At 34.3% G+C, this 72,089-nt stretch overlaps 4 protein-coding genes and 1 pseudogene across 7 annotated transcripts; all 5 read left to right on the top strand.

The window, feature by feature from the left end:
• Positions 1-3,523: 3,523 nt before the first annotated feature.
• LOC130828204 (uncharacterized) lies at positions 3,524-19,279 on the top strand. Of its 2 annotated transcripts, none has more exons than XM_057694057.1 (15): positions 3,524-3,778; positions 3,955-4,119; positions 4,251-4,302; positions 6,222-6,329; positions 6,657-6,741; positions 7,108-7,162; positions 7,447-7,836; positions 12,380-12,439; positions 13,191-13,289; positions 13,370-13,480; positions 16,744-16,815; positions 16,920-17,036; positions 17,117-17,266; positions 18,107-18,207; positions 18,744-19,279. In XM_057694057.1, the coding sequence occupies exons 1-15, from the start codon at positions 3,716-3,718 to the stop codon at positions 19,069-19,071; spliced, it is 1,956 nt and encodes a 651-aa protein (XP_057550040.1). In that variant the 5' UTR covers positions 3,524-3,715; the 3' UTR covers positions 19,072-19,279. The 2 variants fall into 2 exon arrangements, with proteins under 2 accessions (XP_057550040.1, XP_057550041.1); XM_057694058.1 differs by having other exon boundaries at positions 18,107-18,211; positions 18,748-19,279.
• Positions 19,280-24,681: 5,402 nt separating this feature from the next.
• On the top strand, positions 24,682-28,763 carry LOC130828647 (uncharacterized). Its single transcript, XM_057694609.1, has 9 exons — positions 24,682-24,845; positions 24,944-25,327; positions 25,399-25,482; positions 25,603-25,888; positions 26,419-26,898; positions 27,051-27,126; positions 27,222-27,302; positions 27,706-27,773; positions 28,668-28,763. Exons 1-9 carry the CDS (start codon positions 24,682-24,684, stop codon positions 28,761-28,763), a joined length of 1,719 nt encoding a protein of 572 aa, XP_057550592.1.
• A 24,931-nt stretch (positions 28,764-53,694) lies between these two features.
• LOC130828646 (uncharacterized) lies at positions 53,695-54,363 on the top strand (annotated as a pseudogene).
• A 299-nt stretch (positions 54,364-54,662) lies between these two features.
• On the top strand, positions 54,663-58,176 carry LOC130828203 (uncharacterized). 3 transcript variants are annotated; one of them, XM_057694055.1, is made up of 4 exons: positions 54,663-54,862; positions 55,698-55,798; positions 56,443-56,501; positions 56,728-58,176. In XM_057694055.1, exon 4 carries the CDS (start codon positions 56,809-56,811, stop codon positions 57,895-57,897), a length of 1,089 nt encoding a protein of 362 aa, XP_057550038.1. In that variant the 5' UTR covers positions 54,663-54,862; positions 55,698-55,798; positions 56,443-56,501; positions 56,728-56,808; the 3' UTR covers positions 57,898-58,176. The 3 variants fall into 3 exon arrangements, with proteins under 3 accessions (XP_057550038.1, XP_057550037.1, XP_057550039.1); XM_057694054.1 differs by lacking the exon at positions 55,698-55,798; XM_057694056.1 differs by lacking the exons at positions 55,698-55,798; positions 56,443-56,501.
• Positions 58,177-71,107: 12,931 nt separating this feature from the next.
• On the top strand, positions 71,108-71,556 carry LOC130828644 (uncharacterized). The gene is made up of 2 exons (XM_057694608.1): positions 71,108-71,395; positions 71,485-71,556. The coding sequence occupies exons 1-2, from the start codon at positions 71,108-71,110 to the stop codon at positions 71,554-71,556; spliced, it is 360 nt and encodes a 119-aa protein (XP_057550591.1).
• The last annotated feature ends 533 nt before the right edge of the window (positions 71,557-72,089 follow it).

Here is a 72,089-nt window from a genome sequence, read left to right as displayed (position 1 = left end):
GATATTACTTGTAACACCCCGACCCCATCAAACCATCGGTGATTACCCATAGAGACTGTAACAGACCATTCTTTCCTGAATTAAGGTTTAATATAATATAATAGTAAATAATACTAAAACGGAATTCTAGTAATTGGATAAGCCGTTATTCTTGAGGAAAAATTTATATAATTATATAATTACATAGATTCTATAATTACATAGCTTCTATAGCCAAATATCATATAGTAGATACATTAGTTTCTTAACTTCATGCAAAGTCACCTGCAACATCTGCCCCCCATAATAAGGGAACAACTAGTGAGAATCGGTCAGCTAATAAGCTGAGTATAAAAACTTGTCAGCAATTATAAGAGTATAAAAATATGTGCATTGAAATAAGTAATATGCAAAAATAAGTTCATCACAGTAAATAATATGTAAGGTGTTTTATGTAATATAGTGGATTCATTTTATGTTAAATTCATTATATTAAACCTTGCTCATTGTCCGATAATTTATGTTAGTCTTCAAATCATTTTGACACTTCTACTAAGCAGTCATAAACATCATTATCTATGATGTATTATTCAAACTATCCCAACTTATAAATGTTTATTTATTTAATTTTTTATATGTATTAACTTCTGGTCCTTCTACTTGAGTACCAGGGCCTATTAGTGTTTAATTTATTTTTTTAAATTAGTCTCCCTCCCATATACACCACTTGTCTCACTTAGTTTTTAAAGTTTATCCAACGTAGTAATTCTATCCTAAATATCTCCGATCTAATTGTGTATAGTTAAAATTTATAAAAAAAAAATTATAGGAAAAGTAGTATAGAAACTCATGCGCAATGCACGAAGTTATTATTATAAACGTATATATAAATATAAATTTTAAATAGAGATGTAATTACATGTTATCAGAGTAAAATTATAATATTTCTTATAAAACAGATATAGGATTTTAGAATATATAGCGCTTTTAATGAAAAAAAATAAGATTGTTATATAATTATTATTTAAAGGTTTCATACTTTTTAAGACAAATATGAGTTATCTTCTAACATTATTATAATGATTATTTGTCATTCACAAAATAGTTTGATTATCATTTATCTTTTGTTTCTGGATGAAATATTTAGAAATAAAAACTTTAATGAAGAAATTTTATTAATTAGACAATACTACAACATAAAAACAACAATTATATATTCTAAGAAACTTTGATTTAAAATTTATGTAGCTTTTAAATTCAAAAATATAATATTCTAAGAAATTTTTTTAAAAGATATCTTATTGTGATATACTACTCATATATTAAAAAATAAGTTGATACTTACTTTGGAAATCATTCCATATGGCAAATCACTATGATAATGCCACGTGGAATTTTACAGTCTTTTTATTAGATTGTATGATGATATGATGATTCCACATGGTAGCATCGAGTTTTCATGAAATGCCAGTGGTAGCACTTTTGTTAGATTTTTCCACATGGTAGTATCCAGTTTATGCACTATCTAACTGTTGTAGCATTTTCCGTTAAATCCTTGTCAATTTCTGTTTAATTCACCATTTTGACGTTTCTACCCATATTAAGTGTTGGTTGTTGACTTTATAATTTTTCCTAAACCGTTTTTATGCTCTCAAATGTTTAATTTATCATTTTGACGTTTAATTCATTGTTTAATATATCGTGTAAAAGGGATGAATTAGAGACACCATACTTGTGCTGTACTGGTGATTTGTAGCAATAGTAAAGATAAATGTCCTGAATTGCAGAGTTCGCAGCAATAGGGATAATAAATTTTGAAAAAGAAAGGGTGCTAAATTTGCAGAGTTCGCTGGAGGGAGGGAGATGGTGAAGCCCTTAACGCGAATTTGAGATGGAGTTGATGCTTTGACTTTTATTTTGACGGCCAACAAATGTTTTTAAGCGTATAAGGCTATGAAAAACTTAAATGCAAATGTTGAATGTTACCATGTAGAAAAATTTTATAAATGTGCTACCACAAGCGTTTCATGAAAACCAATGCCACCATGTGAAATTTTCCAAAATTCTATTAATAAAATTTATATTGAAACAAATCAAACAAGATTTTACTTGACTACGTTTTGACATATTTTTTAAGAATAAAATACAAAATAAATGTAATGGATAAACAGTGTTAAAAAGTCAAATGAGACAATTACTTTGAATTGGAGGGATTATTTAAGGATCATATACTTATTCATGTCAAACAATTAACCAATCTGGTCATTTCACATGACAAATTTTTAAGAGATTGCCACGTGAAATTTTCAAATCCTATTATGCTATATTTGGAAACAATGATTTCGTTTGCAAATCCGGTATTGGCTCAAATTATTGTTTGGCAAATTCAAAAATTTCAAATTTGGATTTGAATCAATTCTAGAATTGTTTGTAAAGTACTTAAAGTTGAGAATTTGAGAATGACTTTCCACATCTTGTCATTCTCAAATTCTTCATTTATGATTTCATAATTAAAATCCATAATTTAAAATGAAATACTTGTTTCCAAACACTACATTAGTTAATTGTATGAATTTTTATTTCTATCAATATAGTTGTAAAAGGAGGTTTAAATTTACATTTTTAAATTACATTTAAAAATGAGAGACTGTCTGTTGTCAATACAATTAACCAATATGGTCCTTTCATATGACAAATTTTTACAAGATCGTCACATGAAATTTTCTTATCATTTTAGTCTATTGTATAATAATTTTTTTTTTCAATCAATATATAAGTAAATAGACTTTAGTTTTGCTTTTTATTTCAATCAATATATAAGTAAATAGAGTTTAGTTTTGCTTTTTTGAATTATTTTTAAACATGATAGATAACCATTCTGGTCCTTTTATATGAAAATTTTTTAAGAGATCCTCACATAAATTTTTTCATCTTTTTAGTTAGTTGTATAACCCCTTAACTTTTATTTCAATCAATCAATATTATCTATAAAAAGAACTTAATTTTACTTTTTAAAATAATTTTTAAAGATGATAGACAATCTAGTATCGATGCGATCAACCATTTTGGTCAATTTTAGGTAATAAAAATTTCAATTCTTTTAGTTGATATTCCATATGTTCCTTAAAGAAATTCTCATTTGCCATTTTGGTGCTTCATTTATTGTTTTCATAAAGAATTTTTTTATTTATGTAATAAATTTTGGACAAAATTAACTTTATTTATCCTTATTAAAATATTTTTATAACGTTTATGGTCCCCATATATCTTCCAGTAATTTCATTTTAATATTTTTATATATTCCTTATCGCCTTCACATATTTCCTACTAACTTTATAAAAATATTTTTTTATTAGTTTTGGTCCTATATTTTTTCATTAATGTTTTCTACTTTTTTTCCATCAAATTTATTATTTAATAAAATAATATATCTATATTTAAAATATTATATTTTTTTAAATTTTTTTTCATGAATATTTATGTTGAAAAGGTATGGAGGAGTATATAATAATGTGAATTAAAATCTGTACTATTCCAAACAAAACCCACCCTGATCGTTTCTCCGTTAAGCAATAAACTAGCAACTCCTCATGTACTCATTTCTTTCCAACGAAGGAATAACAACAAAACCCAAAACAAAGAAAACGCGAAAACAACATTAATAAAAGAAAATTTTAGAAGAAGAGAGAAATTGATCAAAAAAAAACTCTCTTCATTCATCTCAAATTCGCCGACAATGATCGAAGCTGAATTACATGATTTATCTGATGATGCTGATTACGCCGCTTCTCAGCAACAAGTAACAATTTCGTTTCAATTTGAATTCGATGATGCTATGAATTTGATCATATATTCTTTCCGAAATTTTGATTTTGTTGAAATTTAAGTTAAGCTATGATTCATTGATTGATTCAATGAATTAGTAGCTGTTACAATTGGAGTTGATTTATGAATTGTTTGGATGTTGTAAATTAGGGTTCGCAAAGTATATTGAGGAGTGATAGTGGAAGAAGAAGCGAACCAGAAAGTGCAGAACTTGTTTATTTGAGGGATAATGTGTCTATTCATCCTACCCAGTATTCGTCTGAGAGCATTAGTGGCAGATTGAGGTTGATCAAACAAGGAGATTCTTTATTTTTTGTAATATTCTTGCTACTGTTTTTACGATGAAATTTTAGTGAAGTTTGTGATTGCTTGATTAAAAATTGAATGATTTATTTATTTATTTATTTATTTATTTATTTTATTATTATTATTTTTTTTTGGTGTAGGCTTGGATTCCGTATAAAGGGCAAAACACAAACGCACGGCTTTCTGAGAGAGGTAATTTTTGGTGTAATTTGAATTGGGAAATGTGATATTAATCTCTTTTTGGTTAATGGTATTACATTGTATCAAATTGTGGTAATTTTTAATGTTGATTTTGATGAAATTGTCGTTCTCAAATGTTTTTTTTCACAAAGTTCTCCGATACCACCTACTTAAGTGGTAATTGATTATTTTTATTACGAGGAAAAAAGTTTAAATAGAGTGGGAAAGGCAAAAATATAAACTTTGCAAGTAATTTATCTAAGTAAGTTAGTTCCTATGCTACTTGGACTTACATAAAATCTTAATATTCAATTTTACACCTAAAATGAAGTGTCCAAGTGCCATACCAATGTCCACATCAAGGATCGCACACGGATACGTGAAGCAAAATAAAGAGTTCGAGTAACGTAGATTACATCACAGTTCATCATCATTCACACCATATTATACCAATAACCACACGCTAAAAGTTTTTGTAATGTGGTACTGTGGGAGCTAAATGGTCCTTATGTGTTAAGTGTTAGTGATGTGACATTGGTGATCATTCGTGATGTTAGTTAATATCTACAAAGATACTTTGGTGACAGGTAAGAATGTGAATTGATTTATTGATAGGATATTGTAGATTGATAAAAGCTTGGATGTTCTAGATGTGCTGAAGTAGGCTATGAACTTATGCAATAGTTTTTTTTTGTCTAATTGCTGACCTTGAAAAAGCTTGAGGGTGGTTGATGCGTATTTAAGGGCGGGAAATGTTCTTTGTATTGCAAGGATTAAATTGGCTTAATACGTTTAATCAAAAGGAACATTCAAACACTCAACAAACAACAAACAACACCCAGACTCACTCAACTAGGCCAAGAAGACTCTTCTTGGTTTTCTGATGTGGGTAAACGGAGTACCTTGGCTACACTTTCTGACTGAACAAACGATAGGTACAATACAAGGACTTCCAGGCCTTGATTGCAGGGTTCCTTTGAGGTTCTAAATCACTCCGTAATTTGTCTCCTCTCCGGCCAAAGGTTGCTCCACAACCTCTGATGAAGTTTGCAAACAAACTTCAGAAACTCAGAAAATCCTTTTCTGAAAAAATACCTCAAATTATATTGAAAACTGAAATGTGTGTTTACAATGAGAATCCATGTATTTATAGACTTTGGATTCAGAACTAGCCGTTACAATGACTTATGACTAATACACGTGGATTAACTAACAAAACAGAAACACTAAACAGAAGACTCAATACTTAGCCAATTTCTGATCTTCACAATCTGCTGACTGGCCTTCCTTTAGCATGGTTCACAGACTTCCTGGTGGATTATTAGTAGTACCCTTGGCCCTTGATGGCTTGGTCCATGTGGTGAGATGCCATTCCAGTCTTTCTTGAGGTCCAGGTGTCCCCGGTCTGTGCTCAGGCGGTTCACCAAGGTCTGCTGGTTGACAGACAGTTCTGTTGCTCTGACTTTGTTGTCTGTTTGTTCTTTCATGCCTATAGTGCTGGGTTGCGTTGTGTGCTGGACTCCCTTGGTCTCATTATATGTTCTTGGGTCTATACTTGGTTGCTGAGAGGTGTCAATTGATGTCCTTTGTGCTCCTCGTACATTTGGCGTAGATGCTAAGTTCAATGCATTGTTTTGCTCTTGCATGTTATCTGTGAGGGCTTTGATCTTTGATACTGTATTTGTATCAGTGGTCCTTTAAAACAAATTTTAAGATGTCGATTGTGTAGTATTGATTTTGTAGAGTTTCAATCTCCCCCTCTCCCCTCTCTGATTTTGGACATTTTGTAGAAGGTTAGTTTAGAAGTCAGCTTTATGATCATATATGATGATTAGGAATTTAGCAATAACTTGGATGCTGCCTTGTTGAAAATTTGATAATCACTGTTAGTTATTATATGAAAGGTGTGTTAACATACAATTCTCATGCAGATAGGGAGCTTTATACAATAAGACCACTTCCATTTACTGATGTGAGGTCCATTAAAAGACATGCTCCGGCACTTGGATGGCAATATATTATCATTGTGCTATCTTCAGGTAATACTATGGAAGAGTGAAAAACTAATTAGTTCGGTGAAGGTTGAGGGAAGGGTCTGTGTACTAATATTAAATCACCGTTTGACGTGTCAGATGTCAACTTGATATTTACATGTCTTTTTTCAATGAATGTGTTGTTCAATTATTAACAATGTTATTTTTAGATGTTTATTGTCAAGTTATGTTATCCACAATATAAGGAAATGAGATGAAACTTTGTAGTTTGCTACCTTTAAGTTGTAATATGTTTGTTTAAGGAAAATTAATGTGGATAGAACTCACTCTAAATATTTAATTTTTTTTGACAATGTTAATGCATTTTAACAGGACTTGCATTCCCTTCTCTTTATTTCTACAATGGAGGAGTTAGAGAGTTTTTGACCACCATCAAACAATATGTGTCTCTTGTGAGGTCAGCTCTAATGCGATTAGTTTGTGCTTCAATGATTGATTTCTTATTCATATGTTATACTCTCTTGGTGCCATATGATTTTGCATACTTGTTTTGTTAGGGTGATTAAGAGTAGCTTATAGTTGGAGGAGAGAATATGTTGTGTTGTAGAGAGAAAAACTTTGCAAAACTGCACAAGATAGAGGGAGTAGTATTATATGCAATCTCCCCTCAGCCCAGCACACCTGCAAATCGTGGGGAAGTTGTTATCCTTTTTAGCGGTGCTGGCTGCGAATGGTTTCTTTTCTTCGTAGGAAAGAGACTGGAATATGATTGTGATAGATAAGTAGACTCTGGTTTTACAATATTTCAAACTTCTGTTTCCAGATCTGCAGATGATGCGAATGTGTTCATTGTGAATGATTTTCAAGATCCTCTCCAGGTATGTACATATGCTTCTATTTACAAAAAAATGTTTATTTCACTAGAGTGTAGCTTCTGTAATTGCAAATCTTTGTGGTATAAATTTTGCTTCCCTTTTAAATGTGAATAAAAACAACTGAAGGGCCCACTTATAAGGTCTGATTTTGCTAAGTGTGCAAGCCTTGTTTGATTGTGTGCACTATAGTAATCACTTATTAGTTATGGATTCTGATGTTTTACTTTAACTCATTAGTAATTGTGTTTAGGTCATTGTTTGGTTACTATTTTCGTCATCTTTTGTAGAAAACTCTCTCTTCATTGGAGCTTCCTGGGGTTGTTTCTATTGCCGCGTCTACAAGTGCTTCTGTTGCTGTATCTCCAACTCAGGGAAACCAAGTAAGGGCTGATGATAGCAATACTACTTTGCAATCTCGTGGTCGGCAAAGAAATAAAGCCAATGATCCAGCTAGAGATCTCTCAATTCAGGTCTTGGAAAAATTTTCGCTGGTAACTAAATTTGCTCGGGAAACAACCTCCCAGCTGTTTCGTGAAAATAGTGGTGAACAGACTTATACTAATGATTTAAAGAAGCCTAGCCATAGCCAGTCCCTTCCTGATCTACATTCCCAGTCATCATCAGATGATCTGGAAGAAGTTCCCAACCTAGTACCTGTACCAGCAGACCCCATGGAGGTAAATTTTCCTTTTTCCGCTAGCACTCTTCAGTTTTCTAGAGATATTAGCAATCTAAGTTATTAAAAATCTTATCATCAGTGCATCCTCTCCTTGAATTCCCAGTCTTATTTCTTGTCATATTCTCTTAGTGAACAACTCAACAATCATAATTCTGAGTTTAGTTTTTATATGATTAAACTATACTGTATAATTTTTCTATGTAGTAACAAACTAAATTTATGTCCAAGAGAGTAAATCTTACCATTCTCCGAAAATTCTTTTATCTGCGAACTTTTCTTTTTGTGCTTGGGATGAAGAAATAACAAGCTTTACACCCTTTTAGTTATTACATGGCCGTACCTGTTTTCAGTGTTTTAGGTACATTTCTCAAATACAGAAAACAGAGAATTCTCAAATTAGTAAGCATTCGGCTTTGTACAAAAAGTCAACTTTCACCTTCTTAGAAGCAGTGAAAAGTAAACTCCGAGTAATATGTTCATAACTAATTTAAGTACCCCTAGAAGCCACCTTTTTAAGAAATAGGTCAAGCATAACCTACACATACCACAATAAAAGTCCTGACAGAATTGTTACAAAAAGACCTAGTGGATGACCACAAATTTCTACCCATCATCACTGACAGTTTATGTATATGAGTCACTTTTCCACCTAATACAGAGTAGTTCTTGCGAAATGAGGCAGCAATATTCGTAGCTTTTAAATCAACCATGTTCTATTTATGTGCTTTTTTGTTGTACAACATGGTGTGATCCTTTTATTTCAGTTTTAGGGTATCAGTTTAGTTGTCATCATCAGCATACCAATATATATTGTGGATAATGACTGACCATACCACAAAGATTATTGGCCGGAAAATGATTACAAAAGACCTAACACTTGCCATAGGCAAAGCAATAAGATAAAAAGACTAAGAAAAACCAGGAAAGGCAAGAAACAAGGTTACTAACATAAACCAATTGACAACAAAAGACAACTAAAAAAGGCACAAATAATGTATAAGATTCATAGCCGGTGGCTCAAATGGAGAGTGGCACTTGCGACTAGAATATTATGCGAGCATATTGTGATCCACTAAGGTTATAGGTTATATCCAACAGAATTGTCTTTAGAAAAATATTACAATATAAGTTATATCGTTAAGTTTTTAGAAGAAATCACTGTTAGAAAATATGGGTAGCTAACATGTGTATGTTATATGAATGAGTGGACATATTCCAAAGGACAAAATTCAAAATGAAGGCATAAATAAGTTTCTTGAAGTTGTAGATATTGAAGACGAGAAAAAACCATTTACGTTAATTTAGTCGAGTGTAAAGAAAATAAAAAAAAAATGCCCAGGTTATGAAAAAGGAAAGGTTGGAACTTTAAGGAGTTGAGAAGTGAAATTGGTAGGTCTAAGATGACTTGGGTTATAGGAGTAAAGAATGAAAATGCTGAGCATATGATAACAGATAAAAATGAATGCTGGAGGATAATGTACGTGGATAATCTTTAGGATTGATTTTCTTAAGTCTATTTTTGTTGACAATATGTGACGTTGATTTGTTTGGTTTTTGTAGGCCATCTCATATTTTTGGGATTAACGCTTTTTTGCCATTATACTCATGAGTAATAAATTCACGGTTTTATATTATTTTCTGTTGTGCTTCCTTTTCCGAATTGGTATTCAAATATTTTAAGTGATGTAAATGTATTTGTCTAATATAAGCATTAATTTTAAATTATTTACAGATTTCAGCCACCAGGATAGGATGGGTTATAGGGGAATATGATTTGTAGTATTTTATGGTCTAAAAACCAGCCCTGCTTGTCTTTTGATTGGAACTTATTATCATCTTTGTGTAACATATTACAAATGAAGGCAACCATGTCTATGCTCTGAATATTTTTATTGTGTTTTATTAGCTATGTGTGTCTAAATTTGAGCTATGAATATAGTCGGTTTTGGCTGCAAATTTGATGTTTCCGCTTTTTTCTTTTCTGGCTTTTTTGTTCTTGGTTAGTTATTCAATGGTGACATCTTTAGTCACGTGATGTTCGAAGGATTACACTAAGTGGCTTACTAAACTAAGGGGGCCACACCAGAAAAATAATTATAATCGAATGAATGGTCGATAAACTAGCAAAACAATTTCATAAAACCAGTTAAAAATCTAAATTCATGTTTTTAGATGAGAAATTTGCAATTAGGACTTGAAAAATGGGAAGACTTAGAATATTTTAATAAGAGTTGCGCGAGTATCTTGGAAACAGAAAGTCTAATATATTTAATTTAATAAACATTATAAAATATAAAATTAGTGGCTTGGATTCAGATTTGGACCACAATTCTCTTGTTTCATAAATAGTACTTCATTCAATGAATTTACTTGGATTTGTGATATATAGTTAGCTTTTATATTATACATGAGAAACTAGTAAGGGTCCATACTATAAATTCAATAGAGCACTTACAGCATTGGGAGGGGGGATGAGCTCCCATGTACCTACACCACTAATTAGACCCACCAAGTGCTTCCATCTTCTTGCCACTTTTTCTTGAATGTGCATACTTCTCTATTTATTTTCTAATTTTGAAAATCATATTCATCTGATCATGATGTAGCTACTTTTTCAATTTCGCAATTTTTGCTTGATTTCAAGAGCAATGCTCCTTTTGAGAATTGGTGTTGACAGATAACATTACATTCGTATAATATAGTTAGCTAATTACTGTATACATATTTTGCATCCTCTAGTGAATTAATGTATCCTGGATGTTAAAATACTCCCTCTAGTCCCATTTATTTTTTGACACTATTTATCAATCACTATTAATCTATATTTATTTTTATTTTATAAGTTAAAAGACAGTTAAGTGATATTTTGTTCGATTCGCTTCAATATAAATTTTATTAATTTAAGCTTTTCATAATCATTAATAATTACGCAAAATTATAAATATTTAGGATTGAATTAGTGCATTAACCAGTTTACAATATAGAATGAGACCATTACATTGAATAGGAGGTAGTACAAAGTTTTGGTGTTTCCCTACTTATGAAAGGGGCTCACTCTTTTCTATTTGTGAGTATTATGTTTTTAATCAAGCATTATTTAGTATCTTCTTTTAATAAGAAAGTGAGTAATTTATCAATAAGTTATGGAATATTATTGAACTTCAATATTTTTCTTTATGGAGTTTTTCTTCAAACTCTATCTTTTGCCTAATTCTCTTCCAATTCTAACCCTTTCAAACCTTTTCTTGGAATGTGGATAGATTCAATCAAGTTTATCCTTAAACTTCTTAGTGTTGGATAGAGTAAGATTCTTGTGGTAATTACTCATGGGTAGTGTTTGATGGAGCATTTTGCATTATACTTGAAACCACACTGACTTTTGACTTGACATGAATGGCCTTTTAGTTGTGTTGGTTACTCATCCATTCGCCGGTGCCAGGGAAGGCATTGAGTTGGACTTGGATCAGAAGTTGCACATTCCAACATTGCTCTGAATGAATTCCGTTCTTTTCCCAACCACCACTCTGATTTGAACTTGAATTTATGTACTTCGACTTGGCCCCGACACGGACTCTCGTACCTCCGGCAAGGTTGAATTAGATCAAATTCGTTTTATATTATGCGAACTCGTAACAATAATGTTCTTCAAATAGGTTAGGATTTGGCTAAATGCTGCTTAGCAAATTAATACAGCTCAATCAATTCAACTGAAAAACTCAAATGTACTACTATTTGCCCAAAGTCTACTTAATGATAAACACCAAACTCACAACAATTTTGTCTTTACAATATGCACATTGCACATCAAAGATTCAACAATGTTGGCGTTTAAGGGAAAATAGCTATGATGTTATTCAATAACTCTAAAACTTATGCTAAACACAAATTCGATCGTCAGAATAAACACAATTATATTCTTATATCAATACTATAGTACAAAATGTCTACAATAAGCTAGGAGAATAAGTATCTAAGTCGCATGTCTGATTATATAGGAGTTGAAGTCAAGTTGGAGTAAGTATACAATTGGACTCGAAGTCAAACTATTTTTTCCTCGAATCGAATCATATGATTTATATCGGATCGATTTAGACTATGGCTAGATTCAGATCGAGTTGCCATCCGTAGTTGGTGCATAATAAGTCGTAGGAAAATTTCATGATTCTTACATTTTTCTTGTTGAAGAGCAGAGAAAATATACATGAATTTTATCCAAGCCATGGAGTACATCAGTTTATATATTTACTTAAGAAATTTAGTGATACCCCAATATTTATCTGCTGTACTTTTGAGATCTTATTATACTAAGCTTCTCTTACAAGTTGCAAGAGTTCTTCAAGTTTAAAGATATTGAAATGCAACTTGTTTTCTTTTTGAATATTTTAGCTCAGTGGGGCTCATGGATGATGGATCACTATGTTTAGTGCACCATTGATCTCCAATCTTATCTAGTTAAATTTTGATCATTACTATGTCTTATTTTTTGGTTCACTTGTCCTCTAATAAAGCTGATCCACTGATATTTTATCTTCATTTCACAGTTTGATAAATTGGCACTTGTTTGGGGAAAACCACGGCAGTCTCCCTTGACCAAGGAAGAGGTATAAAGACTTGAATTTCTGGCGTATTCTCCCACTTAACCATCATACTTATCTGTGTTTAATTGTTACTAACTTTGTTTTTTTAATTTTTTATACTTTCCAAAACACGTATGTCCATGCACATTTTTAACTACTAATATCTCTATTAATACATCAGTAAAAATTGTATAAGAATTTTTAATTAAAACAATTTATCTCACACTTTACAAATAATTCACTAAAGAAGGTCAAAGCAAAACGTGTGAATAGTAACGTTAAATAGAAATGAAGGATAGTATTTTTTTGAAAAATCGAATGTTATCATTTTAGATTTGCATAATATTTTCATCACTTTCGTGTTTAAATTTAAGAGTTGATAAGTTTTATCTTGTCATCTAGCTCTTTGTTGTTTAATGCCATATGTAGATAATTTATCATGTCATCTAGCTCATTGTTGAATGGTAGTGCAAGTATTACTGAATTATTTTATCTTTTCATCTAGCTCACTGTTGGTTAATGCTATGTAGATAATTTAATACCAATTGGGAATTTTTGGTTTTTCCCCTGGCGAGTTAAGGGGGAGGGTACAATTGTGAATTTTAGTCAATGGTCAATTTGTAATTAGTCTTTGCCCAAAAAGAGCGAATATGAGCTTTATCTTCATGTCTTTTACCCAGGATTGTCCTAACAATTCATGAAATTATATCTAGCACTACTTGATAGTTTGTGGGGAATTTATTTTACTCTTGACTGATTGACTTTTTTCATGCAGTGGATAGCTTTTTTAGATTCTGAGGGGAGAGTTAATGATCCAAAAGCTTTAACGAAGAGAATTTTTTATGGTGGTGTTGTCCATGAACTGCGAAAAGAGGTTTGTATCTTTATGTTTCTAATGACAAGATTTCTGCTATACATCTATATAGATTTTGAAACTTTAAATTTTGACCACAGGTGTGGCCTTTCTTGTTGGGATGCTATGATTACAGTTCAACATATGCTGAACGTGAATATCTACGATCAGTGAGAAAACAAGATTATGAAATAATAAAGCTTCAGTGGCAGGTTATTTTTTGAATTTATTTATTCATTCTGTTATTTTTTTCAGTCTGCATGTGAATGTTGAGAGCACAATACTATATTTATTACAGTTGGACCTCTAATGAATTGAGTGCAGAATATATACTTCCAGTAATACTCAACATTTATCAATTTTTACGTTATTGTGATTTTTTCTTTTGGCTTGAGATCATCTTCATATCAACTATAAAGAAACTGAAAGCCTAAAGCTACAGCGTATGGGCATACAAAATAGCTGAAGTTTATAGAGGTGTTGATGTAAATAGTTAAATAAAGCATACTTGTTTCTAATTTTGTTTGTCCCTTTTGCCTTTCGCACCATTTTTCAAGTACATGTTTGAGCCCCAATGTTTATAAATATGTATCATAAAATTTTGTAGAAGTGTACAGTAAAAACTTAAAATCAAGACTGACAAGATCTAAGATGACTGGATTTTAGCTTATATAAATTTGAAATTTTTTTAGCTTATATATATATGTTATGGACTAGCTTGGCATAAGATGAAATTATTAAGGCAGAACAGAAATTGTATATGAATGTATCAAATTAAATGTAAAATGTAAATGTATAACGAAAGATTGAATGTAATCAATGGACAATTACAAAAGATAGTATACAAGCATTCGAGAGGCTTGTTCTCTCCCAATGAGTATAAAACTCCACTTAAAACTATTACTTGAATGAATAACTAATTCCCTTCCCTTCCCCTTTATTTATACTAATTATCTCTACATTTTATTCCCCCAACTTAACTAATTGCCAAGTATTATTTATTAGTAATTCCTATATTACCCCTTCCTAGCCCTTCATGACATACCGGCCCCTAAAAAATCCACCTTGTCCTCAAGGTGGGAAAAGTGTAATTCGAGCCCAAACAATTAATTGTAGAGATGTAGACCAAATTGGAAGCTGGGTATAATAAGGTATTGGGTCAAAGATTAAAGTTGAACTCCAAATTGAGTTGATGACATCAACAACAATGTCTTGAATAGGGCTACTTACCATCTTACCCCTAGCCCTAATTCCCAAAGCTGAGCAGTCTTCATAAGAAGCGGACTTCATCTTCATCAAATGCAAACACTGGTCTCCCCTTGCTCCAAGTAGTTTGACCACTACCCACACAAAATCAAATCTGTTCCCATCACCACCGCCCTCTCTAACGCCATTGCCGCCGTTTCCGACAACCACAGTATGGTCGACCTCAGATCTGTGCCTGTCATGAGACTTTCTCCTTCTCCCCATACTTCCTTGCCTGCTTTGACCCCTTCGATTTCGCAGCTTCCTCCACCTCCACCGCCGCACCTGGGCCAGCGACTCCTCATCCTTAAGACCACCGATAATTATTGGTGCCACCGGAAAACAAGCCGGTAAGTTCTACCGTTGCGTGCGTCTCCTCATTCTTTCCCTCCTCTCTTTTCACTTTTTCCAAAACCCTAAGTATTCTACTTCCACTGAATTTACGGCCGACAACGGCTGTTCTTGGACTCAAGAACATTATCAATCTCAAGATATGGTAGCCCTCGGCCTCCATTGTGCGATCAATCGCTAAGAATCGAACGACTTTGATACCGTTTGTTATGGACTAGTTTGGCCATAGGATGAATTTATTAAGGCAGAACAAAAATTGTATATGAATGTATCAAATCAAATGTAAAATGTAAATGTATAACGAAAGATTGAATGTAATCAAAGGACAATTACAAAAGATAGTATACAAGCATTGAGAGACTTGTTCTCTCCCAATGAGCATAAAACTCCACTTAAAACTATTACTTGAATGAATAACTAATTCCCTTCCCTTCCCCTCTATTTATACTAATCATCTCTACATCTTATTCCCCCCAACTTAACTAATTGCCAAGTATTATTTATTACTAATTCCTATAGTAGCCCTTCCTAGCCCTTCATGACAATATAATTCATGAAAACCCAGTTTCAAATTTCTTTCTACTTGAATAGATTATTCTGAATGAGTATTGGACAAAAAAATGGAATGGATAGAGCAACTATAGAGATTTTTCTTTCCATTGGAAGTGTTTATTAGTATTATTGTCATATATTAGTTCGGGAAACCTTAGTATTTTATTAGTTAGAGGGGTTTGGATAGGAATAACTTCAACATATACATAGAGTAGGTGTAAACTTGTATAAATAAGAAAACAAGGTGAAAGAAAAAAGCATCAGAAATATTATATCCATGTTATACACAGTTAATGAGGTCTTACTCATTGTGGGAGTCTGGGAGAGTTACAAGCCTCACAAATGCTTGTAATACCTATTCTTTATTGTATTCCTTTGAATTACATTGATATAGGATATTTACATTTCAATCTAGTTGGCACCATTAATAGATTTTTTTCACTTGTTCGTTATTTCTCTGTTTTCTACTATTGCTTACTGCCATAGTGACATGGCATATTCAGTCTGACAAGTATGTTTGTTTATTGCCCTCAATTTGCAATCTTTAAGTTTTCTATTTACAGACTTGGTGCTGAAAAGAAATGCCACACGAGATTTCTCGACTTTTATAGAGTATGGGGCCTGCAAATCAATAATAGCTTATAGCCATATAAATGTTACAATAATTATATATTAGCTTTTTTTCTCTCTGAAAGTGATTCCTTTTCATACTTTGCCTGTTTCTTGCTATGAATTTTCTATCTTCAAGCTTACTATTTAAAGACCTATGTGTTGTATTGAAATGACGTAAGGAACAACTTTTTTCTTGGCTTAGAGGCATGTCATGTTAAATGTGACTAGTTATGTTTATTGTTTCTCTATTTATGTTTTCAAGTAGCAGAACTCAGACGGGCATGGAAATCTCAATGCAGTGGATTAGAGTGCTCTCAATTGTCATGTTAGATGTGACTAGTTATGTTTATTGCTTTACTCTCTCTATTTATGTTTTTAAGTAGCAGAAACAGATGCGCATGGAAATCTCAATGCAGTGACAGTGACACTGACGTGTGTTTGCTTGTTTTCATGGATCATTCCTGAATTGAGAGGATAAGGTCGTTTGTATTACATGATTTAGTCAACAGAGTATTTACTTAATAAAATATCCTAATTTGTTTAGATTTCTAATGCTGCCAGGATTGGCAAATGCTTTTAATTTGTGGATTTTTTTGAATTATATTGACATTGCTGATTTCAGTGAAGGAGCTTTTAGTTCTTCAAGGCATACATGTATCAACATGATTATAGTATTGAGGTTGCCAATGATATCTGGTTTATCCTTTTTCTACAGAGCATATCTCCAGAACAGGCGAAAAGATTTACCAAATTTAGAGAGAGGAAAGGTCTAATTGAGAAGGATGTGGTATGATCTGTTTTTAGCCTATAATGAGATTGAGCCTGTTCTTTGATTGAGATATTGTTAATAATTTTTCTGAGAAAGTTTTTTTTTTTTTTTCATTTTGCAAGGTACGGACAGACAGATCATTTTCTTTCTATGACGGAGATGATAATCCAAATGTTGATCTTCTACACGATATACTGCTAACATATTCATTCTACAATTTTGACCTTGGTTATTGTCAGGTAATCATAGTGTTAGTTTCATTAATTACATCAGGATATAGTTCTTGATTGGATTCCTCATAGCATATTTTTCCCAACAGGGTATGAGTGATTATCTATCACCATTATTGTTTGTCATGGAGGATGAGTTTGAAGCATTTTGGTGTTTTGCTGCACTAATGGAACGTGTGGGACCAAATTTCAATCGTGATCAAAGTGGCATGCATGCTCAACTTTTTGCATTATCAAAGGTCTCTTTGCTTTCTTTATTACACCCCCCACCCCCACCCCATCCACTCTTTGTGTTTCTATGTTTCATCTGTTAAGCACATATTTCTTATTGTGAAGCTGGAAAAATTATTAGTAAAACCGGTGTGCTATCTTTTTGTTTGCTTATAAACCATCTTAATTATCTGTAGATATGAGATTTTTCGTTGTCGATATAGTAACTTTTATCTGAAAATATGATATTGTTTATATACACATGCAATACAAGAATGCAACAGTCTCTTTGTTGTATCTTCACACATTACCTTCTGAGTTGAATTAGTGATTGGTGGTTTCCCTTATTTTTTCAGTGATAAGTGATTTATATCATGTGGATGAAGATTTTAACATGCAGTGCATATTTTTTTAGTGCATCATTTCTAAGAAAGATGTGACAATGAACTTAAAAGAATCAGAGGAAGTGTTTTGAGATGATCATTCATGGTGGAGATATTGAAGGGAATTCCATTGCTCTGTTGTAGTGATTTGAGAAGTTGGGGACAGGAGGTGGTAAATTTATTATGCTAGTCAATTTTTTTAATTGCTTATTGACCGATGATTGTTTGCCATAATATTGTGTTCCATAGTGGTGAGGTGCATATTGCTGGTTATATACCTTGTTTGGCTTTAGACTCTTGTTACTAACAAAAGCTTTTTTGGATTCAGGCTTTGTTATTGTTCCTGTAGTGTATGTCAAAAGTATGCCATATATGCTTACATTGTTTCTTTTTGGGGTTTTTAATTCCGTTTTTGTTATTCTGTTTCTTTTTTTACTTGGAATCGATACCTTGGCAATCACCTATTGATGTTCTTCGTTTTGGCAGTTGGTGGAACTATCTGACAGTCCATTGCACAAGTATTTTGAGAAGAACGACTGCTTAAACTACTTCTTTTGTTTCCGCTGGATTCTGATACAATTCAAAAGGCAAGTCTTTTGTTAGCATAAATGCTTGTGTCTTACTACTATCAATCTGCGATACTTGATTGTTTTTCCTTTTAGCATCTTTGTGTTGCCTGCGAAAGGCTCACAAGACAGAACTCCTGGAATTTTAGCTGGGCCCCTAAAGTATGTTTCGATATCAATTTAGGAAGGGAAGGAAAAGGTGGGAAGATTGATTTGTCTTCTTTTCAAATATTCTAATGTTGGAACTTGGAAGGATTTATGTTTTTGTATTTTGTTGAAAGAACCATAAGTTTATCTCAAGCATATCATCTTAGCGCATCTTTCTTACCTATTAGCCCAACTGATTGTTAAGCCTTGCAGCAGAGTATAATGTATGCTCAATAGTCTATTATTCTTCCTTCATTTTGTGGTCAATATACTGATGATGTGGAATTGATCTGTTGGGTAGTTCATTTGCAAGGTTTTGAGGAGGGGACAGTGTTGTATATGAAATATTTTAGAAAACATATTAAAGAACACTTATATTATCGTTTATCTGAGATGTTTTTGTTGTTTAGGGAGCTCCGCTACGAAGAAACAATGCGAATGTGGGAAGTCTTGTGGACACATTACCTATCCGAACACCTGCATCTGTATGTTTGTGTTGCAATTCTCAAGCGATATAGGAACAAGATAATTGGGGAGCAAATGGATTTTGACACACTTTTGAAGTTCATAAATGGGTTAAGTGGCCATATTGACCTTGATGCAATTCTAAGAGATGCCGAGGCACTCTGTATCTGTGCAGGAGAAAATGGTGCTGCTTGTATTCCTCCGGGAACTCCACCTTCACTGGCCATGGAAAATAGTCTTGTGTCTTCTCAGCTAGAAGATGAGGTTTTGTAGATCTATCTCCGACATCATACATAGCAACGTGCTATACAAAAAAAAAAATTTACACTTCCGAATCTTTTAGTGTGATTCTTCTTACATTTATGACAAAACCCTGCTTGTTTAAAAGTACTCTATTCCGATGTCTTTCATAATTGGCGTGTACAATTTCAAGATGTTTCAAGGCAGAATATTGCAATTGTATGTAACTTTTACGTGTCAATGCCGGTTTGTATCCTTAGCATAATCTCTAATAATTTGGGCAATGAATTCATATTTTAACTAGTTGTGGGGACCCCCCCCCCCCCCCCCACCACCAAAATTATACTATTGAATTCAATAATGTTATATTATACACTTTTATTGACAATAATACGAATGAAAATATAAAATTTTAATGTGTTGAAAAGGTGTAAAGGATGCAAAGACTGTAGGTGTATGTTGTGGAGTCGATGTGCAGTTGATGTCTCATTGGTGCACAAGCCTAGTGCGATGGGTTGGAATAGTTGTGATCTGTTGTTGATGATTGTTGATGGGTTGCTTACTTGTATGATGGGGTAGTAGCTGAATAATCTATGTTATGGACGCTACTGTTGTGATGATGTATCGATGCTTGATGTCGGGGCATATCGATGTTTAACGAGAGCTGGAATGACTACCCTAACCATTTTAGGAGTTAATGAAAACAACTTTTAAAATTGAGCATAAATATGTAATACTAATAACAACATCAACGTAAGATATGAAATTGTATGAAGGCTTTATAGTCAGCCATAAGGCATTAGCTAGGTTGTTCAAGAAACTAACCAATTAAAATGTATATATAAATGCTATAATACTAATGTAAATTAGTTACTTGTTCAATAATGTAAATATAAATGTTACGTACTCGTGTGGTGAGCTTTAGAGAAGGTATCTTATATGAGCCAAAAAATTCTAATATGTTTATAGAATGTTAGATTTTCATGTTGGTACAGCATGAGATAATATAAAGTTGGTGTTCTTAACATGTACGGAAACTACTGGTTACAATATGTATTAAAGAATTTTTGGCATCAATTTAGGATGCATCTTGTTAACATATATAGATGAGCAACTTGCATGTGTTGAGCACCCAAAATACAAAGTTATTATAGATGAATGTGCTATGCAAATTGTCCAAAAGAGAATTGTATTTTTCATAAACTTTATTAGATCCTGCAAAGCTTTGCATAGAATATCAAGTTAGCTATATCTCACTCATCTAATCAACAACATACAAGTTCATTTATTAAGCTTTCCTGTGCACATGGAGTGAATTCCTGCCTAAGTTCCCTTCAATTCACTACAGAGATCTTACCCACAAACTCTTTCTATCTTGTCATCTTATCTATACATTTCTTTCGTATATTTTTATTTTTGGTTTTTTTCTCTAAAATATAAAAGTAGCAAACTGTATTCTATTTATTCTGTAACTTAAAAACAACTAACTGATGGTTTAGTTTTTGGTTCAAGTTATCAAAAGAATGTTCAAGAGTAAAATTTATGTTTTGGAATTTCATGTATACTGGCCCTAAGGAGTATCTGTAACATTGAATACTGAGAAATACATAGTTTAATTATTGTGTCTTTCTATTTTAATTACTTGCATTTAAACGGAATTGTGAACAAACTAAGCAAATACCATTCTACAACAAGAACAAATGTAGTGGAAGGACATAAAAAAGAATCTTTTATTATTACTTTCTGTATGAGATTTTATAATAAAAGTATCTTTTGTTATATTAAATAACTAGTTTGTACAAAATATTTCTTTATTTGAAGATTTGACCAAAATTATGTAAAAAGATATAAAATTTTTTTTAATAAACTTGTCTTTTTAAATCATGTGTGAACTTTCGATTTTATAAAAATATTAAAAGATAAAAGGTTTACTTGTTTCATAACAAGAGATTGATTTTAGTGAAAATAAAAGTTTTACTCGTTTTATAACTAGAAGTGTTGATTTTGGTGAACTTATGAAGTATTGTTTTATAACCAGAAATATTAATTTTTGTAAAATTACAAGTTTTATTTGTTTTGTAATTAGAATATTGGTTTATGTGAACATAATAAGTTTTACTTGTTTTTTTTTTCTAAACTTAAATATTGATTTGGGTGAACTTGTTGAATTTTGAAAACTTGTATAAATGATGAATTGTAATTAGAATATTTGTTCTTGTGAAAAGAATAAAATATTTATTTGTTTTAAAGTTAGAAATGTTGATTATTGGAACTTATTTCAAGAGAAATAAATTTCAGTAGATACTTGTGAAAAATATTAATTTAGAGACTATTAATAAAAATATTAAGTTATTAGCATGAATTTATTTAACAAATAAACTATTAAAAATAAAGTTATAACTAAAGTTTAATGTGTAAAAATTTAGTAATGAACTTATAAGGACATAAATGTAAATATAACATTATAATTAAAAAGCTTATAAAGTAAAGGAAGTTACCATCTACGTTGGTCAAAATCAACGTCAAAGTCAAAATCAACTTGTAGTAATAAAAATATGATGTACTTTTGTTAAATTATCTGAGTATTGATCTAATGACCTTGATAGTAAGCTAATGTCGAACAATGAACCGACATGTAAAAATCTCGGCGCCCTTGTTAGCCGGCATGTAAAATGTAGTGTAGGACAAGGAAAAAGCTACCTATCTTGTAGAAGCTCGAGCATAATTGTATTGGAAGGGTGACGACTCCCACCAAGTTAGGGTTTAGGACTACGGTCTTCACCTAACCAGACCCTTACATATATTAGGTGTCATATTGTTGTGCTTGTAGATCAGTGATAAATTTGATTAGTGTTGATGCTATGATGCATGGTACGGTTATGAGTATTAACCAGATGAATTTGCTTAAGTATTAAGATTTTACCGAATTATATAAGTAGAAGTAACGTACTTCTGCCAATAATGAGAATCGTACCTTAATGACTTAAAAGTATGGAATAGTAAAAGAATATCGTAAAGGTATACAATGGTGTTAATTAATTATAAGTTCGTACTTTAAACATTATTTTGTAAATGTAGTGTATAATTTATGTATTTTGAGCTGGATAGGGGAGTTATGCTCGACGTTAAGCGCTGACTGATTCAATCGGCTGTCATCTGTATTATGGATGATATCATTTCGCAGGATTTAGTTTTAGGTTCTGATCCAGCCCGTAACGTTTAATATATATCGCAAAATTAGCTTTTTTTTGTACTTTTATTGATGACTTGATGATGATGTGTCCTTTTTTTAAAATTTATTTTGAGCAAATAGTGTTTCTTATACGTTTTACCTTTATTTTAAATAGTTTCAGTTTTTATTATTTAAAGTTTTTAGCAGCTCGGCATTTTAAGATGTTCGCAATATTTTTATATTAGACAATATTATAAAATGTTAATGATGTATCGAAAATGTCGCTCCTGCTACACCATGACATTATTAGAACCTACTAACATCCTTATATTCGTTATAACTAATGATATATTTAACATAACTATGTTTAACGAATACTACATTCCTTCTAATTTGCTCTAAATCCCCAAAATTTATTGTCTTCACCCCATTTATACTAATTTTCAAAAGATATAGTAGTATTATATATTTGCATAGAGGTTCCACTAGAAACATATAGAGGATCTAGAGATTCATATGAGTATCAAAACTGTGTTATACAATTTTAGAGAATCATGTAAGTATATAAAATTGTGAAAACTATGAAAAAATGCTTAGAAATTAAGCTATAAAACTTCCTCATTAGTGAGATTTCTGTAAATGTCAACAACTTTTATTCGAACACTAACAGAGATGAAAATGTCCCATTAATACCTTTACTTTACTTTCTCAATGTTAAATAGGTTGGTGTTACCTTTACTTTCTCAAGCAAAGAATTCAACAAGTCAAGTCATTTAAAATCATCTTAGAAAACGTTCAACTTCTATTGAAGAAAAACTATTCTCACTTATACTCATGAACGACAATAAGAAGGTTAAGAAGAACGAACAAGTAAGAATTAGAGAGCGGATCTGAATTTGCAAACGTACATCATAAACTAATAACATAAACTTTTTCCTCATTCTTTACTGAGCCACATGCTTCAAGGGACTTCGAAATTTAATGCAACAAGGGTAATTTATCAAAACATCAAAGGTAAATCAAGAACCAAAATTATTAAAGGGGAAATAGCTTCAATACTCCTCAAATCTTTCAAGAAAATAAAATTAAAAAAGTTAGTAAAACTCCATAAGATATAAGCCTAAACTTTCTTACTTCACCAATTTAAGTTATGGGTTTATTTTTTTAGGGACATTTAAGCTCCAGCTGTTTTAGCTAAGACAATCCATGAAAAGTTTTAGTACTACCAAATTGACATCACAGTTGCAAGAATTCCATTCTACAATTTAATGAAACTAGAAACTGCAACATACAAACTTAATTTCTTCGGGATTAAGACACAAAAAGATAACATTTATTGCACATGTATGTAAAATTTTATAGATAAATATGTTACAAGCTTGTAAAGTTTTAATAATGCACACACCGTCCTTGACTGCTAGGGGAAGGCACAAAATGATCATGTCAAACTTGGGATCTATGTTAAATTTTGTAGATAGATAATAACAGGCTCGGTCTCGTCACTTTAAATATGGACGAATTAGACATAATAGGATCTGATACATTGTATAAATAACTCAGCTCGACACATGACACCTACACAAAAAAGGATGCAACACACATGACAATATCGATGAGTAAGGGGGCAATTAAAGCATTCTTAAAAATATGTGGCAAAATATCTGGTTGAGTGGCCTACACATTGAAAAAACACAAGTACATCATTACTGAATTTAAAATAGAAAAAGGCTAACTTACATAACCCTCAAAAAGTATCTATTCCACATTCTCAAGCATTAGAGCAAGATTCAACGCTAGCAAACCTTCAAAAGACGAGCTTGTAGAGAACGATCGCCACAAAGTTCTTTCCAGGTAATTTCAAACTGACAATCTAATTTTGTCATCTCTTTTTTGCCACTCCTATTTTTCTGCACAAGCAAAAAGGTTAGTGTTGAATTACCATTTAACGTCCTAAATAAATTTATGAAATGCAGACTTTGTAAAAATACTACAAAATAAAAGCGTGAGTGGGCATGATCAACAAAAATTATTTGAAGCTGTCTAAAAGTGAATGGCAACGTGTATGACATATAACCTATCTAATGAAGATAGCCATGCATATTCTGTAATCTCAAGGGTCTTTTAGACTTTTCCTTCTATTTGCTATACTTAGTTTGTTTTGCCAGCTGTAAGTATGTTGTGTTCTTGTATATATATGCCTTGATGGCTCTATGAAATGACAAGTACAAAAATTGGAGGCATGTACCTCTTCTAATTTACACACACACCTGTGTAAACAACAGAAGAATATTCTGTTATCATGATATCAGAGCAGGAGCTCAACCAACCCATGAAATTTTGCTGAATCAGTGACTTTGTACTGCTGCAAGTTTGTTGCTCATATTCTTCTCTTCATTCTTCCTTTCTATTCTGAACCTTTCTTTTTCATCCCCTTCTCTTCTTTCTGTCTCTTTTCTGATGGGTCAACCACTATGAGTGTGGAGAAACTGCAAGGTGTGACTGATTATAGAGGATGGAGAAGGTCCATGGAAATAGCCCTATCTGCAAAGAGGAAGCTAGGGTTGGTTACTAGAGCAGTAAAGAAGGAAGAGAATGATGAAGAAAGGGCAGAAATGTGGAACACCTGCAATGACATGTGATAGCATGGATACTGGGATCAGCAAGTGAAAGCATTAAAAAGTCTATTATGTGTTTTACTTCTGCTTCTGATATATGGAAACATATTGAATGAAGATATTTGATAACTATTGAAGCAAGAAAATATCAGTTGAATAAAAATGTTTATGATGCAAAACAAAATAGTATAAGTGTGAATGAATATTATACCTATATGCAAGGCATATGGGAAGAACTAGACTCATTGAATGTTTGGCCAATTCTATCTGTTGTGTCTGAACAAATGCAAGGTTTCTTAGATGTGTTGAATAAGCAAAAGGATGAGCAAAAGTTGTTTCAGTTTCTCACTGGTCTGAATGAAACATATAACACTCAAAGGAGCCACATATTGATGATGACTCCTCTCCCTAGTGTAGAAATGGTGTGCTCTATGATTCAGCAAGAAGAGAGTCAAAGGGAAGTGTGCATGAGTGAGAAAAATGAACTTGAAATATCTGCCATGTACAACAGAGGTGTAGAAGTGTGCAAAGCATGAGGTGTGACAGGACATGCTAGTGATCGTTGTTGGACAGTTGTAGGGTACCTAAATGGCATCCAAAACACAAAAATTATGGTGGAAACATGAATAATAATAGAGGTAGAGAGCAAGGAGGGAGGTACAATAATAAGAGTGGTAGAATGAACTATAATAGAGGGGGAAAAACTCAGTAGTATGGTGTAGGCAGTAGGACTGCTGCTAATGCACAAGGAGACTTTGATGCTTAGTCCTTGAGTAGCACTGGGACTAGCATCAGTGCACAGAAATTGGAACAATTGTTGAAACTTCTCCCTAGTGGAAGCAAAAACTTGGGTGTGCCTTCTGAACCAGAAGATGATTTTGAACATGGATTTGCAAATATGGTAACATGCTGTCACGCCACAAGCATTGAGAATGAATGGATTATAGACTTAGGTGCTTCTGACCATATGACAGGAGACTTGAGTGTACTTAAGCATCCAAAGGAGATCAAATGTGGGAATAAGATCAATTTTCCAAATGGGTTGACTTTTGAAAATTTTATGGTGATGACACATTGAAAAATAATATAACACTAAAGAATGTGTTTCATGTTGGTGATTTCAAGCATAACTTGTTAAATGTCACCATGTTTGTGGAGGTTTGTAGAGGATAATATGTGCAAGGTAAGATCCTTTAATGGATTTTGCATCATCACAAGCACTGTGAATGATGAAGTAAAAGGAGTAGGGAGAAGCAAAAATAGGTTGTACTATCTCCAAAATGAGCTGATACAAGCAACACTGAGTGATTTGAAGTAGCTGTTATGTGTGGCAAAAGAAATACATCGAAAGTAACATTGAATCCATGCAGTATCACTAATATACAATAGCTTGGCAAGGCAGAATTATGGCACTATAGGCTGGGACATGCCCCACTACATACTCTGATAAACAGTGGGTGCATCTCAAAGAATGACACTGAAGAAAGTAGAGTATGTGTTGTGTGTCCCATGGATAAATTTACAAAACTCCCCCGTCACCTGAGTACTTTTTATGCTGCTGAAAACTTCCCCTTGATACATGTGGATATCTAGGGAGCATGCAGAGTTGAAACAAGAGGCAAACACAGGTACTTTCTAACTATTGTAAATGACTGCTCTAGAAACACTTGGGTGCACCTGCTCGAAGAAAAGTTAGATGCATTCAAGGCCATTGAAGAATTTATTTTGATGGTCGAAAACCAATTTAACAAAACAATGAAAATTGTCAGGTTAGACAATGGGATGGAATTTGAGGACCATAGGTCTAAAGCACTGTTTGGTGCACTTGGCATTGTGCATCAGACAAGGTGTGTGGGAAGACCACAGCAGAATGGAAGAGTGGAAAGGAATCTTTGCAATATTTTGGAGATGGAAAGAGCATTAAGGTTCCAAGCTGGCCTTCCCTTGCAATTTTGGGGAGATTTTGTGCTTACTGCTGCTTATATCACAAACAGAGTACCCACTCCAATCCTGCACAATAAAACCGCTTATGCAATACTCCACAACACCAAACCTGATTATTCACAAATGAAAGTATTTGGGTGTCTTGCCTTTGCCTACAATCCATCTCTCACAAAAGACAAATTTCATGCCGGGGGGGGGGGGGGGGGGGGGGGGGTACCATGTGTTATGTAGAGTAAGGTGCAATATAAAAGGGCTATAGGCTTCTTAACCTTGACATAAAGGCAATGTTTGTGTCTAGAGATGTCAAAGTCCAGGAATCCATTAACCCGTATCACCTAAAATCCTACTCCATTCCTAGTAACCTTCCCGTCTCTTCACAAAATACACTAAACACATATATTCAATCTCATAAACCTGATGATTCTTACACTTTTGACATACACACACTCCAGAACCTAACCCTATCCCACCTGTGCCTTCCCCACCTCCATCTCCCTTACCTGGTGCACCACCAATCCTTTCTCACCCTCTTCGTAGGTCATCTCTAAACCAAACCAAAGAAAAATTTCTTTATGTAGTGCCATGCAAGCCATTTTATTTTGCCTCCAGATGTCTTGATATTTACATCTCTCTCTAGGATCAAGAGTTTTATTCACATACAATTCTCAGTTCACAATTTTGGGGTTAGAATTTATCTTACTCATGCTATAAACATCTAACATACATTAGCTGCCAGTTCACAATTTTGGGTTTAGAATTTACCTCAGCAACAAAAAGCATTCATGTTTTGTTTTATCTCCGTGGTTGTCGATCATGATTTCTTCTGCTATCTTTAGAAAATGATCACAATCTTTACATAACATTTGTATATTTAGAAAGCAAAGTATAAATTTCAACATGGTATTTGATGATGGGGTGAACTTCTTTATTGTGCAGCTCGCATTAATAGATGGCTCTTCCATTTTTTTAAATGCCAACATAGATTAAATGTAGATGTGAATTTGGTCTCCTAAAAGCACATGAGAGTAAACATCAATAACAAAACAAGGAGGAAAATGTGGGAGCCATTTTTGTATGAAATGAGAAGGGAATAGAGAGGAAATTCTATCAAGACAACAAAATTAACCACTCAATTGATTACGTTTGTTTACAACAATATTGGTGTAAAAACCACAAACAAGACACTTGAAACTTTCCTCCTGAATTTCGAGTATGAATAAGCTACACCTTATAATTATCCGCTTTAAAAGACATCAACTTCTCACTATCTTTCAAACATCAAAAACATACATACAATAAGCAAGTTTACATCAACAATAAGAACCAAAACACAAAATCAAAGCTATTAAAATCCACAAGTATTCAATTAAGGAATTTAGATTAAACATCCTAGTTTGAACATGTTTTTCAAAAAGGGGTTTAATATTAGCTAAACAATTCTCTCTCCCTGCATTCAAAAGCATAAAACAAAACGATCAAAATTACCCAAATCAAAAGCACCATTATCAATCGACTGACGACACAATAGCACAAAATCGTCTTTGATTAAAAAATAAAAAGCTATAAACCACCAATTATCAAGCATTTTTTGAGTATGGATTTTATTTGATTGAGGATTCAAGGATTTATATATTATTTGGATTGATATATTTTGCTTTAGAATTTATCAGTAATGGAAAGTTTAGAAGTTCAAATAAAGCTAAAACATAAACAAGGTAGTGCAAAAAAATTAACACTTAAAAAAAAAAAAAAAAACCCAAAACAAAATCTACCTCACACATATAATCTGTAAAAGAGGCAATCAAGATCCCTTCATTAATAAGGTGATCTTCGAAGGAAAAAAGTGAGTTTCGTGGAAAGAAAGAAGTATTAGCACACTGAACTTACCCTATTATTAGGTTCTATGTCATTATCAAGATGATGTATCTGGTTTTGTGATATGTGACAGCAGCAAGGAGAAGAGAGCTATATTTCGATTGTTTGCTGTGTTGTGAACTCGTGCAAAGTGTTTACAGTGTGTTGTACATGTTTCTGGCGTGTTATTAAGAATAAAGGCTGATGCTCATGGTGTGCATTCGAGTAGGCTGATATTTTTACAAGATGTTCATCATAATCAAAGAATAAACTCAATAGAAATTAAAAATCCTTAATCTCTAGTGTTTGAATCTCCACTTGTTTAGAATTTTCAGACTCGGACTCAATGAAAGAATGACCGAGACCTTCACCTGTATCATAAGAAGCTGAGGTTGTCAATTCTGAAATGCCTGTTTGTTCATTTAACAAGTGTTGCATCCTTCATTTACAGAAGTATACATCCTTCTCACAATATGTAATATCTTCTGGAGTCTGCAAAGATAGATGCGATGGTGACAAATGAACACAATCTATATTCTGCTAACAAAAACCATTGGATCTCAAATAAGACACTGTAAATACCATAACAAAAAGCATGAAAAAAATGCGGCGAATTGCCCAATCTTAATGTAACAACAAGAGATCATAAACAACAACATTAATTAGCCGAAAAACTCTTGGTTAATTATTAGTTTGCTTATCAATAACAAGACACATGATCAATAAAATGTAGTAAAATACAACACACATGATAAGTACTGTTCATGTGCTTGTTACAGATTTGCAAAAAAATTTTTAAAAAAAGAGATCAAACAGAAAATTGAGATGCAACGCATCATTAAAACATTTTAAGATATAAAAAATACAAAAATTAATAAATTGAGTAACAAGTTTTTTGAAGAGGTCATTGCAAATTCAAATTATGATATTTCTAAATGAGAAAATATGTTGCATTTTGACCAAATTACAACAATAACATTCCATTTCAGATGTGCAAAAATGAAACTAAGGCCAGTAAAAAATAGATCATTCAACAGAACAATCAATCCTAGCATGAGTTTCAGATGTTGAAGAATATACTATTTTCAAAAAGACAAGTCTATTAATGTCAATAGAATAGAAAGCTAAGGCAAATTATCCACAAACTATGCGGCAACTGGGGATATCCTTGCCTATGTTGGAACATGTCGCACACCCTTGTCCCTTGGCAAGCAACAATTATAGCATAAATTATGTATATGCTTTAATATTTTCTTCTTTACTACTGATCGCACTAAATCGAAGAGAAGCAGTTATGTATGGGAGTGATTCTGATCCCCACTGATGGGACCAATGAGAGATACAAAACCCGACTTGTACTAAGGAGTATAATCAGACATATGAGGTATACTACTCATAAACCTTCTTCCCGGTTGCCAAGATTAATACAATCAAGTCCTATTCTTAGTAGCTACGAAAAAAGATTGGCCGTTATACCAGTTCGATATAAAAAATTCCTTTCTCTTCTCCATGGTGAAATAGAAGAAGTCTATATGAAAGCACCGGGGTTCTCAAATGAGTATGGATCAGGAGAGGGGTGTAGACTCAAGAAAGAATTGTATAGCTTGAAACAATCTCTACGAGCATGGTTTGGTGGTTTACTACAACAATGAAGAAATTGGGTTACAAGCAAAGTAACTCTGATCACACTTTGTTCTTGAAGAAAGAGAAATGACGGATTACTTGCTCGATAATCTATATTGACAATGTGGTAATCACTAAAAACAATGAGGAAGAGATTAGTGCCCTGAAGAAGTTGTTTATAGAGTTTGAAATGAAAGACCAAGGGAACCTAAATACTTCCTTGGGACTAAAATTCTAAGGTCAAAACGGGGAATTTTCATAAATCAGAAGAAGTATATACTTGATCTTCTAGTAGGATCTAGAATGCTTGATTGCAGGCCAGGAGAAATGAGAAATATAACAGCGAAAGATTTGTGTTTTAATTCAATCTCTTATTCATTAATGGGTGAACACCCCTCCAATATATACATCAACTTAGAAACTAAGTAAGGAAACAAGGACATCGTTATGATATTGTTTACATAAATAAGAGAATAAATTATCATCTATTGATCCTAGAATATACAGAAATATTCAGTGAATATTTCTACACTCCCACTCAAGTTAGGCTGTAGGGTCACCAACACCTAACTTGCATAGAATAGTGTTGAAGGCTTCTGCTGAGACAGCTTTAGTGAGGATGTCTGCCAGTTGATCCTTTGATCTGATGAATGGTAGACTGATGATATTTTTCTCCAGCTTCTCTTTGATGAAGTGTCTATCTATCTCGACGTGTTTAGTACGATCATGCTGGACTAGATTTTCGGATATGCTGATAGCAGCTTTACTGTCATAGTATAGATTGCTTGCTTCTTGCTGTCGATAGTTTAATTCTTCCAACAACTTTCTAATCCAGAGAATTTTTGTAATCCCTTTCGCAATTCCTCTGAATTCTGCTTCAGCACTAGATAGAGCTACCACCTTTTGCTTCTTGCTCTTCCAAGTGACCAGGTTCCCACCAACCAGAGTAAAGTATCCTGATGTTGATCTTCGATCATCCCGGTCGCCAGCCCAGTCTGCATCAGTATATGCCACAAGATCTAGGTGTTGATTCCTTTTGAAGAGAATCCCCCTATTGCAAGTTCTCTTTAAGTATCTCAAGAGCCTCATTACGGCCTCCATGTGGTGTATCTGAGGGCGATGCATGAATCTGCTCATAACACTTACTGCATAGGCAATGTCTGGTCTGGTGTGAGATAAATATATGAGTTTTCCTACCAAACCTTCGATATTGATCTTGGTCAGTTATTTCAGCTCCCTCAATGAATTGGAGCCCATGATTTGTTATTATAGGTGTTTCTGCAGGTTTGCAGTCAATCATTCCTGCCTCAGCTAATAAATCCAGAATATACTTCCTTTGATTGATAAAAATCCTTGTTTTCGATCTGAGAACCTCTATCCCAAGGAATTATTTCAAGTTTCCCAAGTCTTTCATCTCAAATTCCAAGAACAGAAGACCCTTTAAATCATTGATCTCCTTCGTATCATCTCCTGTAATAACCATGTCATCATCATAAATAACAAGACATGTGATAAGGCCATTTCTCTTCTTGAGGAATAGAGTATGGTCGGAATTACTCTGTTTGTACCCAAATTTCTTCATAGCGGCAGTAAATCTCCCGAACCATGCTCTAGGAGATTGTTTTAACCCATATAGAGCTTTTCGGAGTCTACATCCTTCCCCTTTATTGTACTCATGTAAGAAGCCCGGAGGAGCTTGCATGTAAACTTCTTCCTCAATTTTCCCATGTAAAAAGGCATTCTTCACAGTGAACTGCTATAGAGGCCAATCTTTGTTAGCTGCAATGGAGAAGAGGACCCGAATAGTATGAATTTTAGCAACTGGAGAGAAGGTTTCAGAGTAGTCTACTCCAAAGGTTTGAATGTATCCCTTTGCAATGAGCCGAGCTTTGTATCTTTCAATGGTTCCGTCTGCATGATACTTTATTAAAAACACCCACTTGCATCCTACTATTCTTTTCCCTTTTGGCAGTATGCAACGTTCCCAAGTCTCATTCCTTTTAAGGGCTAAGATTTCTTCTTCCATAGCTTTCTTCCATTTTGGATAACCTAGAGCATCATCAGTATTTTTCGGTAGATTGCCTGAGTAAAGAGAAGCATTGAAGGCAACTGTCATCTGAGACAAATGTTCTTGGCTTTCTTGGTATATCGGGTATCAGGACCTTTGAGATTTGAATTCAGGATCATATCTCCTTGGCGGGATACCTCGTGTACTTCTTGGGGGCAACTCATATCTCCTGGAAACATTATCACTAGATATCACATCATTATTAGTGTCACTAGAGCTAGGGGTTACCTCCAGTTCGGCGGGATACTCAGGGACAACAATGGAGTGAGTCGGTGGAAGTACGGTAGTTTCGGTGACAATGACTGTGGTGTCATCTACTTGTTCTTTTGGGTCTCGATCATTTGTCAAAGGATAGATTAGCCAGCTTAGATCCTCACTAGTACTCTCCCTCTGAGATCGAGGCTGGGTAAAAAAGTAGGAGTGTTCAAAGAAGTCACAATCCATAGTAGTGTATAGCTTATTGTGGAGAGGATCAAAACACCGATAACCCTTTTGACCGACACCATACCCAAGAAAGACACACTTAGCAGCCTGGGGTTCCAACTTTATTCTATCCCGTTTTGGAAGATGAACATAAACCACACAGCCAAAGATACGGGGTGGAAGGGAGTGGGAGGAAGGTATAGAATGAAAACTTCCTAAGGCAGCAAGAGGGGTTTTGAATTTCAGAGATTTAGTGGGTAGGCGATTTGTGAGGTAATTAGCAATGGAAATGGCCTCAGGCCAATAGGAAGCCGGCACGTGGAACTCAAACATGAGGGCTCGGGATATGTTCAAGGATTGGTTTTTCTCTCAGCAACACCTTTTTGCTGTTGGGTGTCAGGGCAAGTGGTTTGGTGAATCATACCATGTTCAAGAATAAAAATTTTCATTTTATGAGAGACATATTCCCCACCATTATCCGAGCGAAGAATTTTTAGGTGAGTATGAAATTGAGTAAGAATCATATTGTAAAAATTAATGAAAACATTAAAGATTTCAGATTTGTGTTTAAGAAAATAAATCCAGCTTACACGTGTACAGTCATCCAGAAACAAAACAAAGTATGAATATCCTTGAGAATTACTTTCAGGAGCAGGACCCCATACATCAGAATGAATTAAATCAAAAGGTCTATTAGTTCTAGTAAAACTAGGAGAGTACGAATGTTTATGACTCTTAGCTAGAACACAAGTTTCACAATCCAAAGACAAATTACAACTATGAAAAGACGGAAAAAGACGTTTTTAAATAACCTAGTGAAGGATGACCTAAACGTCGATGCCATGTCCATAGTTGTTGTAGGGGAGTCCCGTGAACAAGTAGTGAATGACCCTTTTTGACCGTCTCGTCCACATAGTACAATCCGCCTTGCTCAATACCACGCCCAAGGATCTTCCCCGTCCGAGTATCCTGCACAAGACAACCATTAGAAGTATATAGGACGGTACAATGAAGCTCTTTGGTTAGCTGACTGACAGATAATAATTTATGAGAGAGACTAGGAATTAGTAAACAATTTTTAGCATTAAGAGATGAGGAAATATTAGCCGGCCCAGCTTGATGAACTGGGATAGTTGCACCATTTGCAGTTTGAACATGGGTACAGGAGGTAGGGTAAACGGAGGATAAATCACGTGGATCAAAGGTCATAGTGTCCGTAGCACCACAATCAAAGATCCATTGGGAGTATTTGTGGCTTATGAGGCTAAATTTAGGGATTGGGTTATGGTCTGGGCTAGGTGAAAATTGGATAAGGTTTGGGCCAGGAGAAATTTGGATAAGGTTGGGGGGGGGGGGGGGGGGGGGGGGGGGGGGTGGGGGGTTCTTAGTATATAAGAAAAGTTGAGTAGGGTTTTTAGTGACCCTTTCCCTTCTTCCCCTTTCTATGTGATTCTCGGCCGTTTCTCTCTCCTCTTTCTGTTTGCATGTTCCCTGTTCAACAATCGCTGCTTCTCTTTTGTTCAAATCCATACCTGAATATGATGATGTGGTCTCACTGGGGTGATCTGCAGCTGCAAGGTTGGCCTTGCCCCTGGTCCGGTGTGCCGGTGCCTTGGTGGCGGCCTTCCTCTTTTGTAGGTCATCCCACCAATCAGGGTATCCCACTAGTTTGAAACATCCTTCCTTAGTATGTCGTGACCCTCCACAGTGACTACACCGGAGTTTTTGCCGGTCGTCGCTTTCACGATTTCAAGGGAAGTTTTTGTTTCTTGTTACTAGACCCGAACCAATCTCAGAGGGATCTATTCTCGGTGATGAGACGCCAGCCATAATTTTCTGGCATGAGATTTCCTGTCGAATGGTGGCATAGGCTACATCAACTGTTGGGAGAGGGTCTATGTGAAGTAAGTCTCTTCTTTCTTTATCAATGTCCTCGTTTATTCTAGTAAGAAACTGATACAACCTTTGTCTCTGTATAAAGTTATTGAATGCTGTGATATCTTGAGGTCAAGTCATGGGGTTGGGCATACGCCTATCAATCTCCTTCCATAACATACTGATTTTTCCATAGTATGTTTCAATTGTACTGTTTCCGTGCCTTAAGGTGACAGCCGTCGAACTCAAATCATAGTTTTGAAGTTCATCATGCCCACTGTTTAAGAGATTTTCAATCCCTTGCCATAAATCTCGAGCAGTATTATAATCGATGAATTGGTTGACGGTTTCTGCATCAATGTTTTCGATAATCCAGGAGATGACTATAGAATCATGTCGGGCCCATTGTGGGTAATTTGAGTCAGTGATTTTGGAGGGTTCATTGGTTATATGGTTCAATTTGCCACGACTGTTAATAGCAATTTGCATTAATCTGCTCCATTTCGTGTAATTGTTGTAATTCAATTTTTCAGAGAGTTGGATTGTGGATAGGTTTTCTGTGGGATTTGATTTATTGAGTTTCTGGAACATTTGAAACATTTGTTCCATTTTTTCCATGGTATACATTTGGTTTTGCATCGTTTCACTTATTGATTCATCCATTTGCAGGTAGAGGGTAGATGATGAGTATAATGAACGACTTATCGGAGTTTTCCTGGATCTGAACCGTTTGGCTCTGATACCATGAGAAATATAACAGTGGAAGATTTGTGTTTTAATTCAGTCACTTATTCATTAATGGGTGAACACCCCTCCAATATATATATCAACTTAGAAACTAAGTAAGGAAACAAGGATATCCTTATGATATTGTTTACATAAATAAAAGAATAAAAAATCATCTATTGATCCTAGAATACACAGAAATATTCAGTGAATATTTCTACATGAAACACCAATTGTAGCCAACCATAGGCTTCACAAGATGGAGAATTAGCTGGTAAAGAACATTATTAGAAGTTGGTGGGAAAACTCATATACATATCCCATACCTGTTGGGGTAGTTCGTAGATTCATGCATCCCCCACAAGTATCACACATGGATGCAATCATGAGGATTATATATATTTGAAGGGCACTAGTAGTAGAGGGGTCTTTTTTGGAAATAATGATTATCTTGGTATCATGGCTTACACAGATACAGCCTGGGCATGTGATCGGGATAGTAGGAAGTCTACCTCAGGGTACTTTATCCGGGTAGGAGGGAATCTAGTCATTTCGAGAAGTAAGAAGTAGGAAATGGTAGATCAATCTAGTGCCGAGGCAAAGCTCATGGGAATAGTCAAAGGAATAACAGAGATTTTGTGACTTAAGAACTTCTTGTGTGGATTGAACTTCCCACAAAAGGAAGCTTGTAAATTGTTCTGCGATAATCAAACACATTAGCATCTTAGGTAATCCTATTCATCATGATCGAACGAAGCATTTGGAGGTAGACAAACATCTTATAAAAGAAAAACTTGAAAAGCAAGTCATCAGTCTTCCGTTTGTTCGATCCAAAGATCAACTAGCTGATATTCACACGAAGACTGTCAGAACTGAAGCTTTTGAAGATACATTGTGCAAGTTAGATATCGGTGATCCGACAACCTAATTTGAGGGAAGTGTAGGAAAGGAGAATATTTTTTCTAAGTATTATTTAGGGAAGTGTCATTAATCTATTGGAGCACTTGCCATAATTGAATTCAATAGCTATTTCAAGTAATGATAATATACTCTAATCATTGACTATCAGAATTGTAAACATTAAGATTCATTTCGGTAATATTTTTAACTTAATAAACATAGTGATTTAGTTCCAGAAATTAGTACAACTAATAATACACTCTAATCTTTTAATTGACTTAACTAATTGAAAATATTAAGAATCATTTCTTTGATATTTTTAATCTATTAAATATACTGATTTATTGCAGAAATTATTTCAACTAATAATATAGAATCATTTCTGTGATATTTTTAACCTAATTATTATACTCTAATCTTTAAATTGACTGAACAAGAATCATTTAAGGGATATTTTAACCTATTAAGAATCATTTCAGTGATATATTTTAATCCTTAAATTGACTGAAATAATTGGAAACATTAAGAATCATTTCAGTGATATTTTTAACCTATTAAATATACTGATTTAGTACATAAATTATTTCAACTAATAATATACTCTAATCTATAAATTGATTTACTTAAAAAAATTAGGGAATAAAATATTTATAGAATATGTTGATTGGTTGATTAATTGAAACATTTTTGCAATCAGACATTTTGCCAGCTAATGTCTTTTCTTAAAAACACTATAAAAACCAACCATTCACTAACATTAAATGCAAATTTGCATGAAAATTTGAAACCATTAAGCAAAAAAAAAAAAAATGAACAATATAATCTAACTTTCAAAAATATTCCAAAAGTAAGCGTGAAAATTCCAAACTTGAGGTTTGGAGCTATTCGCTGTTACTAACTGAGAACAGCTACTTTGTCCTGTTTGGCTGTTCGCAGTTACTAACTACGAACAGACCTGCTACACAAAAACATGCATTAGTTTCTTTTTTTTTCCATTTTTTCCTATTTCTCAAAACCCTATCTTCACACTCGACATTCTCTCTCTAAAACCATTGATTCAATAAAGTAATTAAACATATATATACAACAAAATATATACAAATGTTTGAAATATACAAGTATACAACTCAAATATATATATATATATATATATATATATATACATATATATATATATATATATACATATATATATATATATATACATATATATATATATATACATATATATATATATATATACATATATATATATACATACATATATATATATATATATACATATATATATATATATATACATATATATATATATATATATACATATATATATATATATATATACATATATATATATATATATATATATACATATATATATATATATATATACATATATATATATATATATATATATATATATATACATATATATATATATATACATATATATATATATATACATATATATATATATATACATATATATATATATATATATACATATATATATATATATATATATATATACATATATATATATATATATACATATATATATATATATATATATATATATATATATATATATATATATATATATATATATATATATATATATATATATATATATATATATATATATATATATATATATATATATATATATATATATATACACACACATATACATAGTCGATCCAAATACACAAAAGTTAAACGTTAACGCTCACGACCCTCATCTACCCTGTAGGAATGCTAATAGATGATCGAATGCAACAAGAGGGGGGGGTGAATTGTTGTGTTGTAGATTTAAGATTTTTGCCTCTAATTTTTGCGGAATTATAATAAGTATAGAACAAAAACTTAAACTTAAAAACGAAAAGAATAATAAAAGGAGACAAGGATTTTTACGTGGAAACCTTCTTGGCCTAATAAGAAGGAAAAACCACGACCCCCCGGGATTTCAAAATTCTCACTATGTTTAGGCAATTAGTTACAATTACACAAAACAATGTTTGCTTCACTTGAAGCTTCTCAATTCTCTAAATGTTTTACTCAAAGCTTCTCTACTTAGGCCCACTTCTCTTCTCTTCTCTTCTCTCCTTCTCTTTCTCTTCTCACGTTTCTATTCTCTATTCCCTTAGACTTCCCATAAGTCTAATTACAACAAAACACTCAATTACCCTTTACAAGGCCATTCTCTACTAAGATTAAAATTAAGTAGTTGCTAAAGAAAAATATTATGAATTAATTGGCATTAAAAACTTTGAATATTTTTCTCAATTAATCTCCCTTTGATGGACACTCTCAATCATGCATCAATACCCATCTGAACCGTAATTTCCTTCTTTTATAAGGGGAACAGCCATCAGTGCACTCAGCCCACGTTCTCCATGAGGTGCATTCATCCCACGACTCCCATAACTTACTTGCTCCCAAAGAAAGTGGGAAGTTAGTTGGAAGTAGAGGTGGAAAATAGCTGCTGAATTCTTGCACGGTTAATATTACATGGGTAAAAGGAAGATCCTAAAATGTAGGAGACTAATTCAAAGTAGAGAACAAGTCTCTTAGATGTCCGAGTTTATAGGAGATAAACAAGGAATTGATCTTCTCCATGTTTTTAGGCGAATTAAAATCATTTTGCCAATTAATAAATAAACTTAATTAAGCAACTAATTAAATTTTAACCTTTTACATTAACTAAAAACAGAAATCATAATATTCGTAATTTCCAGTTAATATCTTCTTCAGACCTGCATCGTGAGGAACAGCGTACTGTCTCCATCTACAACATTCGTCAGAACTTTAACTCTAGGAACAGCAGACTGTTTTCCAGAGCAATTTCCCAACTTCTTGGATATTTGAGACACATACATCTTTCACGAATCAAGTCATAGGCTTCATCAACGATTCACATTAAATCGGATATATACCTACAAAACAATCTCTAAAAATATGTTTGTTTATTTACAAGTGAAGTCATCATCAAAGCCTTAAGAGGCCAACAAATTCCCCCTTTTTGATGAGGACAAACTTTATAAACAAACTTAAGTAAAATAGAGTAAAACAAAATTCTTAGAGCATACTAGAGATTAAAGCAACTCTAAATAACTTAGCAAATCAACTCGTTACAATATAATTTACCAAGCATTCACAATAAAACAATTTACTCCATAATATCAAATATGTTTTAAAAATTTTCAAAATTTAATTAATCTAAAACATAAATGAAATAAACTAAAATAAACTAACATAAATAACTAAACTGACATAATTAAACTAACATAATAAAACTATAATAAACCTAACATAACTTATTAAGTATTTTCACAGAAACAAATATTCATGAGAACTTCAACAAACTTAGCAACACCGATGATCACTAAACTATCATAAACACAGCAGGCATAAACACAGCAGCACACATTATATCCATAAGAATCAATATAAATCAACTAAGATATGTAACTTTGTATTCACTTCTCCTCTTAAGTTTGTGCATAATCTTCCCCCTTTTGTCATCAATCAAAAAGAATTTGGAAGTTATCAAATCTCAGCACAAACCATATTGATTTGTTAGTGATGAAAACAACAAACAACAATAATAAAAGCAAGTGCTATGAACAATGATTAAACCTGCATAGAGTTAATTGTCACAGACCATAAAAAAAACAAAGAAAAGTAGCAATTTGGTCAAAGTTACAACCACAATGTACCCCTGATGGTACAAAGTAAAAAGAGAAATTGTTTGATAAGTAATACAGCCAACAAATTTTTTAAACCAGAGGGAGAGGGTTCAAGGGTCAGTCTCTTCATCAATGTACTCAGTCTGCACCTCCACTGTGTCCAGCTTGGCACCAAGGCGTTGTTCCATTTGGTTTAGCTGATCCACAATTGAAGCAAGCGAGACACGAGTTTCATCTTGAAAGGCAGTGAATTGAGACTGTAGATCAAGGAGCTTGGAAAGAATGGAGTCTGAAGATGCTGCAGGAGTAGGGTCAGCACAACCAATACCAGGAGAGGATGGAAATGGTGGTGGTGTGAAATGAATAGGTGATGGAGGTGGTGATATGGTTTGACTTGGTGGTGAAGTGGTAGGCTTAGGAGAAGGAGGTTCATATGAAGTAGGCTCAGTTATGGTTTCTGAAGTGATATCATCAACCTTTACAGCCTTACCTTTTGAAGCAAGCCTCCTACTTTTTCTTTGAGTGGCTTTACCCTTCCTCAGCAATGCAATCACGACCTCCTCATCACTAGAATCTCCTAAAGCTTCATTTTTTCCTTGTTCCCCCTCAATTTTTGTCCCCTCTTCCTGTTCCCCCTTAATTTTTGTCTCATTGGGAACAGGCCCTTGTTTTTCTTTTTCTTCTTCTTCTTTTTCGTTTTCTTTTCCTTTTTCAATTTCTTTTTCTTTCTTTATTTTTACTTCTTTTTCAATATCTTCTTCTTCTTCTTCTTCTTCTACTTCCTCATCATCAGAACCAACAAAAACTACTTCTTCTAATTCGTTTATTAATACTCCTTCATCATTTACTTTCAAATGCAAGTTTTTCAGACATCTTGCACCAATCTTCATGTTTGGTCCCATTGGGAACTCCAGCCCATCCAATGGTACCCCAAATTTACGAAAAATCCATGTTAACAGCCCCCCATAGCCCACGACATTCTTCTTCTCTATACAGTCGGATAAATGTGAAATCATTAAAGATGGAAAATTGATTTTTATTTGATTGTCCATGCAATAAATCAGAGTTGCATCACGCAGACTCACCTCACTCCTTTTAGAGTTGCGGGGCAAGATGAATCTTCGTGCTACATTATAGAGTAATTTATGCAATGGAGACAACACATTATGACTGATTTTACCCCGTTTCTGTTCAACCCCTAAAAACTTAAAGATCGTTTTTTCATTTATTCCAGAGAAAACTATCTTAGCACCAACACTGTATGTATCAAACCCTACATTTGGAATCTTAAACCATTCTGCCAACAAGGCGCTGTTAAACTCTAATTTAATGTTCCTAACCACACTGGAACACATACCACAGTCATTTGAAAAGTTTGAAATAAACTCTCGCATAATGTTTGGGAAGATAGAATTGCAGCTATATTCAGTCATTAAAACCTCCCATTCTTGAAATTTTAAAATGTTATGAAGTTGTGGAAAGTAAGTAGAGTCATACCATAACTTATCGACCCCAAATCCAACAGAAATTTCCTTTGCAATCTCCTCGGCACTGTTAGGGTCGACTTGCTTCAAACGTTTGGCAGTTTTGGAGGATGATTCACTTTTTGGTGTGAATGTTTTGCGTTTTGATCCAATATTGTCAGTGGTTTCTTGTGATGATGATGGTGCAGCTTTTAGTAATGGTGATGGATGAACAATTTTTAAGGGTGTAGGCTGGATGGTTTGGTGGGATGAAGAGGCTTTCTTTCCTGATTTGGAAGTGTTCTTGCTCGATTTGGGAGTTTTCATGTTTGAGTTTTGAAAGATTGAGGGAGAAGGAGGAAGGTTTCTTGTGACGGTTTGTGAAGAAGGAGAAAGATGACGGTTTGAGTGATTTTGATGAGGTAAGGGCTTTTTAAAGATGGCTGACAGTTACCAAATACGTCCCAGCTAATCAATGCTTTTTCATCAATGCATTTGATATGGAAGGATTGTGTGTTTTGATGATTAAGGATCGTTTCCCTTTATTTTTTATTGAAGTTGGCCATACAATTTTCCAAACAATATGATAATATAATAAAAAAATGTGAAATCAAAATAAAATAAAATAAATTTTCGAAAACAAAATGAATTATGATATTATGAAATATTATGGAGAAAATAATGAATATATTGCTTTGGTCTAATTGAATTAACAACATGTAAACGTAAAAACATTCATAGTACAAACTTTATTACGTGTTTACCTGATCCATGCAATAATTGATTTTCAATCAAGATATTGAGATTGATTCCTGACCTTTTCATTCTCATGATGCTTCAATGGGAAATATATGCAACTAACTTTAGTGGAGCTTGATCATACCAAATTCCAATCTCATTTTTTCATATTGTTCCCTAGGAAGTGGTTTGGTCAGAATATCAGCAACTTGTTCATTTGTGTTAACATGCTTCAATACAATATTTTTGTGTTCTACGTTATCCTTTAGAAAATGATGTCTAATGTGTATATGTTTAGCACGTGAATGATGCACTGGATCTTTAGATATACATATGGCACTAGTATTATCACAATAAATAGGAATGCATTCAACTTTAATACCAAAATCTCTTAGTTGCTGTTTTATCCAAAGCATTTGGGAACAGCAAGCTGCTGCTGCTACGTATTCAGCTTCTGTAGTGGATAATGCAACTGTATTTTGTTTCTTGGAACTCCATGAAACTAAACATGAGCCAAGATATTGTACCATACCTGATGTACTTTTTCTATTAACAAGATCACCTGCATAATCTGCATCACTAAAACCTTTTAAATCATAAACATCACTTTTAGGATAAAATAGGGACAAGTCGTTTGTTCCCTTCAAATATCTCAAAATTCTCTTTACTGCCGTGAGATGTGATTCTTTAGAACTTGATTGAAATCTAGCACATAAACCAACACTAAAAGAAATATCAGGTCTACTTGCAGTTAGATACAATAAAGAACCTATCATGCCTCTATACATTGTTTGATCTACGTTAGTTCCATTTAGGTCTTCATCTAGTCTAACATTGGTAGCCATAGGTGTATGATTGGTTTTTGCATTATTTAGTCCATATTTCTTAAGAAGTTCTTTGATGTATTTTTGTTGATGAATAAAGATACCATTTTCAGTTTGTTTAATTTGCAAACCAAGAAAGAAATTTAATTCTCCCATCATGCTCATTTCAAATTCTGTATCCATAAGGTTAGCAAATTCTTTACATAACAGATCATTAGTAGCACCAAAAATAATGTCATCAACATAAATTTGAACAACCAAAATATTAGAACCTTTATTCTTAAAGAACAAGGTTTTGTCGATTTTTCCTCTTACAAAGTTATTTTGAATCAAAAACTTTGAAAGTCTTTCGTACCATTGCCTAGGAGCTTGCTTCAAGCCATATAGGGCTTTGTCAAGCTTGTAGACATGATTAGGACAAGAGGTATTCTCAAAACCTGGGGGTTGTTCCACAAAGACTTCTTCATCAAGGTAACCATTTAAGAAAGCACATTTCACATCCATTTGATATAGTTTAAAATTCATAAATGCAGCAAAGGAAATTAAGATTCTGATAGCCTCTAACCTTGCTACTGGAGCAAAAGTCTCAGTGTAATCAATACCTTCTTGTTGATTATAACCTTTAACCACAAGTCTAGCTTTATTTCTAACAATTATTCCATGCTCATCAAGCTTGTTCCGAAATACCCATTTCAAACCAATAACCTTCTTGTTTTTCGGTTTGGGTTCCAAGTGCCACACTTTATTTCTCTCAAACTCATTCAATTCATCTTGCATGGCAACTATCCAATCGGAATCCTTTAAAGCTTCCTCGTGATTTTTAGGTTCAAGTGATGATAGGAACGCAAAGTGTGCACAAAAGTTTCTCAATTGAGATCTAGTTTGTGTTCCCTTATTTATATCACTTATAATTGAATCAAGAGGATGGTATCTTTGATACTTCCAAGGTTTAGGCACAAATTCTCTTGAAGGAACAGTAGCATGTTCTTGTTCAGCAACTTGATTGACATTCTGTTCAGCTACTGGATCATTTTGCTCATCTGTGGGAATAGCTGGATTGGGAACAGTCTGTTGGTCCTGTTGTGCTGGCAGTTCCTGAATTTGGTCAGTTTCTTCTGCCTCTTCTTGTATCGACTGTTCACTTGCTGTTCCTTGATCTTGCACTTTGATTCCTTCATCTTCATCTTCCAAATTTGCAAGACCTATTTTAATATTACTTGTTTCCTGTTCACTTGTTGAAAAGTTAGTTTCATCAAAGATTATGTGAACAGACTCCTCTACACACATTGTTCTCTTATTATAAACTCTGTAAGCTTTGCTAGGTGATGAATAACCTAGAAATACTGCCTCATCACTTCTTTCATCAAATTTACCTATGTTTCGTTTTCCATTCACATGAACAAAACATTTGCATCCAAATATACGAAAATAGGAAATATTTGGTTTAACACCTTTGAGCAATTCATAGGGTGTCTTTGAAGTGATTGGTCTAATTAGTGCACGATTCAATGTATAGCATGCAGTATTAACGGCTTCTGCCCAAAAATTCCTAGGTAGACCACTAGCAATCAACATGGTCCTAGCCATTTCTTCTAAGGTCCTATTTTTCCTTTCTACCACTCCATTTTGTTGTGGTGTTCTAGGTGCGGAAAAATTGTGATTTATACCATGTTCATTGCAATAATTCATGAAGTTTGAATTTTCAAATTCTTTCCCATGATCAGACCTAATGTGAACAATTTGATTATTGGTAGATTTTTGTGTTTTATTAGCAAAGGAAACAAACTCATCAAAAGGTTCATCTTTGCTTGCCAAAAATAAGGTCCACGTGAATCTACTATAATCATCAACAACAACAAACACATACTTTTTGCCACTACGGCTTTGTGTTCTCATTGGTCCACATAAATCCATATGAATTAATTCTAATGGTCTAGTGGTAGTCACACCGTTCTTTGATTTAAAGGATGACCGCACTTGTTTTCCTTTAGCACAAGGATCACAAACTTCATTTTTAAGAAATTTTATTGCAGGTAATCCTCTTACTAGGTCTTTTGATCTTAAGGTGTTAATCAATGAATAACTAGCATGACCTAGACGCTTGTGCCAAAGAAGTGGGTCTTCTTCAATAACACTTAAACACGTTAGACTGTTTCTGGGAACAGTGTCCAGGTCCACCACATAGGTGTTCCCTTTTCTGATTCCCTCCAGCACAGGGTCTCCTGTACTGTTCCTAGAAATTATGCATTTTTCAGAAGTAAACTTAACAGAGTTACCTTTGTCGCAAAATTGAGAAATACTCAACAAATTGTGTTTTAAATTCTCGACTAAAAATACATTATCAATGGCATGGGAACTAGACCTTCCAACCTTTCCTTTGGCGATTATCTCACCCTTCATGTTGTCACCGAAGGTTACTGTTCCCCCATCATAGGCTTCAAGTGAGAGAAATTTAGATCTATCACCCGTCATATGCTTGGAACACCCACTGTCGAGATACCATGAGTTGTTCCCCCTCACTTGAACCTGCAAAGCAAATTAGTGGTTAGGTGCAGGAACCCATTCATCCTTGGGTTCCTTGTCGACAATACTTGAATCACATTTCTTAATCCATATTCGTTCGACATAATTTTTATTTGCTTTGGTATGCTGTTCCTTCTTTATACATTGATGTTTCAGGTGTCCAATTTTACCACAGAAGGAACATATTTTGCTACTAGGGAGATCTACATAGAACTTTTTCTTTTTATCATTCCTCATATAGCCTAGACCTTCTTTACTTTTGGTTTTAGCATTTAGAATCCATTTGGGAATTTCATTGATTTTCCCTTTTCCTCTTAAGTTTATTTTATTTTTCAAATTTTCATTTTCAATTTCGTAGGATTCTAATTTTGATTTCAACCTTTGAAATTCAGTGCTAACCATGTGAGTAGATATATTGTTTGCATCTTTACTTAATCCTATCAATCTGTTATGATTCATTTCAATATTAAGAAAAATAAATTCCTGTTTCAATTTCTCAATTGTCTCTTTCAAAACAACATTCTGATCTAGCAAATTAAAAAATCTGTTTTGTACATCTACTCTAAATGAATTTAGATAGGATATATGATCCTTGTTTGAGTTGAGGTCTTTCTCGATTTGGAGACACTTGGTATTCTGTTTTTCTAATTTTTCATGTGTCTCCAAGAGCAACTTAATCAATTCATTCTTACTGAGTTTAGACAATTGTTTAGGGAGTGAGATAGAAGACATTACCTCTTTTTCTTTGGATTCTTCATGAGATGCCATGAGGCATAGGTTTGCTGTTTCCTCTTCCACTGGAGCTTCTGTCTCAGCCTCGCTCTCCGTATCTCCCCAAGCTGCTATCATTGCTTTTCTAAAATCAGTTTTGAAGTTTCCCTTCTTATATTGTCTTCCAACTTCTCTTGCTTTTCCCTTGCCCTTCTCATTTTTCCATTGAGGGCAATCCTTGATGAAGTGTTCAGTGCTCCCACACTTGTGGCATTCAAAGTTTGTCTTCAAGCTCGTTGTTCCCTTTTCTTTGTTATTCCTTTGATTACCATACCTTCTGTTCCTGAAGAATTTTTTGAATTTTCGAGCCAACAAAGCTGCTTCCTCTTCACCAGTTTCTGATTCATCGCTATTTTCTGCTGCCAGAGCCAGTCCTTTGTTTCGGGAACTGTCAGCTGTTCCCAAATGCAATTCATGGGTCATTAGAGAACCAGCCAGCTCTTCCAAATTGAACTTGGTGAAATCTTTGGACTCCTGGATGGCTGTAACCTTTGCTCTCCAGCGTTCGTCTTGAGGAAGACTCCTAAGTACTTTTCTAACTTGTTCATCAACGGGAATGATTCTACCAAGAGAGACTAACTCATTCGTAATGTTTGTGAACCTAGTGAACATTTCTTGAATGTTTTCCCTCGGTTCCATGACGAATCTTTCATATTTGGACATTAGCAAGTCAATCTTGGATCTCTTTACTTCACTAGTACCTTCATGGGTAACTTCTAGCAGGTCCCAAATCTGCTTAGCGGTTTTGCAACCCATAATACGATTGTGCTCATTTGGACCAAGCCCACAGTGAAGTAACTTGATAGCAAGAGCGTTCATTTCCATCTTTTGAAAATCTTCTTTTTCATATTCAGTGATTGGTTTTGGAACAACTTCATTGTTGGAGTTGATGGTCGTCACCTCAAAGTCTCCAATTTCAATGACTCTCCAAACTTGATAGTTTTCGGCCTTTATGAAGATTTCCATTCTATTTTTCCAGTAAGTATAGAATTTCCCATCGAACATGGGTGGCCTTTGTGTGGAGTACCCCTCTTCCATGCGCTCGTTCATCTTCAACATCTTTCCAGGGAACAGGATACTGCTCTCAGGGTTTCCTGATTAAATGAGGAACAGGGCTCTGATACCAATTGTAGGAATGCTAATAGAACATCGAATGCAACAAGAGGGGGGGAGTGAATTGTTGTGTTGAAGATTTAAGATTTTTGCCTCTAATTTTTGCGGAATTATAATAAGTATAGAACAAAAACTTAAACTTAAAAACGAAAAGAATAATAAAAGGAGACAAGGATTTTTACGTGGAAACCTTCTTGGCCTAATAAGAAGGAAAAACCACGACCCCCCGGGATTTCAAAATTCTCACTATGTTTAGGCAATTAGTTACAATTACACAAAACAATGTTTGCTTCACTTGAAGCTTCTCAATTCTCTAAATGCTTTACTCAAAGCTTCTCTACTTAGGCCCACTTCTCTTCTCTTCTCTTCTCTCCTTCTCTTTCTCTTCTCACGTTTCTATTCTCTATTCCCTTAGACTTCCCATAAGTCTAATTACAACAAAACACTCAATTACCCTTTACAAGGCCATTCTCTACTAAGATTAAAATTAAGTAGTTGCTAAAGAAAAATATTATGAATTAATTGGCATTAAAAACTTTGAATATTTTTCTCAATTAATCTCCCTTTGATGGACACTCTCAATCATGCATCAATACCCATCTGAACCGTAATTTCCTTCTTTTATAAGGGGAACAGCCATCAGTGCACTCAGCCCACGTTCTCCATGAGGTGCATTCATCCCACGACTCCCATAACTTACTTGCTCCCAAAGAAAGTGGGAAGTTAGTTGGAAGTAGAGGTGGAAAATAGCTGCTGAATTCTTGCACGGTTAATATTACATGGGTAAAAGGAAGATCCTAAAATGTAGGAGACTAATTCAAAGTAGAGAACAAGTCTCTTGGATGTCCGAGTTTATAGGAGATAAACAAGGAATTGATCTTCTCCATGTTTTTAGGCGAATTAAAATCATTTTGCCAATTAATAAATAAACTTAATTAAGCAACTAATTAAATTTTAACCTTTTACATTAACTAAAAACAGAAATCATAATATTCGTAATTTCCAGTTAATATCTTCTTCAGACCTGCATCGTGAGGAACAGCGTACTGTCTCCATCTACAACATTCGTCAGAACTTTAACTCTAGGAACAGCAGACTGTTTTCCAGAGCAATTTCCCAACTTCTTGGATATTTGAGACACATACATCTTTCACGAATCAAGTCATAGGCTTCATCAACGATTCACATTAAATCGGATATATACCTACAAAACAATCTCTAAAAATATGTTTGTTTATTTACAAGTGAAGTCATCATCAAAACCTTAAGAGGCCAACATACCCTATCCAACTGAGTTGGTCTCCTACGCCTCCTACGATAGTAAAAGGCGTTCGGGTGTCGTTCTGGCTGTGGAGGTGACTGGTACTGTGATGGCTGTGATGGCCCAGCCTGCGAGGTCCCTGCAACGTCAACGGGGTATTAATGGTCCATCTCCTCCAAATGATAGTCATAAGCAGGAGATGAGACGTGCGTATGGGCGGTAGTCGGTGAGGACTCTGCAGCCACTTCCGGTATGAAGTGTTGGAACTGCAAGCCGAAGAGCATGCCATGTGCAATCTCCCTCACCGGCTTCTCGTCGCTGTACCGCATCATTGCTGCCGCATCTTGTGCCTGCAATTAATATTTAGTTAATGTAACATTATATTATTTAATCGGCATATTGGCGCAGTACGCGCTCTGGTAGATGTACTTCGACAATGTCGAAGCATATGAGTGGCACATAAGCCCTCCACGCACCTGAATGAATCCCTGAGTGTTCGGGTACAGCTGAGTAGGCTTCCGCAGGGTATGGGTCCCACAAAAACTAAAATACATGTCATGAAAATGTAAGTGATATGTTAATTAAATTGTACTAATGTTAATGAGTACTGAAATATTTACCTCTTATTGATCATTGGCATAAAGTAATGTTCGTATGTACTTGCATAACTTTGAGATGTATAGCACGGATCCACGAACCTCTCATATGAAAGGTGTTTTTTGATGTAAACAGCAAGTATATGTGAACAAAGAAGGTGGTATATCTCAAGTTTGTTACATGTGCACTTCATTTGATTCAAGTCTATATGTTGAATCTTACCCCCCCTTGGACGATCCTCTAGTTACCCTCCTAGTCTTAACTTCGAATACACCACTTCTATAATCAAATGCGACTATGTCATGGAAATTTGCCTTCTTAGTATTTTTATTGATAATCCTAGTGGCATGCGCTGTGTACATGTGTCCTCCAAGTAACCATGGGCTAGCACGTTCACGTCTTTGAACAAAGTATTCGTTTACCCTATAGAAGGTGAATTCAAAAAGTGTTGTCAAAGGTAAGAAACGTACACCCTTCATCACATAGTTGAAAACTTCAGCTAAGTTCGTGTTAGTAACGCCACACCTATGACCTCCATCATGACACAATGACCACTTAGACATATCACCCACGTCATCAATCTAGAAAATTACCTCTCGTTTTGCAGTCGCATTTGCCTTTAAACCATTCATTACCTTAACTTGTTGTCTTTGCTCAACTGTTTTACCAAACAACTTCTTTAACTAAACATTACCCATAGCACGATTGAAGTTGCTAAGCAAATGGCGTAAGCAAAACCTATGATAAGCATTAGGTGGTTGCCACTCCGGCTCTTCCATGGTTGCTAAAATACCAGCGTGTCTATCAGAAATAACGCATAAACCCATTATCTGTGTGACATGCTTACGAATACAAGCCATAAACCACGACCATGCACTTATATTCTTCTTCTCTACCAAGGCAAAGGCCAATGGAAAGATTCCCTTATCACCATCTTGGGCAATGGCAGTCAATAAGGTATGACGATATTTACCATACAAGTGTGTGCTGTCAATGGCGATAAGAGGTTTACAATAATTGAAGCCTTCAATGCAAGGTTTAAAGGTCCAAAAGACACGTTGGAAGGTCCTAATATTAGGTCTCACATATACACCCGTGTCATTGTCCTCCTTAAAATACCACTCAAGTACTAACCCCCGGGTTGCAATGTTGCAAAGCTTCTAAAAAGCGTGGAAGGAGTGAGTAAGAACCTTCCCAGGTCCCGTAAATGGACAACAAGGCTTGTTTCTTTGCACACCACGCTCGCTTATAATTCACATCCACACCAAAACGATCTTTGACCATCTGCCGTATGACAGATACCTTAATGGATGGGTCTTTAGCAACACAATTTCTAATGACATTGTTAATAACAGAAGATGTCAGGTGAATATGTCCAGTCGAAACAGTGTCACTACCCAATACACAAGAACCATGCTTACCCTTATAGGTAACAATAAGGCATGAAGATAAAAAAGAATCAAACGTAGCCCTAAGTCTCCACGAACAACCCCGCTTGCACTTCAAGGTAAGAACAGTTTGGTTCGAGGTCTCCGTTTTGCACTCCACATTTCTGCGAATATGATACACTCTGATAGCTTCCAACAACGATTCCTTGCTATCAAACATCATACCCTTCTCAAACTCTCCGTCTTTGGTGTATGTGGTATCACAAGCCCAAGTCCTCCATGAGTTGTCCTCCTCATACTCGACTAAAGGTGGACTGAGGGCATAAGGTGTAGGATGAATGATTATAGGAATGTTGCCTAGGGTCATGTCATTTGCTAGCGCATCCTCATCGACATCCATATCATCCTTAGAAGGATCTTCAATGAGCTCATTACTCTTATTTCCATCATCCCAAGGTCTCATCTCAACAATTTCTCCTAAGTTAACCATTTAATCAATTGGAACTTGATTCGTAGGGGGTTGAGAAAAAGTACAAGATGCGGAAGAAACGACGAAATATACTATTTCCTGAGTTAATATAGGCATAGGGGTAGGAGTAGGATTAGAAGCAGCTACATTTCCTAATGGTACTTCTTCTACGTATAACTCAAAAGAGGAAATTTTGGTGGACTTTGAATGCTCCCACATAGCATATATAGCCTCATCATCCTCAACAAGAAAGGCAAACAATTCTCCATTCATGTCATATTTAAAGCTTATATTTACGGTACTTCTAGTAGAGTCCAATCCAATCTTAGAACATATAAAACGTTTAAAGTGGTTCAACTCCATGTTCGAATTGCAAGCAAACAACTTACGTCTTCCCCCAACATAATGAACTTTGCCACTAGTTTCTTGAATACAACCATTCCAAAAACATACTATAATCATGCGAAATAATGCCATTTTCTACATTAATACAAAGAAAATCAACATCATCATCAAGTTCATGCCCATACAAGTACATTATATTCATTTGATTATAATCTTTTTTGGTCTAAAAATTATTACTAATAATATTACTTTATTTCTAATAATATTATCAACATTGAATTCAACTAATTCAACTACATTACTTCAAAAAACAACATAAAGCTATAAAAACAATTAAACTTACCTTCAATGCTTATGGATGATTAAGAATAGTCTTGATTTAACAACTAGTAACCTACATTTGAAAAAATAAGCAAATTTGAACACAACCCTAAAAAACTACATATATACAAAAAAAACACAAACAAGTTTACCTTTGAGCAAGCTAGAGTATCCCACACTAATTTTGAAGTGCCAAAATGAAAGAGGAATGCAAGAATTGATTGATTGAATCAATGGTTTTAAAAGGAGAATGTCGAGTGTGAAGATAGGGTTTTGAGAAATGGGGAAAAATGGGAAAAAAAGAAACTAATGCGTGTTTTTGTGCAGTAGGTCTGTTCGCAGTTAGTAACTGCGAACAGCCAAACAGGACCAAGTAGCTGCTCGCAGTTAGTAACTGCGAACAGCTCCAATCCTCAGGTTTGGGATTTTCACGCTTGCTTTTGGAATATTTTTGAAATTTAGATTATATTGTTCATTTTTTTTAATTTTTTCGCTTAATGGTTTCAAATTTTCATGAAAATTCTACAGTTGCTTTTAGAGGTGTTCATTCGGGTGATTGGGTCGATTTCAGACGGGTATAATTCGATTCGATTGTATTTCGGATCAGTTATATTTCGGATGCGTGTTGCGACGGGTCACACTCGGGTCAGGTCGGTTAGTCACGGTTCGGTTGAAGATTGATTATTCAAACTATTGGATTAGCATCAGTTCGGTGTCGGTTGAAGTTCGTGTCGAGTTTCAATCGGTCGCGGGTTGTCATCAGTTAATAATTGGTTCGGTTTTACCATGTACAGATCGCGTTGGGGTATTTTTCAAGTAGAACTCGGCTACGAATTACGAATTACTAACTACTATAGATCGAGTCAGTATTAGATTAAGTTATTACTCATTTTTTAATTGATGATAAGGTTCACTTACTTAAAGCAAAATAGTGAAAATGCAAATCAATTAGTGATCATTATTACATTGTTACTTTTACTTGTTTTACCAGAAATTAAAATTATAAAGTTTTATCAATTTTCATCTAATTCGATTAAAAGTAGTTAAATAAACATTGACTATTGATTATTAACTCTAAATCTATGAAACCATGTATTTATAAAATTATTTTATTAAAATATTTATCACTTTATTAAAGTAACTAATAAGATGATTCAATATGAGTCGATCATACTTCTATGTAAAAATTGGTTCAGGTTTATAGTAGTTCGATCTAAACTTTGTTCGGGTTATTTTAGCCGGATCGAGTTCGGTCTCGAGCATGATTCAGATCGAATATAACTCGGGTCGATCATTATTAGGTTCGCGTAATCTCGGTTAACGTTTATGTGTCGGTTAGAAAAAGAGGTTATAGCTCGGGTTCAGTTTTTCCATTTTCGATTGTCAACCGGTTCGGGTATAGCTTCAAGTCGGGTAACGTCGGTTCGATAAACCTAAAAAAAGAACATATTTTCAGGTCGGTTTACTTTCGATTTCGGATCGAATTTTCGGGTCGAGTCACTTTTAAACAGCCCTAGTTGCTTTCTACTTCAATTAATAATTGGTTTAAATTATATTCATGAAATAAAAAGTGATAGGGGAAATTGGAAGGTTAAGGCCAAAGTCATACATATCTGGGAATTTAAAAACAAAGAGGATTCAAAAACACTTCATATGATTCTAGCTGATGAGATTACTTGACGGTTTTATAACTTTTTCTTCTGTAATATATTTTTATGTTGTATCATCAAAAGTGAAGTCACCTAATAGTAATGACATTGTTTACAAACCATATTCAAAACAGTAATTAATATAGATTTCTTATTTCTACAGGGAAGTAGAATGATGGCAATCATAGGAAAATCAGCTTTTTCAATACATGCAAAAAAATAATAAAGGAAAGTCTTATTTTTTTCCAAAATTCACGGTCTATACGGTTGAAGGCGAGTATAGGCCAACAAGACATGAATTTAAAATGTTCTTGTACGATTCAACTTATCCTGGAATTCGCAAACAAACGAAATTGTTGATAAGGTCAACGAACATATATTATTACTTTTCCAGAAGAAGAGAGGTTGTACTTGAGTTTAAATTTAATTTTCAAATCTGACAGTAACTATGATAGCAATGACGATACATTTTCAATTGAGTTTCTCAACTCAATACGTGCTTTTGGAGTTCCTAACCATAAGTTATTGTTAAAAGTTGGTGCTCCAATAATGATGCGTAGAAACATGAATCATTCAGCCGACTTATGCAATGGTACACGATTATTAGTTGATCGTTTAGGCGATCGAGTTATAAAAGCAACTGTTATATCCGGATCTAACATCGGTGATAAGGTTTTCATTCCAAGGATCACGCTCACACGTCCTGATAGCTCTAAAATTCCAGTTGCTCTCCAAAAAGGCAATTTTCAGTGTCATTGTGTTTTGCCATGACGATCAATAAGAGCCAAGGACAGTCACTATCGCACGTTAGTTTGTTCCTTCCTAAACCTGTTTTTAGTCGTGAACAATTACACGTTGCAATTTCTAGAGTGACTAGTAAAAAAGGCCTTAAAATTCTCATTTGTGATAAGAATGATGAGATAACTTCTAGCACTGATAATGTTGTATACAAAGAGGTCTTTCAAAATCTTTAGATGTTATATAATACTATTATTTTTGTTTTCTTATAGTTATTTGCATAAATTATGTATGTATGATTTGCATAAATATTCATTCTAATTCTTTGTTATGTAATTATTATAATATTATTATAATGATAATTATATTTGAATGGAAACTGATAAATATGATAAGGACACTATATAGTTAAATCATTAATTAAAATTAATATTTTTATATTAATTTATATTAAAAAATTTATATATTATACAGAGTTTCTATACTAGTTTAATTAAATCGTGTATATTAAGCTGATAATGAGTTGTGTTGAGCATGTGGCATATGGGATATGGTTACTATGAAACAATTCTGTGCCAAGAAAAGAACGAACACAAAATAATTTCATATGAAATGCTTTGCTTTGTTCGCTATTAATACATACACTTACAAAATCTCAATTTCCATTTTTCGTCCCTCTTCTCCCATCTATCTGGGATATGTTTGAGAAAATTCTTGCTATTTAATTAATGTGAGGTAATAATATGATTTTCCCCTTTTTTAATGCTAAGTTTCTGCTTTCTTTTTCCTACTTTTTAGCTTAGAGTTTATGAATTCATAAATCTATATAATCCTAAAATCGTTGACTTTTTTTTCTTTTTCTGAAAACTTATGTGAATCACTCCTACATCACACTTGTTCTGGGTTTTTGTTCTTGCTTCTATTTCTAAGTTATAATTGGTGTTAGATGAAATTTAGTTCATATTCAAGCTAATTTTCTCGTCTTTTATATGATTCTTTTTTTTTTTTTTTCTGTTTTAATTTTAGCTTTTGTTGTGTGTAAAGGAATTTACTGAACTAATTCATGAACTAATTAGCTAAAAATAATAATTTTTTCTCAGTTATAATTGGTGTTATTGCTCTAAACTTTGGTTAAGTAAGACTTAGAATTCGTATTCAAGCTCAAAGTTCTGATCTTCGACAAGAAAAATCTGTAAGCTTTTTCGGGGTTGTGATGGGAATTTGTTGAACTTGTTCAGGAACAAATTCAGTTAAAAATAGCATTATTTTCTGATTATAAGAATATTTGCTGATAGAGTGAGTAGAAAGAAAGAGAGAAGAAATGAAAGCAAGAAGAGAGAATCTTGTTTTTTCTGGTGTTTCTTGTATAAGAAGCTTAGAACCTTGGTACTTTGCTTTATGTTGTTTAAACAAAAGGGTTATGAATCTTTGAGCTCCCTGAAGTTCATTGATTTTGTTGAAGTTGAAGATGACTAAGTACTAGATTTTGATTTTTGAAGTTTCGTGGTTCATTATGAGTTTCAGTAATTTTTTCTATTAAATCTCAGACAACATTCTGTATGCTCCGCAGGGTTGTATATGTTAATAGTCCCGAGGATATGCTATATACTCGTCTCTATGGTTATGAATCTTTGTTTTATTCTTATTTCTCAATTTTCAATCACTTGTAAGGTATAATTCTACAAACCAACTCTGTCAAAGTACTATATTATTGTGCCATTTCAAAGAATTATATTATAAAAGTTTATGGTAGTTATGGCTTGAGAGAAAGTGCCAATGAGTGCTGCAAACACAAGATTATCCTTCTCTAAACCGTAAAAATTGTTCTTTTCCTTAAAGTTACCTTACCTGGAATGCTGGAATGCTGACACAGAAATTATTGACTATCTCTTTGGTGGTAACCTCATTTGATTAGGCTATGTTTTGTCGTTTTTTATCTCTCCTTAGGCACTGATTATCATTTCTATAACGGGGTATACTAGGTACGTTGATGATGATGAAAATGATGATGGTCTATAAATTCCCTAGTTGTAGGCACCATTTTGCTTGCATCCTAGACCTAAACTTTCATCCTAAAAAACTCGGAACGAGGCGCTCTTGGCATACACATATATGCATCCATCTAGCCAAGTCAGAAATTTTACTAAAAATTTCCAATGTTTAAACGTCCATAAGGTTGCAAGTTCATATAGCATAATACTAAACATCTTTAGATAAGCAGCTGTATTTCGCCTACTTTCTATGATTTCATCAACGCAAGAGTTCCCGAATCTACTGTGGTTATTTAGACTTAACTTGGGTGGTTCTTTTTCCAGAAATTTGGCGTGATCTATTGTCATCTAGAAATGGAAAATTGTTTAGATATTAAAACAAGGTAAAATTTGCTCCCTTTATTGATAAGTATCCAACTTTGAATTTTTTTTTTTCCTTATATAGTTTGTTGTTGATGAAAGTGACTTAGTCAAATTTTAAAATTTTTTTTAAGAAATTATTAGATCTGAAACTGAACGAGATTATTGTGGAGACTTGTCAAATGTTGTTATACTTTGAGATCTATGATCAAAATTATGGCTAATCTTGTGTAATTTGAATCTGTGCAGATAAAAGAGGTACAATGGCGCAACATAGGAGCTAGAAAACATGTTACTTGCTTCATCCTTTAGCTTTCCTCCAATTATATAATGCCCCTTCGACCTATGCGCCTTCCCAGGCGATCTACACCAAAGTTTGTTTCCATTATACTCGTCCTTCTCGTACCCAGTTGTCTATTTGGATTTATTAACCATTATCAAAAGATCACCTATTTCTTCCGGCCTCTATGGGACAAACCCCCTCCATCGTTTACTCGTCTCCCTCACTTCTATGCAGAAAATGTTTCTATGAATCATCTATGTCTCCTACACGGATGGTCTGTTCGTTCAGAACCTCGTCGTGTTTTCGATGCTATCATTTTCAGCAATGAGCTGGATTTGGTCGAGATAAGGTGGCATGAGCTTAAACCCTATGTAACAAAGTTTGTAATTATGGAGTCGAATACTACCTTCACCGGCATCCCTAAGCCTCTTTACTTTGCTTCAAACCGTGATCGCTTTGCCTTTGCTAAAAGTCAGATTACCTATGGTTTCTTCCCCGGGAGGGTTAGACGCCCTGGTTCCCCCGAAGATCCCTTTATGCTTGAGAGTGAGCATCGGATAGGAATGAATCACTTGATCCGACAGGCAGGGATTTCAAATGGTGATCTCCTTATAATGTCCGATGCAGATGAAATCCCTAGTCCCCACACCATAAAACTCCTTCAATGGTGTGATGGAGTCCCACCCAAAATGCACCTCGAGTTAAAGAACTATATGTACTCCTTTGAATTCCCAGTAGATTATAGTAGCTGGCGCGCCACAGCCCATATATATAACCCATCAACTCAGTATAGACATTCCCGAGTATCAGATCTTATTCTTTCCGATTCTGGTTGGCATTGCAGCTTCTGTTTTAAGTATCTTCATGATTTCGTGTTTAAGATGACGGCGTATAGTCATGCAGACCGTGTTAGAAGAAGAGAATTTTTAGACCATAGAAGAATTCAACAAGTCATTTGTAAAGGGGACGATCTCTTCGACATGCTTCCTGAAGAGTATACCTTCAAAGATTTGATAAAAAAGATGGGATCGATTCCTCGCTCCGCTTCTGCTGTTCACCTTCCTGCATATCTGATAGAAAACTCTGACAAATACAAATTCCTGCTTCCTGGTGGCTGTGTTAGAGATCCAAGATAAAGAATGAGAATCCTAAGTTTATATGAGCTTGTTCTTGGCCATAGAAAGAGATAGCAGTACAGAAAGAATAGTTGTGGTAGAAGATATGTCATATTTTTAGTGTACCACGTTCTTAATTCTAGTTTTGTATCATTGTCTGACAACATTTTGTAAATCTTTTTTGTTGAAATCTCAATTTCTTGAGAACAATAGGTTATCACTTAATCTGGGTTTTTGGAGAGTAAGATGAACACAATATCGTACCTCATTAGTGATAATAAAGAAATTGTTTCCGACTGATCCTTTGTCGCAATTTTCCCGTTGAGAATAGAGAGCAATTCCCTATAATTACTTGATTCAATTTATTATCTTCAGTTATGCAATCAATTCACCATGAAGTCTTTCACTTATTCGTAGTTGTATATAGACTTAACTCATCCCTCAACTTGGAGCATGGAGGTCAAAAATACCCAATTTGCCCAAGAGATTGAAATTGTTGTGCTCCAAGAGCTTTTGAAAGAAAATATATTATGTAGAAATATATAAAGGGACCGATGCACACCCAACATAGGTTATTAGTGCTAGTGTTTTAGATGAGGAAGATTACTGTCGAGAAGAAGATAAAGTTCAGAGGATGGATCATTTGGGGTAGACTAAAAGGGAATATGATCATAACCCTGTCAAGAAAGATAAAATTGACAGGCTACCCAAGTTAGTCTGATAATGTAAATCAAATGTGGGCGAGCGCCAAAACCATTCGAGAAGTGGCAAAAGAGACCTTAGGGATGTCATTGGAAAATCAATGGATTATAAAGAGTTGTGGTGGTGGAATGAAGAGGTACAAATAAAGATAAAGGACAAAAACAATAAATTTAAGGCTTATGGTATACATAGAGGAGGAGAATAGGATATACCAGAGAGAGCTACAAAGAAGCAACGCGGGAGGCAAAGATAGCGGTAATAGAGGCAAAAAGACATGTCTATGAGGACTTCTATCAGAAGTTTGACACCAAGGAGGGGAAGAAGCATATTTTTTGAGTTGGCAAAAACTAAGTCTCGACAGAAAAATGACTTAAAGAGAGTAAAATACATCAAGGATAAGGATACATGAGTGCTTCAGAGACAAGAGGATATCAAAATGAGATGGCATAATTATTTCTCTCAACTAGTCAACGAAACAAAAGGCCAAAGGAGGAGGATGGACAAAATTATTACGTTCAAAGACTACATACTATGGGTCAACCAGTAATATAGTCACAGAGGAAATAGGAGAAACTCTCATATGACGATTGGACCTGATAACATTCCAATTGAGGTATGGAGGGATTTAGGATTAAAGGGCATTTATTAGTTGACTAACCTCTTTAATGCTATCTTGATATCGAAATTGTTGTGCTGCTAAGAGTTTTTGAAACAAATTCTTCACGTTGCTCTTAATTAACGTAGAAAAATATAAAGGATTTATGAGACCTTCAACGATAACATCATGTGGATACTGACAAAAATCTACAATTTGTTTAGTATGTTAATGGAAAATAGGATTTGTGCAATATATAAAGAGAAGATTAACTATCACAATCAAAATGCATGTCACAATAAAAATGCAAAAGAATTAAAAACGAGAAGCCAAGTAAAGAAAGATCGTGCCAAAAGACAATTGGCCCAATCTAAGTTGCACCAACTAGACACAGATAAATCTGAATTTAGAGTGAGAAGACTACTTTGAATCTGGAAGACACTTAAGATATCGAAATACAAATAGCCAAAAGGAATGTGATCTATGACAAATTAAGGCGAGTGAATTATAAATAGATAAGAATTCCAACCGGATGACGGACACTTTTCTGAATCTTTCAGTAAGTCGCTTGAAGCTCGTGGTAGGGAATGGTTCTTCTAAATAAGAGTGGGAACGAGGCGGAAACCAAGTAGACCGATCTCAATTAGTACATTTTTTATTGCATTCTCAAATTCTTGAGAACAATAGGATCTCACTTAATCGGGGTTTTTGGGTGTCGAATGTACATAAATATACATCATGTGTAACAATAAAAAAGTTGTTTTCAATTAATCTTTTGTTGCAATTTTCCCTTAAAAATATGGAGCAATTCCTTATAATCACCATGATCTCTTTCACTTATCATTAGTTGAATATTGACTGAACACATCCCTCATATTGGAGCTTGGAGTTCAAAAATGCACAATTTGCCCAAGAGATATTGAAATTGTTGTGCTCCCAGAGTTTTGAAAGAAAATCAACATGTTGCTCTTATGTAAATATATATGAAGGATCTAAGAGACCTTCGTGGATGACAACCACTAGATAGTGACAATAAATTTATTTTTTTAGTAAGTTCATTTAAAATAGGATTTGGATATATATATATATATATATATATATATATATATATATATATATATATATATATATATATATATATATATATATATATATATATATATATATATATATATATATATATATATATATATATATATATATATATATATATATATATATATATATATATATATATATATATATATATTTTGAGAATATTGACTATCACAATGAAAACGCATACGAGTAATCATTTTAAGAACTAGAAACAATGTATCATGTCATTCTCTCAAGCTAATATATTAGCGTGTTTAGTTTCCTCATCATCACTTGAATCATTAAAATCTTCACATGTTGCTAGCATCTCTTTTTTTAAAAATTTCTAATCATCATCACTCAGAATAACCGATCGTGTCATTCGGTTCGGTTATATTTCGGATTGGTTATTTTTCGAAATACAGTTCGATTGAAGAATGGTTATTCGAGCTATCGGGTTAGCATCTGTTCGGTGTCGGTTGAAGGTCAAGTAGAAATTGATGATAAGATTCGGTTTACCGGGTACTGATGGGTTTCGGGTAGACTATCGATCGAGTCAATATCAGATTAAGATTGTTAGTAATTTTTTAATTGATGATAAGATTCTCTTTGCTTAAAGCAAAATAGTTAAAATGTAAATCAAGTAGTGATTATTACATTGTTACTTTTACTTATTTGAAAGTAAATTAAAATTATAGTTCTATCATTTTTCATGTAATTTGATTAAAAGTAGTTAAATAAACATTGACTATTGATTATTAACTCTAAATATATGAAACCATGTATTTATAAAATTTAATTTATTAAAATATCAATCACTTTATTAGATTAACTAATAAGATGATTGAATATGAGTTGATTATACTTCTATGTTAAAAATCGGTTCAGGTTTACAATAGTTCGATTCAAAATTCGTTCGGGTTAAGTCGGTATTCGCCGGATCGAGTTCGGTTTCAAGCATGATTTGGGTCGGATATGACTCGGGTCGGTCACTATTAGGTTCTGGTAATCTCGATTAACGGTTATATGTCGGTTACCAAAATCGGTCACAGCTCGGGTTCAGTTTTCCCATATTTAGTTGTAAATCGGTTAGGGTAATATCGGTTCGATAAACCTAAACAGGAAAATATTTTTGAGTCGATTTACTTTCGATTTCGATTCGAATTTTCGGGTCGGGTCACATTTGAATAGCTCTAGGATAATCCTTGATTAGATGATAATGTGAGCCACATTCAAAACAACTAAGATTGTTAGATATATTATTTTGGTTAGAACTTTTACCTTTATAATTTTGTGATGTGGGTATATCTAATTTTAATGTTGTTGAAGGATTTTTCATCTCTTGAATCCTTAACGGACTACGTGTCATGAGACCACTCTTATTGAGTGGAAATTTTTTGAGGTTTTTACTCCTATTGGTGAAAACTTAAAAATTTTTTCATCTCTAGAATTCTTAACGGACCACGTGTCATGAGACCACTCTTATTGAGTGAAAATTTTTTGAGGCTTTTACTCCTATTGGTGAAAACTTAAAAATGTTTTCATCTCTAGAATCCTTAACGGACCACGTGTCATGAGACCACTCATATTGAGTGAAAATTTTTTGAGGTTTATACTCATATTGGTGAAAACTTAAAAATATTAGAATATTGAAATATCTTAGAATATCTTAGAATAATATCTCTTTGATTTCTTGCATATTTTTGTATAATCTTTGTGATTATGTAGAATATTAGGAAATATTTAGTTTCCTAAAGTATAGTGACAATATTTGTATATATCGACATTAACATTAATGAGAAAGGCAACCGAGTCATTCTTACATGGTATCAGAAGCTTCGGTTTTTTTGATCCCGACTCCTTTTTCCTTCTCCTTACTGCCGACCAGCCTTGCTCTACTAGCTGCCGCCACTTTTTTTGTCTTTCTTTTCTTCCTCCTTTTCTTTAATCTTACTTCTCCATGGCCTCTCCCACCTTCATCCCGCTACTTTGATTACTAACATTAAAACAAGTATTCCCATTCAACTTAATGAAGATGGTTCCAATTTTCATACTTGGGTCACTTTATTCAAACTTCATTATCGTGCTCACCTTGTGGATTCTCATATTCTTCCCGATGACTCCTCTAAAGTTTTAGTTCACAAAGATTCCGATTGGCAACGTCTTGATGACATTGTTCGAACATGGATTTATGGTTCTATTAATCCCTCTCTTCTTCAAACTATAGTTCGTCCCGATGATTGTGCTTTTGATGCTTGGACTCGTCTTGAGAACAATTTCCAAAATAATAAGACATCCCGAATCCTTCATCTTGAATCTCAATTTATTGACATTGCTTTATCCACTTTTTCCAATGTAAAGTCTTATTGCAATGAAATTGAAAGTATTGCTACTTCTCTGAATAATCTTGGCACTTCCATCACCGACAATCGATTGGCTCTTCAAGTTCTTCATGGGTTAACTTCGGAGTGCAAAACTTTTCGGTCTTTGGTTCAACATATGAATCCTATTCCCTCCTTTGATACTCTTCGTTCTATGTTGGAATTGGAAGAACGCTCTAATCATAAGCATACTTCTCCCGCTCAAGATACGGCTCTTCTTGCTTCAAATAAAGGTACTTTTTCTGAAAATTCTGATCCATTTAACAACCGCGGCCCTTCGCACCACCGTGGTGGCCACCGCCACTCTCGTCGTGGTGGCCGGACCCACCGTGGCAGCCACCATGGCTCCACCAGTGGGTATGGACGCTGGCATCAACCTCATCTCAGACCTACTGTGTTTCATTCATCTCGGCCCAACAACAATCATTCTGGCCCAAGTCCTTCTCCTTCTTCTTCTTATTATGGGAGGCCTTCTTGGGCCGGACATACTTGGGCCCAGCCTGCTGCCCCCTTTCCTACTACATCTGGGCTCCTCATTTTTCAAACAATGGATATTCTGATGGTGTACTTGGTCCACGACCGGCACAAAGCTATCACACCGGGACTAATACTTCTTCAAATTATATTCCTACGGACATCGATCATGTCATGAACACTCTCTCTTTATCTACTCCGGATGAGCAATTTTATATGGATACCGGTGCCACATCCCACATGACTCGTTCTCAAGGTACTCTTCTTCCTTATTTTCCTTTAAAGCATCAATTCAATAATGCTATTGTTGTCGGTAATGGTAATTTAATTCCAGTTCTTGGTCACGGGCATATTTCTTTTCCTTCTTCCCAAAAATCCCTTTCCCTCAAAAATGTCTTACATGCACCTAAACTTATTAAAAATCTCATTTCCGTTCGAAAATTCACTCATGATAATATGGTTTCCATTGAATTTGATCCTTTTGGCTTTTATGTGAAGGATTTGGCCACGGGGAGCATCGTCTTGAGATCTAATAGCACGGGTGATCTTTATCCTTTTCCATCCGCACATGGAGCTACTCTTTCATCCTCCACATCATCGGCTTTTTCCGCTTTTTCCTCTAGTATTTGGCATTCCCGTTTAGGACATCCGGGAAATGCGGTTTTAAATTCCTTGTATTCCTCTAGTTTAATTAAATGTAATAAAGATCCTCATTTTGTTTGTCATTCTTGTCCTTTAGGGAAACACATCCAATTACCTTTTGTTAATTCTATGACTATGAGTTCTAAACCTTTTGATATTATTCATAGTGATTTATGGACGTCTCCTATTTCTAGTCCATCGGGATATAAATATTATGTTCTTTTTCTTGATAATTATACTAATTTTTTGTGGACTTTTCCTTTATATCGCAAATCTCAAGTTTATGATGTGTTTGTGAATTTTCATACTTTTATTAACACCCAATTTGAGCTTAATATAAAATCTTTCCAATGCGATAACGGGGGTGAATTTGACAATAATATGTTCCGTCAAATTTGTACTAGTCGAGGCATTTCACTTCGTTTTTCTTGTCCTTACACATCATTTCAAAATGGCAAATCCGAACGAAAAATTCGATCCATAAATAACATCATTCGCACTCTTTTGTGTCATGCCTCTCTTCCTCCGTCTTTTTGGCCTCACGCCTTAAACACGGCCACTTATCTCCTCAATATTCTTCCTTCTAAACTTCTTGGTAACCTCACTCCCACTCATATTCTATATCGCAAATCTTCTACATATACTCATCTATGGGTTTTTGGGTGTTTATGTTTTCCTCTTTTTCCCTCTACTACTATCCACAAGCTTCAACCACGCTCCGCTCCATGTGTATTTCTAGGATATCCTTCTTCTCATAGAGGTTACAAGTGCTATGATCTCTCATCCCGTAAAATCATTATATCTCGGCATGTTCTTTTCGATGAGGCCACTTTTCCTTTTTCTCAATCACCTTCCTCATCTTCCCCAAACTATCAATTTTTAGATGATAATATTCCCCTTAATTTGCTCAAAACAGCGCATACACCACCTTCTGGACCTACTCCATCTCTGAGCCCAATACCTCATTCCCCTTCCCTCTGCCAACCTTCTTCAACTGGGCCTATCCTCCTGTCCGGCCCACATAACCTCCCTCACTCTCCACCTCCTCCCTCTCCTACTGGGCCTGCCTCACGCAGCCCAGTAACACTCCAATCCCATCTTCTCTCTTCCTCCCCCACTGGGCCTACTCCTCTCAGCCCAGCTCCACCCCGTCCAGCTTCCCCAACCAGCCCAGCCCCTGTCCCGTCTTCTCCCTCAACTGGGCCTGCCTCACGCAGCCCAGTCCACATACCTCCTCCTTTCTCTCCCTCTCCTACTGGGCCAGCCTCAATCCAGTACTCCTCCTCCTCCCTCCCCTCAACTGGGCCTGCCTCACGCAGCCCAGTCCGACAGTCCCCTCCTTCCTCCCCCTTCTCTATTGGGCCTGCCTCACGCAGCCGAATCAACGCACCTCCTCCTTCCTCATCCACCGGTATAACTACGCGGAGTAAACATGGTATTTTCAAACCCAATCCCAGATACTACTCTCAAGCTTTATCTGTTTCTTTTTCACCTTTACCTACATCTCCTCTTCATGCCCTACGTGACCCAAACTGGAAATTAGCCATGAAAGAAGAATTTGATGCCTTAATTGAAAATCATACTTGGGATTTGGTGCCGCGTCCTCCTCATGCTAATATCATTCGGTCTTTGTGGGTATTTTGTGACAAGACCAAGTCCGATGGCTCTTTTGAGCGCTATAAAGCGCGTCTTGTTGGTGATAGTAAATCTCAAAGGGAAGGCATCGATTGTGATGAAACTTTTAGTCCGGTTGTGAAACCTGCTTCTATTCGCATTGTTTTATGTATTGCTCTTTCCCACTCTTGGTCTATTCATCAGCTTGATGTTAAGAATGCTTTTTTACATGGTCACTTGACTGAAACTGTTTACATGCATCAGCCTCTGGGTTTTCGTGATCTTACTCGTCCTGATCATGTTTGTCTTCTTCGTAACTCTCTTTATGGTCTCAAACAGGCTCCTCGTGCTTGGTATCAACGGTTTGCTACTTTTGCAACTACTATTGGCTTTTCTAACAACATTTCTGATAATTCCTTGTTTGTTTATTGTCATGGCTCTGATATTGCTTATCTGCTATTATATGTGGACGATATTATTCTCATAGCTTCCTCAGATTCACTTCGTGAGTCCATTGTGTCCAAATTTAGCTCTGAATTTGCCATGAAGGATTTGGGTCCTCTTAATTATTTCTTGGGTATTGCTGTTACTCGTACTTCTACGGGCCTCTTTCTCTCTCAACAAAGGTATGCCTCTGAAATTCTTGAAAAGGCTGGCATGTCCCAATGTAATCCTGTTGCTACTCCTGTTGCTACCTCCGGCAAACTTTGTATTAATGCTGGTTCTCCTTGTGAAGATCCTACTTTGTATCGTAGCCTAGCTGGTGCTTTACAGTATCTTACTTTCACTCGCCCAGATATTTCATATGCTGTTCAGCAAGTTTGCCTCTATAATGCATGATCCTCGCATTGAACATATGGCTGCTATTCATCGCATTCTTCGCTATGTCAAGGATACTCTTCCCTATGGTCTGCAGTTACATCGTTCTAATATTTCAATTCTTTTGTCCTATACCGATGCTGATTGGGGTGGCTGTCCTGATACTCGCCGCTCAACTTCTGGTTACTGTGTTTTTCTAGGTGATAACTTAATTTCTTGGTCAGCTAAACGACAACCTACTGTTTCCAAATCCAGTGCTGAAGCTGAATATCGTGGTGTTGCTAATGTTGTTTCTGAAACTTGCTGGATTCGCAATTTACTTCTTGAGCTGCACTGTCCTATTACCACAGCTACCCTTGTCTATTGCGACAATATTAGTGCCGTTTATTTAGCTGGTAATCCGGTCCATCATCAGCGCACTAAGCATATTGAGATAGATATTCATTTTGTTCGAGAAAAAGTTAAACGTGGTGATGTTCGGGTGCTTCATGTTCCATCTCGTTATCAGATTGCTGACATTTTCACCAAAGGCCTTCCTCAAGTATTATTTGATGATTTTCGTTCCAGTCTCAACGTCTCCAAACCGCCCGATTCGACTGCGGGGTGTATTAGAATATTGAAATATCTTAGAATAATATCTCTTTGATTTCTTGCATATTTTTGTATAATATTTGTGATTATGTAGAATATTAGGAAATATTTAGTTTCCTAAAGTATAGTGACAATCTTTGTATATATTGACATTAACATTAATGAGAAAGGCAAGCGAGTCATTCTTACAAAAAATAACATCCAAATTTTTTTTGGAAATTTTTGGAACTTCCTTGTAAGGGCCCACCATCTAAAATAAATTTTAAAATAAAACTAAGAAAGTAAAAAGAATGAATAAAGTAAAAAAGTAGGAGGGAAAAAGTAGTGAGGAGTATTTTTTTTCTCATTGATAGGATAAATTAAATTAGTTAACATTTTCACACTTTGATGTGGTAGAAAGGAAAAGTGTAGAGAGAAATTAGTTAGAATTTTTTTTACTCGCTATTGAAAGTGCTCTAAAAGCAAAAGGGTCTTTCTCATCATTTAATTTACATGTTTTGACAACGAATCTTCACCATCATATTTATTGCGTTTAAAACATTTGAAATAACACAAAATAACCTATCAAATATAACAAGGTAAAATTATGCATAACGTGCACAATATGAATTGAAAATCGCAAGATTCGATAAAATCAAAGAGTTGTAAACGTGCTCATGAATGAGAAAATCAATTTTAAGCTAGTTTATAAGTTTGTTGGAAGTTGGTGTTAGATTTACTTTTAACCATTGTTTTTTCATTTTTAAGGCAAGTTCTTTTGTAATCTATAATTGTTCTTTAATTAGCAATTTAATGATTGAACTTGTAGATCTATCGAATCAATCCCATAAAAAGTTTGTAGTGTAATATAGTTTAGGTAATAATTTTTTGTTATCCACACCCTGATTTGTGAGAATAAAAGATAGATTTATTTATTTCTAATCAAATGAATTTTAAAAGAAAAAAAATTAAAAAAATTTATAAATTTTATTATTTTAATTCATGTTAGATCGTAGAATTTTCCTTTTTATATTGCTATAAACGTAAAAATTGGTAAAATAATGAATAACAATAAAAAATTGTTACTAAAGTCAATTTTTTCTATTTCATTTAAATTTGATCAATTTATTCGAATTGGAAAAAAGCTATGGAAATTTTTATTTATCAATCTTGATACTTTCAGTTAGTTTTTAATTTTTATTTATATTTTTTTTATAAAATATTTATAAAATAATATATGCAAATGTTAACATTTTATTATATAATTTTATAGGGTTATATTGAACTGAAGAATTTGCTTTTTTTAATACAGTACTGTCAAGTTTTATAACTCAGAAATTTGTTAAAGTCAAAAAAAATCTTAAAACTAATAATATAGAAAATAGAAAATGGTGGATTGAATGCAATGATCATGGCTTAATACCTGATTTTTTTAATAGCCGGTTTTAAATCAATTATAGCTTAAAAAATAATTTTAGAGTTAGTGTTAAATTAAGTGCTACTGTAATGAGACAAACAGTATTTTTGAATTAGGCCGGAGTAGAAAAGAATTTTTTAGTCTTTTTATACATTTAACGGAATCTACGTTATACAAGAATAACCGATAAATGTTTTGATAAATTAATAATTATAATATAGAACTAATCTAAGATATTTACAGAGCTATACAATAAATATTATCAATCAAACATTATAAATAAATATTTACTCTTAACACTACAAAAAACTCTTGATTTATCGATGGAAAAATGGTGAGGGGAAGAGCTGGTCGCCCATGGCAACGACAAGGCGAGAGAGAGTTTGGTCGCCAACTGAGAAATTTAGATAGCGACGGGAAAAGTCGTCATTAGCAGGTCGCCCACAGCCTTTTTTCCTTTTTTTTTTTTTATTTTTCTACCTGGCGACGGATTGTCTCGTCGGAATTTCGTCGCCAAGAAAGACAGTATTTTTTTATTTTTATTTTGATGCATGGCGACGGGTGTTGTTTGTCGCCCCTTGGTCGCCAGAATTACCGTGAATTTGGTTTTATTTCTTTGTAAATGTAGGCGACAGTTCTGTTGGTAGCCCTTTGGTCGCCATGTTTTTGAATTTGAATTCAAAAGTGGCGATGGGTTTGTAGTCGCCGTGTTGTCGCCATGTTTTTTTTAAATAGACTGCAGAATTGTTGTGTATCGTATATTTCGGAAACTAAAGAATTAGAAGAGGTTAGTGATTTTCTTATTCTATTATGTAGCTTGTTTTTTATCTTTATATGAGTTGTTTTTATTTATTTTTATTATTTATATTTAATTTGTATTGTCATTAATTTGATTTAATTTTATTATTTGATTAGTACATATTTTATTTCCTTTGTTATTTACTTGAGTTTTTTATATTTTTTATTATTTTATATTTTATTTTTACTGACATTAGTTTGTTTTAATAATTTTTATTACAATAATTATATTATTATTATCATATATTGTTATTTTCATTAACTTACTTTACTAATTAGTTGAATAATTATGTTATTATATTATATATAGGTGTTAAAAATGAATTTTAGGCAAGAAAGAAGTTGGATGTACATCCGACGAAAAAATGAAAAGTTTAGTTTAAGATTTATGAGAGGGTTGGAAGAGTTTTTAGATTTTGTTCGTACAAAAAGCATGAGTTCTGAGATTAGATGTCCTTGTAAAAAGTGTAAAAATTGTTGTTATAAGGAAGCAGATGAAATAAGAGAACATCTAATGAGAAGGGGGTTTGTTGAAAATTACTATGAGTGGGGATATCGTTAAAATACAGATATAGGAACAACATCTGATGTTGTAGCAGTAGTGGGAGAGCAATCGTCAAACAATCCAAATCCATACTCACAGATGGTGCATGATGCAGTAGCTAGTGTATTTCCAGACACTTACCATCAGTTTCTTCCCTCCTAGTATGATGTAGTGTCAGTAGATAATGAACCACCGGTACACGTTGACGAATATCCAAACCCTCAGTGTCGACAGTTCTTTGAAATGTTAAATTCTGTAAATAGTCCTTAATTTGAAGGTTGTAAAAGTCACACCAAGATGTCTATTATTGGTCGACTTACAAACCTGAAGACAGACCATCGTCTCACTGAGAGGTGTTACGACGATATTTGTGCTATTGTGAACGAAGCGTTACCAGAACAGAATATGATGGTAAACAACTTCTGTGAAACGAAAAAACAAATAGCTGCCCTTGGATTACCCGTTGAGAAGATAGATTGTTGTTCTAACGGATGTATGATATATTGGGGGAATAATGCGAATGCAACTTGCTGTTATATTTATGAAACTTCTATATGGAGAAGAAACGGTAAAGGCGATAAGGTTTCGCAGAAGCAATTTCATTATTTCCCCCTAGGCCCCAGATTACAAAGATTTTATGCTTTAGAGGCAACAGCTAGGCATATGAGGTGGTATGCAGAGCACCGCACTAAAGATGGAGAGATGATACATCCGTCCGATGTTGAAGCGTGGTTGACATTTAACGACATGCATCCAGACTTTGCAATGGAGACTTGAAACGTGCGGCTTGGTCTGTGTACAGATGGTTTTAACCCCTTTGGAAGTTCCGGTCAACAGTATTCATCGTGGCGTGTCATTTTAACACCATATAATCTTTCGCCATGGATGTGCATGAAGAAGCCGTATATGTTCTTGACCATGATTGTCCCTGGGCCGAGTAATTCAAAGCACAACATTGACTTATATCTTCAAGCACTAATACAAGAGCTGAATATGTTGTGGGAGGAGGGTATTTGTACATTTGATGTGTCAAGAAAGGAGAATTTCCAACTACGAGCAGCTTTAATGTGGACGATCAATAACTTTCCAGCTTATTCGATGTTGTCCGAGTGAAGTACTGCGGGCCGATATGCTTGCCCTTACTGCATGGATGATTCACAAGCCTTCTACCTTACGCATAGCAAGAAGGTGTGTTTGTTTGACTGTCATAGAAGGTTTTTAGATAGAAGTCATCTCTATAGGAGAAGTAGAACAAATTTCAGATCAGGCATTGTTGAGAAAAGAGATCCACCTATTATTCGGACTGGACATGAATTGCTTGATGAATTAGACCAGTTTGGTTTTTTGAGAGTCAATGAAGAAGATGCACCGGAACATAATAAAGAGGTTAGTAAATACTCAGCTGGATGGAAGAAGAGGAGCATATTCTGGGATTTGCCATATTGGAAAACTAACATGATTCGACATAATTTGGATGTTATGCACATAGAGAAGAATGTTTTTGATAACATTTTCAACACTTGGTTGTGTGTGCCAAGTAAAACAAAGGATCACATCAAGGGTAGAATGAAATATTTATGTATTTAGAAACAGTACAAATGGACCCTCGCCTCGAACCTTTCGTTCGAAGGTCATGGGAGGAAAAAGCCGCAAAGCGCTATGCGGATATGCTTTTCAAATGGCGCAGGACATTTAAAAGCAAGCCTGAATTTAAACCTCCTTCCTTCGATAATGAGACCTGGGCACGATGGAAGGCTGATTGGGAACGCCCAGATAATAAAGCTATTTCGGCTAGGAATTCCTCCAATGGACGTGGAGAAAAAGACAAAGCTGAAGCCACCCATATAGGTGGCTCAATCCCGCACGCCAGAACAATGCGGGATTTTGTGAGTATTTAGTTAATTAAGTAGTATTATGTTGAATTTTTTTATTATCTTTTGTTTAATTTTAAGTGGTTTTTTATTTAATATTTCAGGAACAATCAAAAGGTCAAAGACCCACAGCTCACGAAATTTTTACACGAACACATGAGGTCTTTGACAATTAAACAGGGGATTGTTCCCAATGGACGAATAACAAGTCACAAAAAGTTAACATAATAATCTATTAAACTTGTTTATTTATTTAATTTTTTTTAAGTATCAATTAATAATTTGTTTATAGGTAATTGATTTCTTTGTTTTATTGAAGGATGAATATCGTTCTTTGATGGAAGAGCATCCAACTCGCGACCCAAGTCAAATTTGGTTGGATGCTATAAAAAATGTAGAAAGTTGTTCAAACAAAAAAAACAAAAAAAGCAAAGAGGCATTAGGGGTTGGGTCCGCCTCTCAAATTATTTATCCTCCTGAGCCAACGATATTCCGTCTTCTCATCCTGCACAACCTGATTATGATGCCATTATACAACAAAGGTTTGCGGATTTAGAAGCCCGGCAAATGGAGTTCAATAATCAATTATGGGAAACGATACGAAGAGGAAATGCTCAGACTGCCTATGAGACTCATCAAAGGCTGACTGTACAAATAACAAGAGAATGAAAACTCTTTTTGAAATTCATTGAATCGCATTTCAATTTGT

Source organism: Amaranthus tricolor, chromosome 12, assembly GCF_026212465.1.
Source record: "Amaranthus tricolor cultivar Red isolate AtriRed21 chromosome 12, ASM2621246v1, whole genome shotgun sequence".
Taxonomy (NCBI): domain Eukaryota; kingdom Viridiplantae; phylum Streptophyta; class Magnoliopsida; order Caryophyllales; family Amaranthaceae; genus Amaranthus; species Amaranthus tricolor.
Note: the sequence above shows the minus strand (reverse complement) of the source record. Positions and strands in the feature narration are given on the sequence as shown.

What these genes read in the sequence shown, in the direction of transcription:
- LOC130828647 (XM_057694609.1), top strand. Translation starts at nt 24,682, where the DNA reads ATGAGTGTGGAGAAACTGCAAGGTGTGACTGATTATAGAGGATGGAGA. An exon ending in TGACTTTTGAAAATTTTATG is followed by an intron (nt 25,889 to 26,418) that starts GTGATGACACAT and finishes GTGGATATCTAG; the next exon opens with GGAGCATGCAGAGTTGAAAC. An exon ending in TAAATGTAGATGTGAATTTG is followed by an intron (nt 27,774 to 28,667) that starts GTCTCCTAAAAG and finishes CCCTATTATTAG; the next exon opens with GTTCTATGTCATTATCAAGA.
- LOC130828203 (XM_057694056.1), top strand. Translation starts at nt 56,809, where the DNA reads ATGCCCCTTCGACCTATGCGCCTTCCCAGGCGATCTACACCAAAGTTT.
- LOC130828644 (XM_057694608.1), top strand. Translation starts at nt 71,108, where the DNA reads ATGGACCCTCGCCTCGAACCTTTCGTTCGAAGGTCATGGGAGGAAAAA. An exon ending in CCAGAACAATGCGGGATTTT is followed by an intron (nt 71,396 to 71,484) that starts GTGAGTATTTAG and finishes TTAATATTTCAG; the next exon opens with GAACAATCAAAAGGTCAAAG.
- LOC130828204 (XM_057694057.1), top strand. Translation starts at nt 3,716, where the DNA reads ATGATCGAAGCTGAATTACATGATTTATCTGATGATGCTGATTACGCC. An exon ending in TATCATTGTGCTATCTTCAG is followed by an intron (nt 6,330 to 6,656) that starts GTAATACTATGG and finishes GCATTTTAACAG; the next exon opens with GACTTGCATTCCCTTCTCTT. An exon ending in TCCATGAACTGCGAAAAGAG is followed by an intron (nt 13,290 to 13,369) that starts GTTTGTATCTTT and finishes TTTTGACCACAG; the next exon opens with GTGTGGCCTTTCTTGTTGGG.